Genomic DNA, 72,089 nt, shown 5'->3' with positions numbered 1-72,089 from the left:
CTCAAATCGCTCGTCTTATTATCGTTTCACATGGGCTTCTTTGTTGTTGTTCTCAAACACTACTCAATATGTCAGACAGACGGACGGACGGACATACCAACTCACTGCAAACAGGAAATCTTTGTGGGCCCCGAAACCTGAGCCCCATGGCTTTGTGGATTCAAAATCCTCTTTGAATCCCCCCTGGCCCTTACAAACAAATCCACTCTGTAAACCTTTAGTCTTAAGGCCTGTTTGGCACTTCAAAGACTATGTGCGTGAGGTCCTCGGAGCAAGAGGGGGTTTGTCCCCATCCGTCCATCCAGAGAGAGAGAGGTCCTCTCTGCTCTCTCGCCCTGCCACCTGCCCTCCGGCCCCTCCATGTGCCTCCAGGGCATCATTAAGACGTTGGAGGTTTGGAGATCAGGGGGTAAGAGGAAGGGGTCTTCTCCGCCTCCTTCAAACCGCAGAAGCAACACACGCACACACATGCACGCACGCACACATGCACACACAACAGCTGGGCGGCAGCACATAGTACAAAGAAGTAAGAGGCGAGCAGAGGTTGCCTCCCCTATACCTTCATAGTGAAAGACTGATTTGGGGGGGGGGGGGGGGGGGGTTGGGGTGGATCGAGGAAGGCCGACAATGAGGGCGATCGCGCGATTATGACCCAACCCTTTCACGTCGTCTCATGCCGATCTGCGTCTGCTTATTAGCCTGGGGTTTAGCATCGCGGTTCGACGCACGGTTCAAAGAAATTACATTTCTCCCCCTTTCTGTCATGCGCCACGCCGACCTTTGACCTCCTGATTGTGCCTGAGGTTCGAAGTTTGACGTTGTACTTCATCCCGTTTTAGACCTGAGGCTGATTTTTTTTTTTAAAAGGCTTCTAAATCCTATGTCAGTGGTGCTCAACCTTGTTCATGTCAAGGACCCCCACAATTGTCTTTATTTGGCTGCGGACCGCCATATGAAAATATGTAGTTCCAGGGACCCCCCCCCCCCCCCCCCACATTTTCAAGAATAGCAGAAGATCTACAAGCTCATAGCGCGGCACTCGTTTTTTTTTTCTTCGCCTAAATGGATTAAAACACCAAAAGGGTTTCCCGTCCTGAATGGGCTGTTGTCTTGTGCACAGGTACATTAAATACAGTAAGAAAGGGAAAGAGAGAATGGTTCCTATTTGGCAGGTCCGGTCCGAGGCCTCGCTGCAGGCGCTTCAGCGTCGAGGCCTTTCACGCCATACGAGACGGGCGTGGGAGGATCCCGTATTTGCAGTGGTGGAGAAAAAAATACTTGCCTGTTTTACTTAAGCATCGTGCTGTATTCACGGTGTTTCGCATTGCTTGTAGATCAAACGGCCGAAATGTGTGTGTATATATATATATATATATATATATATATATATATATATATATATACAGGGCCGGATTAACACTCTGAGGGCCCCTGGGCACTGAAGCTTGAAGGACCCCCCTTCACATGCACGCGTAAATCTTTGTGCGTGCGCGTATTTCCCCAGAGTTACAGCCAGGCAGTAACAAACACATTATTTTGTGTTTGTTGACCCACATAGTAAGCAAATGGGTAAGAGAATTTGCCAGTTCCAGTGTGTATTTCAGTGTTTTTACCTTTTTTTTGTCTAACCACCTGACGCGCTATGCATGCAGAATGAAAACAAAGCAATGCTGGATGGCGGACGTACGTCTTTTATTCCACCAGAATCACCTCTCCACCTGACCTCACACAGCCCAGTGGGCCCACCCACCTTGAACAACAGCCAATAACCTGACCTCACACAGCCCAGTGGGCCCACCCACCTTGAACAACAGCCAATAACCTGACCTCACACAGCCCAGTGGGCCCACCCACCTTGAACAACAGCCAATAACCTGACCTCACACAGCCCAGTGGGCCCACCCACCTTGAACAACAGCCAATAACCTGACCTATATGTAGACGAGCAAATCGGCTAACCAACCTATTTGTTGAACATGGGCCCTTCCCTCTGGGCTCAACTTTCTTCCAGAGGGTCTCTGGACTGAATTTCCAGATCAGTGAAGTTCTGGTACCCTTTGCGACCACCAAATATGTACAGCTCTCCATTGTAGGTAAAGGCTGAATGACCCCAGCGTTCTTCAGGAAGAAGCTGTGCAGAAGGTGTTCTCAGCCAGAGGTTGGTCTCTGTGTCAAACACTTTGAGGATGTTGTTGCAGGCGGCGACTCCTACCCCAAATACATACATATTTGTCCTGATGATGGTGGCAGAGTGGTGTGATGAAGCAGGAGGTGGAGTGCCTCTGGTGTTAATTCAAGTCCAGAGGCATGAATTAGCTTGGATATCCATTGTCTGCTGTTCTTATAGCTCCTCGAGCCCACCCTGTTTCTTCAGGAACAGTATTTCCTACTTCCTGTTGCTGCTGTTAGTCATGGCTGCCAGTTCCCACCTGATGTTGTGTGGGAGTCCAGACTGCTTCAGATTGTGCTGAATAACCACTAGTTTGCACAACGTCTTAAGACTAGGATTTAAGTCCAAGACATGCAGTTCATCAGGTCTGTCCAATGATCCAAAGAGGATGATGCAATCTCCCACCATGCAACAGCACATCCTATATGTTGAACATGGGCCATTCCCTCTGGGCTCAACTTTCTTCCAGAGGGTCTCTGGACTGAATTTCCACAGATCAGTGACGTTCTGGTTCCAATTGCCACCACCAAATATGTACAGCTCTCCATTGTAGGTAAAGGCTGAATGACCCCAGCGTTCTTCAGGAAGAAGCTGTGCAGAAGGTGTTCTCAGCCAGAGGTTGGTCTCTGTGTCAAACAGACTGATGATGTTGTTACCGTTGGTGGCTCCTCCCCCAAATACAAACATCCTTGTCCCAATGATGGTGGCAGAGTGGAGTGAATAAGCAGGAGGTGTAGTGCCTCTGCTGTTAATTAACGACCAGACCATTGTGGTAGTGTCCATCTTGTACATGTCATTATAGTCTCCAGTCCCAAGTCTCCATCCTCCATGGATAAACATGATCGTCCCCAAGACACAGGCTGAGTGGTTTCTCCTCGCCTCTGGAACAGTTCCACAAACCTTGGTCTTGAACCATCTGTGGGTGTCCACATCAAATGCATAAAGAACATTACAGTGCCTTTCTGTGTCGCAATTATAACCCCCCCCAGATGTAGATGATACAATCTATCATCACAGCTGTGTGGCCCCAGCGATTGGATGGAACCTCAAGGTGACATTCTCCTCTTCCAGTAGTCTCTGGGGTCAACTCCCTCCAGCATAAAGCCACTGTGTTGAAGACGTGAACAACAATCTGATCCTTGTTGACGTCACAGCACCCTCGAAATGAGTAGACTTTGTCTCTCACAGCAACAGCAGCCTGTCTGTGTTCATTAGGTCCTCTGTTCAGATGCAGCGTCCAGCAGAACATTTCTCACAAACAGCTCCTCCAGGGATCAAAGACAATTCCTCAAATGCTTCTCTGTGAATGAATGGCATCATATTGTGTTCACTGGCACTTATATTGGTTCAGTGGTGGAAACATAACAAACATTGTGGCCAATCAAAGGAGCCAGTGGCTGTTGCAGTCCCTAATATGGCAAACTGATCAGAGTGACGTCATCAGAAGGCCAACAACCTCCTAACTCCACCCTCACACAGCCCAGTGGGCCCACCCACCTTGAACAACAGCCAATAACCTGACCTAACCTGTTGCTGTTTTACACAAAATTGCACTTTTTAGCTATAACTATAACTTTTTCTCAATAACTATATATATATATACCAATAAGTGCTTTTTCCACACTGGTCATCCCCCCAGAGCTGATGAAGCGCTCGGCCCCCGCTCGCATCGTCACCGTCTCCTCTGTCAACCACCAGAAGGGCCAAGTGGACTTTTCTCATTTCCACGGTGAAAACATCACCGGCACAAGAATGGACTCCATCTATAACGACACCAAGCTACACAATGTCATCTGCACCAATGAGTTCGCACGCAGGCTACAGGGGACAGGTACGGTTGAAATTGGAATGATACCTTTGTGGCAAGGACTATTGTATCCCAGAGTTTACTCTACAAATGTTAACTTTTAATTTAAAATCTTTCCCAATCATTAGGTTCCCTAAGAAATTCTAAAGGCCTTTCATGGAATGCTAAGAATGCCCATTAATCCTCCATGTTGGAAGAACCACTATTTGAAAAACAACAATTGCTTTTGTGTTGGTATAAATGTTCATTGTTTTATTGCTGGGTCTTGTAATCAAGTCACAAGTGCAATGGTAATTGCATTCAATTGTTTATTTTGACCTATACAGTTATTTACCTACACTGCACAGAAAATAAGCATTTTCTTTTGAAAGACGGTACCAATGGTTGCAGGCAGCCATGCAGGAACAAATAGAACTATAAAAACATTCCGTGCGAGGCCTCTGTTGAGTCCGTAAAAGAAGCCTTGCAGAAACGCCACAGTTAAGTGCACGCAATGCAATGGCACACAGACAAGCCCATCTGGTGCTCGGTCTGTGCTCCTCAAGCAACATTTAGGGCTTTAGTTTAGAGTACTTTTGTTCCAAAAATGAATGAATGAAAGCCTCCCTGGAGTGTGTTTGTAAGGACTCTCTAAACACACAACCCACTGCACCTCACTGACACAACCCTACTGCATGGGACTGATGATGTTCATGAAGAAAAGAAGTGGAATGTCCGCACACGATATATCTGCTCCCCTCTTTTTTATTACCTATAAATACAACAACGTTTCGCCCCTCCGGGCTTTCTCAAGTTACATGGGTATGGCCTTGAAATCCTTAAATAGGTGGAACATAACTGGGTGTCGTCATTCAATCAATTGATAAGCCAATAGGCTGTATGTGAATATCCACTCCAGAACAATACAAATACATCAATTAAAGGTATATTCAGTGATTTCACTTAATTCAAATATCACTTATTTTTTCTTATTTTTTGGATAATCCTCCCTACTATAAAGTGTACTGGCCATATAAGAAGTTCCTCCCTGTCCCCAGTGAGCCCCTGTGGTCAAAAAACCCTAGTTTCAGTTTGGGCTTTGGGTGGCAAAGCCTTCATCCAATCAGGATGAGAGGGGCCTTCCTCCAATCAGGATCGAGTGGGGCGGGCCTTGGTGCGCGTGCTGTTGGCCTGTCGCGTGTCCCCCCACTGTAGAGCGTGCATGTGCACATCTTGTTACCGGGAAGGACCGGGGTTTTTTCCAAATCACCCAAATCACTGAATGCTCCTTTAAGGGGCCATACACTCACGAACAATATAGGTTTAAAACACAATAAATACACCAAAACATAATAGATATATACAATCCAAAAGGAATACACCGAGATAATAATAATACTATATGATGATGTTCATAAACATTTAACCTAGGGGGAACATTAGCCAAAATTAGCTGACGTGTCGTGAGCTTGTAGATTGGCTATTTTTGGAAAAGTTATTTAGTGTAAACGGTCCACGTACAGAGCCAACTCAGGTCCAGTCTTTAAGTGTTATTAAGAAAACTGTGAGGGAGCTAGAGCTTGCCAAAAGCCTTGTCAAAAATGGTGTCGGCAAGGCAGTATACAATATCGAGCTCATGTCTGCTTTCATTACACAAGTTTGTATGCAAGACACAAAAACGAATACTGTACATTTCAGAATGAAATCACAGTGTTAAAAGAGTCACTGCATAAATTATTAAATGACATATAACGTTCAAACACAGATGCGAGTAATTATAAATAAATGTAGCTACACACCACAGCACGAAGGAACTTTGAGATGTTCTTGTGGCTTATACCCCTAATTAGAGTTCTGATCCTTTAGGATTTTAACGATTCCGGTTCCTTAACGATTCCCTCTTAACTGTCAGATTATGGTTCCCTTTAACCATTCCAACTGTCTGTAACTCTGAGGCCTAGTTCACACGTACCAAACACCAATCAAGCAATGTTTGGTTGTTTTTTTGTTTTTTTGGGCCACCACAATGCTTTTCCTGATTGCTGTTTGATTGCTGCTCCAATTCATTTTCAATGGGAGTCACATGGTTTGACCAAACATTTTTGTTTGATGAGGGGGGAGCAATCAGCAATCAAACACAAATGTTTGATCAAACCATGTGACTCCCATTGGAAAAGCATTGTGGTGGCCCAAAAAAACGACCAAACATGCTTGATTGGTGTTTGGTACGTGTGAACTAGGCCTGACGTGAGTGTGTACAAATGTGTACACTCTCAGAGTTATGATATGGTCCTTGAAATGATATAGTTTGAGAACCATACCAACTCTGACAGTGATATGTTTCTATCACTGTCAGAGTTGGTATGGTTCTCAAACTATATCATCAGCTCCAGAAACGGCTCCAGAAACGTTTCCAAAAGTGATGGAACAGATTCCAGTTCCTCAACGTTGGATCCGGGTTCCTCATGTTCCTCGAGGTTCCAGATGCCAAACCTAAACCCCAATCTCTATCTGTCTGTGTCTTTGTGGGTGAGATAGGTGTGACCGCCAACTCGGTTCATCCCGGTGTTGTTATGACAGAAGTCATGAGACACTTTAGAGTTGCAGTGCGATGCCTCTTCAGTTTGATCGGATTCTTCTTTTTCAAGGTGAGTGTTGAAAAAGAATGCACAGAATATTTTTTTTGTGAGGTTAGGTTTAGGGTTAATACAGATGCTCTTCTGCTTTTCCAGAGGCTGCGACTTGTCCGTAAGCTCCTCCTCCTCATCCTGCCCTTGGTCACAAAGCGAGGGATGGTGCAACTCCACGAAGGCCTTGTAGGCCCCTGCCCCCATGACCCCTCCCACAAGGGGGGCTACTACAGGCACCCACCACCATGCGTTTCCAGCCCTGTGTGTGAGTGTGGAGAGAAAAGAGAAAATAGATTGAGTATCTCACAAAAGCAAACGTTGCTCTTTCGAAACTTTTTATTTTATTTTTGTATTGTATTTAAGTGTGCGTGTGACGTGCGTGCGTGTGCTTGTACAGTATTACTACACTACCCGGGTCACTACACACACAAAGTATAGTAGAATTTCAGAAATAGATTGTGAGGACCATTTTTAGGCCAATAATTATTTTTTTAATGGTTATACAGTAAACATCATGATATACTGTATTTAGGCTTGATTTGTGCAATGCACACCTGAAATGGCAGATCTGCATCACAGTGCTTTCTGAGCTTGTAGATCAGCTATTTTGAGTGCATGAAACAGGCACTCAATTTAAGTCAGACTTGAGGGTTAGGGTTAAAAACGGCAAAAAGTGGTAAAACATTGCTTTTATAAAAAGCAAGCACATTCCTTTTCAGATGGGGGTCCGCAGCCAAACACATCAGTTTGGGGACCCTGGGGTCCATGACACGCAAGTATATAAGTGCACTGTCCCGCTAGAGAGATATATATTACCTGAAGACGTCCGTTCCCCAGCCCGCCATGGCGGTGAAGACTCTGGGCGCCAGGTCTCTGGTGGGGTTGATGGTGTAGCCGCTGTTGCTGCCATGCGAGATGCCAATGAGCAGCACCAGGAGGCCCTTGGCCAGGGGCTCGCTGCCCGCCGCCGCGGGCTGGTTCCTCCGGTCCGTCAGAGCCATCAGACACAGCAGCAGAAAGAACGTGCCAAACACCTGGCAGTGGCACACACACACACACACACACGTCAACACAGAGATAATCACACCGTCATCCATCACACACACACACACGCATCAACACAGACATAATCACACCATCATCTATCACACACACACACACACATACACACACACAGACACACACACAGACACATGCGTCAAACACAGAGATAATCACACCATCATACATCACACACACACGCATTTTGTGCTGTCTGCCACTGTTATTATGATCACCTAATTATATGAGGTAATTGCTTCTTTTTTTCTTTTCTTTTTGCATAATCGTCATAATTGCTTGGATGTTGAAAAGTATTCATACATTTTCAGATTAATAGCAGAAATAGCATGATCTACAAGCTCACAATGCCTTGCGATGCGATGAGTTGTGAGCTTGTAGATCGGCTATTTCCGCAATTTTGAAAGTAAGCCATGCAGGGGTTTTCAACAGGGGGTCCGGGATCCCTAGGGGATCCTCAGAGTCAGAGTTACTACAGGAGGCCAAAGAATAGAACTTTAGCAATGTGTCCCTGCTTCATCTCTCTCTCTCTCTCTCTCAGCTAGGGGGTCCAGCTTGGGCTAGTTGTAAGCATAGGCATGCTCACCTGGTCGATTAAACCACCCTGTACAGTGAGGTATGGTGCAGGGTAGGTGGCAAAGATCCCAGCCGTGGCTTTGGAACCGGTCACTGTCAGGTTCCCTCCGCTGAACTCATGTATGGCATCTGTAATCACATAGTAAGTGAGAGAAGGTCATTCTCAGCGTTTATTATTTTGTTACAGCAGTGGTTCTCAAACATTTTCGTGTCAAGGACGCCCAAATTGATTTGGCCGCAGACCCCCATCTGAGAAGGTTTTTGGCCAGCAACGCCCAGAAGAGAAGATTTGTGGGGTTGTTTGTTTTTTAAGCTAAATTATTCACATTTTTCCAAATATGTTTTGAGATTTTTGAGGGGTGCTAGCCCCTCCTATATCCAGCTTTTAGTCAGTGTAAGTTCACAAACTTTGTCCTACACAAACATTAAATTCCCATTGACAATGAATGGACAATTTTACGTCAGTGTCTATTTTACGTCATGATGATAAGAGTGCCACGTCAGCTTGCGTCACTTCGTGCCACGCTGCCCGTGAAACTAAATAGTGAAGGTCTGCTATTTTTTAATAGCCAGCATATAAATTAATGAAATGGTTAAAATGATTGTGATGCTGGAATTCCCTCAAGGACCCCTGGTCCCCTGGGGGTCCCTGGACCCCACTTTGAGTACCGCTGGTCTTGTACACTGGTTTTGGGGCCTCGATCCTCCATTTTGGGGCCTCGATGCCCTCCCCTCCAAGAATAAATGTTCAACCAGTGAATCTAATAAACATTACACACAACTCTAACAATTACTAGTAGCATTCGTTTGGGATTTTATATGCTATTCAACATTTTAAATAGGCCTATTTATCTATTTGGTTTTGGACAAAGGACAGAGGAGGGATAGAGAGTATAGCCTATATCTGCCAGGCAGGAGGCCTAGACTAGAGAAAGAAGTGTGAAGGAGGACATGAAGTTAGTTGGTGTGAGAGAACAGGGGGAGATGGAGGCAGATGATTCACTAGTGGTGACCCCTGAAGGAGCACAGCTGGAGATCTATTGAAAATATTAATATTTTCTATTGGAAGTATTTAGCTGGCTATGAACATCGGCCATTTGATAATATGTGAATGTTTTCAAAATAGCGAATCTACAAGCTCACAGCGCTTGTAGATTTGCAATACGTTTTTTTAAATGGCATCTTTGAGCTTCGGTCTATGCCTTTTTGATCAACCAAAAAAGAAATGTTGGATGTAATGTTAAATGTAATGATTAGTTATACTTTTAATATAAACTAAATTAAACTAAAAACTAAAAAGATAGAAAAAAAACGTTGTTTTTGAAACATTGTAACAAAACAACACAAATCTTGTATGAGCTCTAGAATTCTGTTCTTAATATCTGGCACAAAATATTTTCAGATGGGGGTTCCGTGCCCAAATTTAAATACATAGGCTATTGGAGGTTCTTGACATTTATGAAGGAACATTGGGAACATTATGAAGCAAGCCCAAACTAGAAAAAGTGCCCAGCTTCTGGGCACAGGTCTCCACCAGGAGGATAGGAGTGTGAGTGTGATGTTTGGCAAAATGTTTAGGAGCAATATAAACGTGTGTGTGTGTGTGTGTGTGTGTGTGTGTGTGTGTGTGTGTGTGTGTGTGTGTGTGTGACGTGGCTTGGCCTGTTGTAGCGCCACCATGAGGCTGATTTGAAAACTGTCAAGTGGCATTTCTTCCAAAGCCTAGTGGGAATACGCATGCACAGTTTCACCACAATCGGACGCTGCGTTGAGTAGTTGTGGCGATTTGTACAAAACGGGTACAAAGCGGGCTACTCCTGAAAAGTTTAGAAGCCAATCGTAGCCAATGAGGGTGGATTATGATAAATCAAACAAACCCGTCTTGATCACATGACTATGGAGAGCATGTGTACCGATTTGCGTGAAATTTGGATACAATCTGAAGGAGTAATATTAGAAAATGTGTTTTACATATGTCGTCCTCCTGGTGGCGCTATAAAGAGCAGATGTGAATAATTCCAGGAAAAGGTTTTTCCTTGGCCTCTAGGGAGTTGGCATACAAAGTTATCCACAGATCCGTGTAGTTAGAGGTAAAAACACTTTTCGGCCGGTTATAGCGCCACCATGAGGCTGAGTTGAAAATGTTCATGTGGCATTTCTTCCTCGGCCTAGTGGGAATGTGCGTGCACAATTTCATGGAAATCACACAATGTGTTCATGATTTGCAGCATTTTGTTTGAAACTGAGCACTCCTGCGAACTTTGGAAGCCAATCTTAGCCAATCAGGATGGAGTCTGAGAAATCTGAAAGACCCGTTTCGTTGAATGGCTCTAGAGAGACTGTATACCAATTTGCGTGATGTTTGGACGAAATCTGTAGGTGTACTGTCCAAAAACTTGTTTTGCACAAAGCGGCCTCCTGGTGGCGCTATAACAGGCCGTTCTGGAAATGTTGGGGCAGAGGTTCATCGTTGGCATCCAGGGAGTGTGTGTGCAAAATTTGGCATCGACCGGGTTAATGGTGCCGGAGATTAGCTGGTCACAGACGGAAGGACGGACGCACGGACGGACGGAGTGCAAAACATACTCTCTCCCCAAGCCTTCGGCCTGGTGGAGACAATAAGCAGCTATACTCTTCAGAAACAAGCTACTTTTACAGAAAAACAAACCACCAGCCTTTTTACTTTTTCCATAGGAAAAGTCTGGTGACAATAATTGTTCATAAATAATGTTTGTTATGAGCTGGTCCAAAAAGGACAAAAACAAGACCTGAGAACTATTAGTGGACAGCTGATTGGCCGTTGCGGTAGAGCGTGACCCTCAATCACCCATTGGAATGTAAATGCTTATTTTTAATTATTTGTTCGGCCCAAAAAAATGTGTTTATTGTGTCATGATTTGTCACCAATCGGAGTTGGCTTTGTCCGAAGCTTACAGGTCTTTAGATAAATACGTTCTGAAACGTCTATGGGAAAAATGAAAGGGGGCCATGAAAGGGGGCGGGACTGCGACGCTCTATTTTCCTCGGAGCCCCACCCTTCTTACGTCATCAGACAAAGGCTGAGACCGCCCACACACGTGCACGCACACACACATGCATGCACAAGCATGTGTCTCCGTTTACATTTTAGCATTGGTTATTTAAAAAAATAGCAGATGTACAAGCTCACAAGTCACGATGGGTTAAGCCCTATATCTTTCTTGTAAGATAAGCACATCGCCTTTAAAGAATAATAATAATAGAAAAAACAAAATGACAAGTTGGGCTGATATGACAGTGAATGGATACGGAGCAAATTTATGAACCATGTTTGAATGAATTTTGCACTATACCTCCTACTATACACAGACAATGTTAGGCTCAGGCTATCATAATAGGCGTGGTTATCACTGTATCTTTTGTTTTGTTTCATGATATGGACTTCAATAATTAAATAATACTGGCATTCTAAGCAGGGGAGTAGTGGTACTTTTAGAAGTGGGAGAGCGCATCTATAGGCTACTGTGTTTGTTCTTGGAATGCACAAAATAGCCTCATGTGGCATTGGCATGGTGGTGGTGGTGGGCTGGCTGGGTTAGCCTACCTATCTCCGATGCAGTCCCCACTTGCGCTGGCACGGCACATTTGGCATTCGAGCGACGTGTCGGGTTTACCCTTACCGTAACTCCAGAAAGACATAGGCCTGCTGTAGATTAGGCTACAGTAGGCTACCCACGTTGGGAGCTCTTGCCTCTCCGCAGCTGCAGTTCATTCTGCACAGGCAGCTCCTCGCATTAGTCCGGCAGCCGACAGGCTTCTTTTGTTTAAAGCGGGAGATTTGGTATAGTCTTTTTTATTGGCCTAAAATATTGTCTATCTACATACATTCATGAATCCACTTGCTGACCGGCTGTTAGTATTGGGCAATCTTTTTAATAGGGCTTTCTTGTGACCCTACCATTAACATCCTATGGCAGGCAACAATGTAAAATGTTCCTTTTGCTTTAAGTAGCATGTGACATGTCAAACTAGGGGTTTTTCATGAAAAACTAAAAGCAGCCATATAGCAACTTGCCCAAATGTGCCCAAAATGTGCTGACCTCATCACATTTGTCATGATGTCTATGGCCGTTTTTCGCCCAAGACTCCGTATTTTGTGCAAAACTAATGCTTGGAATGGATTCAGAATCATGCTACTTAAAGCGAAAGGAAAGTTTGACATTTTATACATTTTTGCCTGCCATAGGATGTTAATGGTAGGGTCACAAGAAACCCCTATTAAAAAAATTGCCCAATACTTTCAGCCGGTCAGCAAGTGGATTCATGAATGTATGTATATAGACAATATTTTAGGCCAATAAAAAGACTATATACCAAATTTCCCACCCGTCCACCTCGGCTGCCGGACTACATCATGCAAAACACTGTTTAAATGGCTAACTTGCAACATTGTTTTTAATTGCGCGATTTGAATTGCTTGCACACTTGGAAATATCCTACCAATTTCATATGACATGCCTTTACAAAATATATTTTTTCACAAGTAGGCTATTATTAGTTTTATACATTTTAGGAGTGAAAACATATGTTTAACCAAAGAACAAGATTCCTTTACAGGATCTCCTCACTGGTCAACAAAAACACCTTGAAGACCTTAACAGGAGCCCTCGTACAAGGTTTCTTTGACTATGCATGCACCTCCTGGTACCACAGCACCCCAAAGGCCCTTAAAACAAGGCTCCAGACTTCCCAAAACAAACTGGTCAGGCTCCTACTTGGCCTCAACATGGAAATATTAAATAAATGCTTAAACATGTAGCTAGGTGCATAATGTTGGAGTCCACAGAAGTGAACCTTTCAAGCCTGTTTTCTCAACTCGCTGTTTTCTGCAATACATCACTCTATAAGGGTATAAGCCATATCTCCAAAACTGGTGGGTCAAACTGAACACCCAATATGTCAATTTGAAGCTATGATTCCCTGCTTTCATATGACATGAGAATGAATAATAATCCAATGACTGTCTCCCATTCATGGTGGGTCACAAATGTTATGTGACCAGGTCTAGCAAAATGGTCCTCATCTCGCCTATAATGAAAAGGCAGAAAATCTAAAATAAACTTGATTTTCTTTTTTTTGTGATTTTCGTTTTTTTTCATATTAACACAGCTTGAATGTTGAAGAAGGTTTTCATTCCAACAGATTTGGGCAAATTAAATGTATACATTTATAAGTCAAAGTAGGCTAGCCAGCTCTAGGTGTTGAAATGTTGTGAACATTCAAAGGGGATTTTCTCAGCTTTGGGTAAAACGGCACAATCATTTTAAAAATGGTCATATCTCCTTCAAATATTTTCCAATTTCATTGAATGATACATCATATGAAAGCTTACATTCTGTACTTTAATAATCTGTAAAACTTGTAAAACTGAAAAATGACTCTGGTCAAGATGAGGGCCTATTTGCCAGACCCGGTCACAAATGCATGGTGGTCTGGGTACATGTGTTTGGTCCGACGATTCATTGATCCGATACCCCTAACCCCTAACCTAACCATAACCGCAAGCACGGGAGCAGGCGCTAGTCCGAGGTGCGGACGCATGTCGAACCAATGCTCCGTCGGACCATAGTATGCCTCCCCTGTCGGTCTGTGTGTGGCTCAAATGCAGAATAAATAATGGACCTTGATATGAAAAAGGTTGAAAACCACTGCCATAGAGTAAAAACTGCAACTTTAACGAGCCAATACCGATATTGACCGATAGATATATCGGTGCATCCGTACTTCCCCCCCCTTACACCAAATATCTTCGCCAAAAATAGCCAATCTAAGCAGACAAGTTTGTCACCTTGCAGATCTGATATTTGTGGATAATGTTCCTCCCCAGAATATGGATGCTGGGGTTCAAGTGGTTAATATATGTAATAAATAATGTATGTATGTATTTTCTTTTAAAGGAGCATTCAGTGATTTGGAAAACCCCCCGGTCCGCCCTGGTAACAAGATGTGCACATGCACACGCTCTACAGTGGGGGAAGTACAACAGACCAACAGCACGTGCACCAAGGTCCGCCCCACTCGATCATGATTGGAGGAAGGCCCCTCTCATCCTGATTGGATGAAGGCTTTGCCACCCAAAGTCCAAACCGAAAACTAGGGTTTTTTGACCCCAGGGGCTCACTGGACTCCTTATATGGTCAGCACACTTTATAGTAGGGAGGATTATCCAAAACATAAGAAAAAATAAGTGATATTTGAATTAAGTGAAATCACTGAATATACCTTTAAGTGGGTGGAGCGTTGCTCCCTGCACGCAGTGTTGTTTTTGCAGCAAATTTCTATTGTAGTTTACTAGTCATATAGTCTTTGGAATAAAACTTCATTTAGTTTTAGTCATATTTTAGTCACCTGGAATGTTTTAGTGTTAGACTAGTTTTAGTCGACTAAATATCATAAGATTTTAGTTTGACTAAATCTACAGTTAATTATTGTCGACTAAAATGTATTTTGTCGGGCCTTGATGCAGTCGTAATGACTGATTTTATACACTTGCTGAAAATAGCCGATGTACAAGCTCACAACACGTCACAAATGTGGAAAAGCCATTTCATGACGTCGGTTAATTGAGAGGGGTTGAAGGGGTGGGGGGGGGTTAATGGGTTAACAGAAGAAAAAAAAACAATAACAACGCATGTTGTCGGTACATTCCTCATCTCCATGAGTTCACAATCTCGTCGACCGCCTCCCTCTCATTTCAGTCTGCTGGTTTGGCGTGCATCCCAAGTCCACCTTTAGAGCAGGTTGGCGTTATGGGTTCGTTTTGGTAAAACGACCATCGCGGCGATGAAGAAGAGATGTCAGTGGAACATGGTGGTCATGGAGTGAGAACGGCAGAAAAAGCTGCATCATGCAACGTGCCGCGTGGCCGCGCACACCGGAAAACAGCCTGTCTACAAGCTCTAAAGCAGGGCTTCTCAAAGTGGATAACAGCCCGTCTACAAGCTCTAAAGCAGGGCTTCTCAAAGTGGGTACCTTGGCACCCTAGAGTGCACTCTAGGGTGCCACGGCACCCCCCATGCCAAAGCGCCGGCGCTCGCCCAGCAGTCTGCCGTCAACGAGGCGGATGCGTACAAGGGTGAGGTCGCTTCTCGCCCTCAGGCGTCTTACTGTAGCTGTTTAATCAGTGCTGTGAGTCTTTATAGATTATTGTTGCATGGGATTTGGTGCAGTTCATAGTGAAATATTTACATATATGGTACTTACCATAACCTTGAATTTAACCTCCATTTATATTTACATTTACTTACCTCTTACTTCATGCAAGCAACAATACCGTAATTGTTATTTTTATTGTGTTGTCTTCGCACACTCTGTTTTCACTACATTATCTTCTTAGGTTGTTTTTTCCTGACCACAAATGATACGAATATAATACATTATAGTATAGCACCTTTTTGCAACTCAAAGTGCTTTACAAAGCAATAGAGAAATAAAGAAAAGTAAAGACATAAACAAATATTAAAATAATAGCAGTTATGCAATACAGTGAGGACATGAATAACAACTTTTAATGTTAAAAGCTCAACTGAAAGCAAGTGTAGAAGTAGGTCTTGAGCAAAAATGTCTACAGAGCCTGCCTGTCGAAGGCATAGTGGGAGTTTGTTCCACGCCGTCAGCCTGTAGAAGCAGAAAGCTGCTTCACCTTGTTTTTTAGTTGCCACTCTTTTAGGCACATCAGGTCAGCAGTGGAGGACCACTATTACCCGGTGTCCGACTTTCTTGAGGCCCAACAACAGTGTTATTTAGACAGATGCCAGGTTCATGGTTCACCTGGTGTCCTAGTTCATTGAGGCCCTACCTACACCATCATTCTGCATTCTATGTGATTATTAACCTTGCTTATTTAAATTAGCTCTGGATAAGATTGTCTGCTAAATGTCTAATTGGTAAATTGACATGTGGTAATTGTCATATTGTGTGACTCCTATATCCTTATTGTTAAGATTTGGTGGGATATATGTCCTCATTTGTATGCAATACTGTTATACATATGTGTAATGTTATGATTGTGCCACTGTGAGGCGTCAAGACACAAGGTATAGGATGCATACCTGCCTCCTATGTCAGTATGTCCTAATCACATCCATATTACAAGTAAGACGCGCAAACGCGGGAAGCGAACGCAGCTCGTAAATTGCAATAACAACAATTAGAATACATTTTTTTTTGTGTGTGTTTGTGTGCGTGCGTGCGTGTTTCTTTTTTAGGTTTTTTTTAAAAAAGTTTTTTGTTTAAGTTATTTTTTAAGTTAAGTTTTTTTTTAAGTTAAGTTTTTTGTGTGTGTGCGTTTTTCCTTTTTAAGTTTTTTTTTTAAGTTACGTTTTTTTTTAAGTTAAGTTTTTTGTGTCTGTGCGTTTTTCCTTTTTACGTTTTTTTTAAGTTAAGTTTTTTTTTAAGTTAAGTTTTTTGTGTGTGCGTTTTTCCTTTTTAAGTTTTTTTTTTAAGTTAAGTTTTTTTTTAAGTTAAGTTTTTTGTGTGTGTGCGTTTTTCCTTTTTAAGTTTTTTTTTTAAGTTAAGTTTTTTGTGTGTGCGTTTTTCCTTTTTACGTTTTTTTTTAAGTTAAGTTTTTTTTTAAGTTAAGTTTTTTGTGTGTGTGCGTGCGTGCGTGCGGGCGTGCGTGTGTGTGTGTGTGTGTGCGTGCATGTGTGTGTGTGTGTGTTTTTGTGTGTGATACAGCTGCGCCCTCTGGTGGTGGGCGGGTGGTGTTACAGCGTGACACACACACACACACACAGACACACACACACACACACACACACACACACACAGACGTGATCTGCTGGGTCTCATAGTAAATGCTCACTGCGTTCGCAATCACTGCGTTCGCAAATACCACCTGTGTGTGACTTAACTTCACTTCAGTGGAGGCTGTCACCGTGAGACTGATGAGTGCAGCCCTTCTAATAAAATACGCTTGGCTAAATGGATTCTTATCTGTTTTCTCCGAATGCAACGTTAGCTGCAGAACTACAGCATTACTTAACACTTATATCTATGATTTGTCATAAATGTGTAGAAGGAGAAGTACTCCTCCGCACACTGTTTCGTAGCTCCCACAGGAAATGTATTTATTTAAGGATGACGTTTCGACCCCTTATGGGTCTTCGCCAGGCATGAGTACAACAACAAAGTAGGCGTGTTATATACAGATAGGAGCAAGTTTAACAATGAACAAGCCACTGTTTGCAATGATGATAATTACACTGACACACCCACCACTTCTATGAAGTCAGGCTGAGTAGTGTAAAGCCAAGAACACAGAGTAAAACTACTAGAGGCACTAAGGCCAACTGTTAGTTATAATATATAAAAGTCAAGGGTAAGGTGGTACAGACTGAGGTACAGAAAAACTGAAAAAAAGAAAAGAAGCGCTACGTGGGTCCTTTATATGTAGAGAAAACTGTAGACAGGTGCTCTTTGGAGAGGGTTTCATATAGCAAAGCACAAGAGTTCTTAAAAAGTTCTATACCTTGAGTCAATGTCACTGTGTTAAGGTGGCCAACTTAAAAGAGGGTCCAAGGCAGCTCTGTCCAGTTGAAGTAGAAATAAATCCTTTATTTCATTAATTCATTAGATATTAAAAACAAGGGTTAAAAACACGACGCGTTTCGGCCTGCATGGGCCTTCATCAGGGTCAACAGAAAAACTGATTTACTGCAACCAAACACAATATAACAAGAAAATAATAAGAAAATCAAAACACAGACTACATGAAGTGACCTCGTATCAGAGGTGAAATTGACCAATTAATTTGCCAAAAGCTCTAAAGTGGTTCGTCCCCTGTGTAACTCCTCATGTGTGTTTTAAGTGTTTTTATTTTTCTAAAGCATTTGCCACAAACTGTACAAGTAAATGGCTTTTCCCCATCCCCTGTATGAGTCCTCATGTGGTAAGGCTCTTTACCTGGACGACTCTTTACCTCAAAGCCTTTGCTACAAACTTTACAAGTAAAGGGTTTTTCCCCTGTAAGTCATCATGTGCTCTTTTAGATGACAGTTTCTTAAAGCCTTAAGATTACACACTGCAGTAAAGCTTTTGTTACAAACTTGACAAGTAAATGGTTTTTCCCCAGTATGTGTGGTCATGTGGTAAGTTAGACCCTTCTTACTAACAAAGCCTTTGCTACAAACGTTACAAGTAAAGGGACTTTCCCCTTGTCCCAAAGTCTTCATGTGTGTATTAAGATTACACGCAGCGCGAAGCTTTTGTTACAAACTTTACAGGTAAAGGGCTTTTCCCCTGTATGAGTCCTCATGTGGTGTTTTAGATAATATTTGTCACCAAATCATTTGCCACAAACTGTACAAAGGGCCTGTCCCCTGTATGCATCCTCATGTGTGTCTTAAGATTACCCACTGCAGCAAAGCTTTTTGTTATAAACTTTACAAGTAAATGGCTTTGCCCCTGCATGAGTCCTTATGTGGCAAGTTAGATTAGTCTTTGCACTAAAGCCTTTGTTACAAACTTTCCAAGTAAATGGTTTTCCCCCCGTATAAGTGGTCATGTGGTAAGTTAGACCCTTCTTAAAAACAAAGCCTTTGCTACAAACGTTACAAGTAAAGGGCTTTTCCCCTGTATGACTCATCATGTGAACTTTTAGACTACTCATTTGAGACAGGCCTTTCCCACAAACTTCACATGTAAGGGGCTTTTCTCCTCTATGAGTCCTTTTTTCCATTGCCCCATATGAGTGGTCATGTGGTAAGTTAGACCTTGCTTACTACCAAAGCCTTTGCTACAAACTTTACAAGTAAATGGTTTTTCCATTTCCACCATATGAGTGGTCATGTGGTAAGTTAGACCATGCTTAGCACCAAAGCCTTTGCTACAAACTTTACAAGTAAATGTTTTTTTCCCCTGTACGAGTCCTCATGTGCTCAATTAGAGAAGTTTTTGACCAAAGCCTTTGCTACAAACTTTACAAGTAAATGGTTTTTCCATTTCCACCATGAGTGGTCATGTGGTAAGTTAGACCATGCTTAGCACCAAAGCCTTTGCTACAAACTTTACAAGTAAATGTTTTTTTCCCCTGTACGAGTCCTCATGTGCACTTTTAGATAACCTTTAGAACCAAAGCCTTTGCTACAAACTTTACAAGTACATGGTTTTCCCATCTCCCCCATAAGAGTGGTCATGTGGTAAGTTGGACCATAATTACTACCACAGCCTTTGCTACAAACTTTGCAAGTAAATGGCTTTTCTCCTGTATGAGTCCTCATGTGCACTTTTAGATAACCTTTAAAACCAAAGCCTTTGCTACAAACTTTGCAAGTAAATGGCTTTTCTCCTGTATGAGTCCTCATGTGCACTTTTAGATAACCTTTAAAACCAAAGCCTTTGCTACAAACTTTACATGTAAATGTTTTTTCCCCCGTACGAGTCCTCATGTGCTGGACTGCTGGTTAAGATGTTCCCCTGTATGAGTCCTCATGTGAACTTTTAGACTACTTTCATGACTAAAGCCTTTGCTACAAACTTTACAAGTAAATGTTTTGTCCCTTGTATGACTCCACATGTGAACGTTTAGATGCATTTTATCAACAAAGCCTTTGCTACAAACTTTACAAGTAAATGTTTTTTCCCCTGTATGAGTCCTCATGTGAACTTTTAGACTACTTTCATAACCAAAGCCTTTGCTACAAACTTTACAAGTAAATGTTTTTTCCCCTGTATGAGTCTTCATGTGAACTTTTAGACTACTTTCATGACAAAAGCCTTTGCTACAAACTTTACAAGTAAATGTTTTTTCCCCTGTATGACTCCACATGTGAACGTTTAGATGACTTTTATCAACAAAGCCTTTGCTACAAAATTTACAAGTAAATGTGTTTCCCCCCGTATGAGTCCTCATGTGCTGGTTAAGATGTGCCTTCGTATTACACATTTTGCCACACTCTGTACAACTAAACCTTTTCTTCCCTGTGTGACTCCTAATGGAATCAGTTTGTTTCGTTGTTTTCAGGTCCTCGGACAGCTTGTTGCTCAACGACCAGGATTGACCTTTCACATTTTGTGTCTTGTGTGATGTCGGTGTGTTTACATCTGATGGACCTTCCCTGGTCTCCTCTAACTCATCACTGTCTTCAGTGGCAGATTTATTGTGCTGGTTAAGATGTTCCCCTGTATGAGTCCTCATGTGAACTTTTAGACTATTTTCATGACCAAAGCCTTTGCTACAAACTTTACAAGTAAATGTTTTTTCCCCTTTATGACTCCACATGTGAACGTTTAGATGAATTTTATCAACAAAGACTTTGCTACAAACTTTACATGTAAATGTTTTTTCCCCTGTATGAGTCCTCATGTGAACTTTTAGACTACCTTTTAGACCAAAACCTTTGCTACAAACTTTACAAGTAAATGGTTTTTCCCCTGTATGAGTCCTCATGTGCTGGGTAAGATGTGCCTTCGAATTACACATTTTGCCACACTCCGTACAACTAAACCTTTTCTTCCCTGTGTGACTCCTAATGGAATCAGCTTGACCTTTCACATTTTGTGACAGGAGCTGGTTATCACTAGTTGGCTCCCACTCATCACTGTCAGATGCATTGTCCGATTCAGAAGAGTGTAAAGAGAGGAGCTGGTTATCACCAGTTGGTTGTGATGTTCCACAGTCCTCTACATCAGCTTGTGTATTCATGTGTTTAGTTGAAGTGCTGGCTAGAGGCTCTGTCTCTCTGCCTTCATCAATATCATCATCATCACTTTGAACTGCAAGTAATGTCAATGTTGACCCGTCATCCTCCACTGATCTTTGAAGTAGCTTCTGTTTAATCTGTAAAGACTCTGGTTCCTCCTGGACCAGACTGGACCTCCTCTCCTGATGTTCAGGGGAAAGCTCTTCTTTAGGCAAAAGATAAAATGAAAGAAATCCATTCAATGTTGAACTTAAAGGGTAAGACCACTTTTTTTTAGGTTTGGGTTGTGTTGTGTTGCCATGATGTAACTCCAAATGTGGACAAGAAATACAAAATAATTGCTCCAGTGATTAGAAATTGATATTTCAAAATATGCTCTTCATTGACTTACATTGTACGCTAAAACAGCTCTCAAAGTCACTATTTTAGTATGTAAACAAACACAAACAAAGTTGATTCAAACAATATAGAGCATCACCAAAACTCATGTGGTTTTACTTTTTCATAAAAATGTTAACTTCCTGTTGATTTGTCCATTATATTAGGAAGAAAACATACACATTTACCAAGCTAACGTGTACATGAGCGTTCAGATTTAAAATCTAAAGTGCTCACCTCCGGGGCCACGGATGTTAGAATTTTGCACAGATGGGTATTAGCACCCGCGCATCCCGTGTTCTTCAATAAAAAGCATTTTTATCCGATCTGTGGCCATTTTCTCAAGTTATGTATCAGAGTGCAATACACCTCCCAACCGATAGGGGTGCGTAGTTGAAAGCATGGTGGCCGGCGGTGGGAAAAAAATAATTATTATTGAAAAACGCATAATGCAAGGTTGCTAAAACCCACCCGAGCAAAACTCGAACATCCGTGGCCCCGGGGTGAGCACTTTATATTTGAGATCTGAATGTTCATGTAGACTTAAATGTTGTAAATGTAGCAAGGTGCCCAAAACAGGCTGCAGTAGCGTCATGACAGTCACGTTTCAGGGCTAGGAGAAACAAAATCAACTCGATCAACTTTAACGTAATTCTCATTTATCCACAATCTGTATTCTACTGTACTCTGTGCTGTACTACTCTGTATTGGACTGTACTCTGTACTGTACACTACACTGTACTATACAGGGCTCTCGGAGAGAACACCTGGACCACTTTGGTGCAGACCTAACAACTGCAACGAAAGGTAAGAAAGCCTTCTAGCATGGAATTATCCTTTAAGTAATGAAGGAGGTTCTTCAATGCGGTGCAACACATTTACGTTTATTTTACTGCACTGATCTGAATACTACTTCCAGCTGTCTGTCATACAATACAGTCAATAGAAATCAGTACAGTAACTGTACAGAGTAAAATACTCTTTATCTGTCTAAAAGCACCATTCCAATAGATATAAACACAAACACCTTAGTTATAAACATAATATTTCAAGTGCCAAACCAGGCAAGGATCTAGTCCTACACCTACAACATAGCAGAACAAAATAAAACGTACTGGTTTCCAGGTGGTCGTCAGGTTCCTGTTTCTGTACAGTGCAGGCTGGTTGTGGAGAACTCATGTTCACCTGCAGGCTGGACTCCACACACTGGTCTGGAATGAAGGAATTGAAGGACTTAAACATAACGAAAGTATAAATATTTAACGTGGAATGCCTGAGAAATAGCCTGTATAATAGTGTCATCTTGTGATAAGAATAGCTGCAGATCATTTATAATCATTCTGGCACCTGAGCACGTGTATGTGTACGCATCACCAGACAGCACCAACACTCATCCTCTTAATTTGAACACAAACCGTTACGTCCATTTATTAAGAATCAAAAGTGTGAAAACAGAAAAAGAATCATGTCATAATCTTAACTGACAAATATGATATACAATTAATGAACTATGACGTCAATGCATTCGTCGTCATAGCTTCTCTGTGAGACTAGTTATTTATGGAACATCAATTCACTGCAAAAAAATAAATAAACAATGAAATAATGTAACATGAAGCGCACACAAGCCAGTGTTGATTTCGTCGACTAAAACTGACGAAGAATGTTCGTCGACTACCCCTTTTCACTGTCGAAAACTAAATGGAAACTACATGAAATCTAAGCTAAGATGACTAAAAGTAAGACTAAATATATTGACAATTTCGTCAACTAATAAAAAATAGACTAAAATGTTTGCAAGGGACTAGTGGACAAGAGATCCAGTATAAGTAAGACAAGTCATTTTACACTTGGTTGCATGCTTAAAATAGCCGATCTACAAACTTGCCAAAATGTGATGACGGCTATGGCCGCTTTTAGCCGAAGGAGTGTTTTTATTTTTGCAAAACTAATGCTTGGAATGGATTCAGAATGATGAAACCCCCCTAGTTTGACATGTCACATGCTACTTAAAGGGATATTTCACTTTCAAAAAAACGTTGTCATTTCATCATCTACTCAGTCTTATGTGAACACCCCGGGCAGTTCCTAAGTTGCTTGATTCAGTATTTAGATATTTGATATTCATTTTAACTGCCCCGCCCCCTTCCTATACAAACCCATAACCATGACAGATTCATCAAAAACACCTAAACTTGTATCTGTTGACTGATATTGTCCTTCTAATAAGAGGGGCCGTGTTGTTAATTTATTTTTAATAATTATTGCAGCTCCAGCTCCTCCTCACAAAATCAAAATAAATATAGCTGCAAGCAGCGATAAGGCGGGACCAAGAAAGAAGACAATACGCAATAAGAACAATATGCACAAATAAGAATCATGGGCTGAGTTTTCGGTACCCATATTTGAACACACAACCTCGTGGTCCAAGGGCAAGAGCTCTACTGACTGAGCTATCCGGAAACAGTCCGTTTTCTCATTGTAAACAGTAACATCATTCAGTGTTTTTGGTAACAAGTATGTGTCCTCGTTTTGGGCATGTCATTATACATTTCTACAGTGTGTGCTGTTCATGTGTTCACGTACAAACTTCTCTTCAACTGGAATTTCAGTTAATGGTTCATAGATTGTGTGTAGAACGTTTCACGCACGTTGCTCAAAAATCAGGGCAGAAAATCAGGTATAAGCATTTTTCAAACTGCTCAAAATGGAGGAAAATATGAGGGCGGAGCTTACTTGTCAAAGTGACAGATGTGTTCCTCCCCGAGTCAAGGAACATGTGGAAACAAGTGCCATGAAATTTGGCCAAACGAAGCATGAGTTATGACAAAAGGTTTCATTTTTTTTTAAATTGCTATAGCGCCCCCCTTTGGCCAATTGGAGTAAGACTGCTTCCAGTGCTATTTGGCATGACCCTCTACTATACTGTACAGTGACATAAACATATGACGCTGCATGTATGTATTAAAGGCAGAAGAAGAATTTTCACAAACCAGCAATTTTCATTGGCTCATAAAAACATTTTTTCACTTAAAAATAAATTACTACGATTTATTGTCCGTATAGGTCCAAAGTTCACGTGTAGAAGTTTCCGTGCATTTTGATCAAATATCCTGGGAGGAGATACATTTTAACTGTTTTTCATATAATTCAAAATGGCGGGTGATCTAAAGGTCAGAGGTCAAGTCAGAACACAAAAGTTGTTCGGCATGAGGAGACACATATGTGTATCAAAGTGTCATTGCCAACGGTCAAACGGTTCATGAGATATAGACGTTCAAAGTTTGCATTTTCAATTGAGTGCTATAGCGCCACCATTTGGCCAATCGTCATGGGCTTCGCATAGTCACCGTTTGGCATGGCCCTCTACCATGTTGACAAGTTTCGCGAAAACCAACTGCACGGTTCAGCCAGAACTGCTATTTTTGGCGGAAGAAGAAGAAGAAGAAGGAGAAGAAAAATAAAAACAAAAACAATAAGTGACCAAAGTCACTTTGTGACTTCTTGGTCCCTTAATTATAAAAAATAAATGAAAACAGTAAATGACAAACCACGGCCCCCTCACGTATTACGACATTATCAGTCAACAGAAAATAGGTTGGGTGTTTTTGATTAATCTATCATGGTTAAAATGGAGTTAACGCATTTAGGCCTGACGTCGAAATTAAAAAAAAACTCTTCTGAATCATGACAGTTTTCTGAAATACCTCATGTTTCTATATCAGTGGTGCTCAATATTTCATGTCAAGGAACCCAAAAATGATATGTAATTGGCCGCCGACCCCCATCTGAAAATATGTTGCTCCAGGGACCTCCCAGATGTCCTCCCTGATTTGAGTTAAAAACATTCGCTCTGAAAGAATATATATTCAAAGATTTGAGCCATATTTTCAAGATTTAAAAAACATAGCAGACCTACAAGCTCGTAGTGCGGCACTCGGTGCCGCGCTATGAGCTTGTAGATCTGCCATTTTTAAATAGCTAAAGCATAACATAATGCTTAAAACACCAAAAAGGGTTCCCGCCCAAAATGAGTTAAGTTATAATGGGTTTGTATAGGGAGGGGGCAAAGCAGCTAAAAGTCTAATATTTAAATACTGACTGAAGCAACTTAAAAACTGTCTTGGGTGTTCACATAAGACTGAGTAGATGATGAAATGACCAAAAGTTTTTTCAAAAGTGAAATATCCCTTTAAAGAATGATGATATTTAGATTTTTTTTGCCTTATACAGGTTGTTAATGGTATGGTCACATATTATGCTAATTACTCAAATTGCTCAACATGCAACTTTTAGCAACCAAGCTGAATTTAATTTCATCCATTAGGCGATAACATTTCTATAATAAAAGTTTACACTAATCACCATTTCTGGGTTCATGAAAATTCCAGTGGACGGACGGACGGGCTGGCGCGCACGCACGCGCACACGCACACACACACACACACACACGATCACTGATCAGAGCACGCCTACTGAAGTGGCAAAAAAAAAAAAAAAAAAAACGTTCTGGCCTTGACAGCCCATACATCCGAAAAGAAAAGTCCCATCAGATTGCATTAAAGTCACATTGCCACTCACTCACTCCAAAACATTTTGTTTTGTTTCTGAACCCACCCCCATCTGACCTAGAATAATGTATGGGCTGCTATAGTATGACTTTTAGACTTGAATTAATTAGTGATGTTATTTTTGAGGGGCGCTATATACAGGTTTAATGTTTGTTTTTAGTTAAATGTTTGTTTTAAAAACGGGAAAATGTACATCATATTGTCGCTTGTAATGCTTGTGTTGGCACCGTTACATACATCACCTAATCAACATGAGTTAGACTAATTATATTAGCGCCCCTCACTTCACACGGGGGTGATTTTTATTTTTTACCTGAGAGAGTGTGGCACCTTGTCTTCCCATGTAGTAATGTCAATGTTGACACATCAACCTCCTCTTCCATGTTTTCCTCTTTAATGTGTGTAGGTTGTGGTTCCTCCTTGACCAGACTGGACCTCCTCTCCTCATGTTGTGGTTCCTCCTTGACCAGACTGGACCTCCTCTCCTCATGTTGTGGTTCCTCCTTGACCAGACTGGACCTCCTCTCCTCATGTTGTGGTTCCTCCTTGACCAGACTGGACCTCCTCTCCTCATGTTCAGGGGAAACCTCTTTACACACAGACACAAGGAGAGAAGAGCTATATATCATCAGCACAACTACTCAAAGTGCTTCTCCAAACGTACGACATTTATTCTTCTATTTGTTGATTTGTCAGCTTAACAAACCTGGTTTGTATAATATGACTTGTGGCTGTAAAAGGACGTCCAGAAGTTTGTCTTGTCTCTTCAGCAGAGTTTCTAGTGTCTCCATCTCTCTCTGGAAGAGGCTGAACATGAATCCTGCAGCAGTGCTGAGGCGCTCCAACACAAACACTCTGACAAGCTTCAGCTGACCAGCATCACTCTGCTGTTTTTCCAAAACACACAATATTTCCTCTCCCACCGACGTCAGGTGTTCATTTATCGACAGCCTCAGCCTTAGAGAGTCCGTTTGACGCATTCTACCTCGTTTGTAAGACATTTTTCACCACGCTCATTTGTTCCTCGCCGCCATGAAAAACAACGCGCATGCACAACAACGTGGTTCGCGCATGCGCAATAGCAGCAGCTTCTCTTTGCTTTACGGCAGATGGCAAACCAGATTTGGTCCATTACCGCCACCTTGTGATCAACCTAAAATCTATCTTTACTACTAGGCTATATCAAATCCCTCTTTCAACCAATATGTGGTGATGGCACTGCTCAAAAAATATGATAACTAGTCCTTACCAGTTCAAATATATGAACACCAAATTATCTACAGTGTGGGTACAGCGTAGTGATGTAATAGATCCTATTATTGATGTATTTTGAGGTGTAGGCCTAATCAGTCTGGTGTCAGAGGCGCTTGCCCGGTGTTGGGTGAAATCACCCCTCAGCTAAAGACCAGTGTGCCACTTTCCCGTGGGGTGCATACGTTGATTAGACATACCAACAGTCCTACAGTCATTAGTCCGACAACACTGTCGCTCCCCGACATGCGCTGCAGTTTAAAAGTAACCCATGCTACGGGTTTAAAACATGTGTTGCGGGTTAAAACTAGCCTATGCTGCGGGTTTAAAATCACCCGTGGCTCCTGACATGTGGTGCGGGTTAAAAGTAACCCGTGGCGGGTTAAATATCACTGTGCCAGCGTGCGGTTAGGACTTAGGGTTAGGTTAGGGTTTTGGATAGGGTCTCGGACTCATGACTGCATAGGACTGTTGGTAGGCCTATAACCAAACATATGGACCCGCAAGTATAGCACAGGAAAGGTGCAGTTCTGGGGCACTGGGCAAGTGTGGTTGGCTCGATGGCACAGATTGGGCAATGCCCTTGGGAAATGTAGGCCCCTCCCGCTGATTTAGCTAGCCAATTACAATGTCAAGTCACCCCAGCTGTGATCACATGTAAGTAATTAAGAGGGGAATGGGGATTTATCCCCCAAAAAGCATGTGTTTGCAACAAACGTCTAAAACTTCCGCATTTGCGGCGCCCCTATGGATGAAAATGAAAATGGAAAAAATCATGGACGTAAAATGTTGAGGTAGTCATACTGTACATAGGCCTACTCTGTGTGTGTGTGTATGTTTGTGTGCATGTGTGCGTGCGTGCGTGCGTTCACATATCATCAAATATAACAATGAACATGGACGACAATGTGAGCCATATTTATACCCGGAAATGATACAACTAAATTTACAACGTAATTGTTCTGAGAGAGGTTGAAGGGGTGGGGTGGGGTGTTTAAGGCGTAACAGAAAAAAAAGAAAACAACAACGCATGTTGTCGGTACATTCCTCATCTCCTTGAGTTCACAATCTCGTCGACCGCCTCCCTCTCCTTTCACTGAACATTTTGGCCATGCAGGTCCCACTCCCTCGACCTCAAAATGAACAAGCCACTGTTTGCAATGACGATAATTACACTGACACACCCACCACGTCTATGAAGTCAGGCTGAGTAGTGTCAAGCCAAGAACACAGAGTAAAACTACTAGAGGCACTAAGACCAACTGTTAGTTATAATATATAAAAGTCAAGGGTAAGGTGGTACTGACTGAGGTACAGACAAACTGAAAAAAGAAAAGAAGCGCTACGTGGGTCCTTTATATGTAGAGAAAACTGTAGACAGGTGCTCTTTGGAGAGGGTTTCATATAGCAAAGCACAAGAGTTCTTAAAAAGTTCTATACCTTGAGTCAATGTCACTGTGGAAGGAGATATAAGGTGGCAAACTTAAAAGAGGGTCCAAGGCAGCTCTGTCCAGTTGAAGTAGAAGAAAATCCTTTATTTCATTAATTCATTAGATATTAAAAACAAGGGTTAAAACACGACCAACGCATTTCGGCCTGCATGGGCCTTCATCAGGGTCAACAGAAAAACTGATTTACTGCAACCAAACACAATATAACACTGCAAAAAAGAAAATCAAAACACAGCCTACATGAAGTGACCAGAATAATAATGGCTTTTCCCCATCCCCTGTGTGAGTCCTCATGTGGTAAGTTAGACGACTCTTTACCCTAAAGCCTTTGCTACAAACTTTACAAGTAAAGGGTTTTTCCCCTGTAAGACGTCATGTGCTTTTTTAGATGACAGTTTATCTTAAAGCCTTTGCTACAAACGTTACAAGGGCCTTTCCCCTGTATGAGTCCTCATGTGTGTCTTAAGAGTACACGCTGCAGCAAAGCTTTTGTTACAAACTGTACAAGTAAATGGTTTTTCCCCAGTATGAGTGATCATGTGGTAAGTTAGACTCTTCTTAATAACAAAGCCTTTGCTACAAACGTTACAAGTAAAGGGCCTTTCCCCTGTATGAGTCCTCATGTGGCAAGTTAGATTAGTCTTTGCACCAAAGCCTTTGTTACAAACTTTACAAGTAAATGTTTTTTCCCCCGTATGATTGAACATGTGGTTAGTTAGATCCCTCTTAGAAACACAGCCTTTGCTACAAACGTTACAAGTAAAGGGCTTTTCCCCTGTATGACTCATCATGTGAACTTTTAGATTACTCATTTTAGAAAAGCCTTTCCCACAAACTTCACATGTAAAGGGCTTTGCTACTGTATGAGTCCTTTTTTTCATTTCCCCCATATGAGTGGTCATGTGGTTAGTTAGACCACGCTTATAACCAAAGCCTTTGCTACAAACTTTACAAGTAAAGGGCTTTTCCCCTGTATGACTCCTCATGTGAACTTTTAGAATACTCATTATAGAAAAGCCTTTCCCACAAACTTCACATGTAAAGGGCTTTTCTCCTGTATGAGTCCTTTTTTCCATTGCCCCCATATGAGTGGTCATGTGGTAAGTTAGACCACGCTTAGTACCAACTCCTTTGCTACAAACTTTACAAGTAAATGGTTTTTCCATTTCCCCCATATGAGTGGTCATGTGGTAAGTTAGACCACTCTTAGTACCAAAGCCTTTGCTACAAACTTTACAAGTAAAGGGCTTTTCTCCTGTATGAGTCCTCATGTGCACTTTTAGATAACATTTAGAACCAAAGCCTTTGCTACAAACTTTACAAGTAAATGGTTTTTCCATTTCCCCCATATGAGTGGTCATGTGGTAAGTTAGACCATGCTTAGCAGCAAAGCCTTTGCTACAAACTTTACAAGTAAATGTTTTTTCCCCTGTATGAGTCCTCATGTGCACTTTTAGATAATCTTTAGACCAAAGCCTTTGCTACAAACTTTACAAGTAAATGGCTTTTCCCCTGTATGACTCATCATGTGAACTTTCAGAATACTCATTTTATAGAAGCCTTTCCCACAAACGTCACATGTAAAGGGCCTTTCCCCTGCATGAGTCCTCATGTGGCTAGTTAGATTAGTCTTTGCACCATAGCCTTTGCTACAAACTTTACAAGTAAAGGGCTTTTCTCCTGTATGAGTCCTCATGTGCACTTTTAGATAATCTTTAGAACCAAAACCTTTGTTACAAACTTTACAAGTAAATGGCTTTTCCCCTGTATGACTCATCATGTGAACTTTCAGAATACTCATTTTATAAAAGCCTTTCCCACAAACGTCACATGTAAAGGGCCTTTCCCCTGCATGAGTCCTCATGTGGCTAGTTAGATTAGTCTTTGCACCATAGCCTTTGCTACAAACTTTACAAGTAAATGGCTTTTCTCCTGTATGAGTCCTCATGTGCACTTTTAGATAATCTTTAGAACCAAAACCTTTGCTACAAACTTTACAAGTAAATGGCTTTTCCCCCATATGAGTGGTCATGTGGTAAGCTAGATTACACTTAACATTAAAGCCTTTGCTACAAACTTTACATGTAAATGTATTTTCCCCTGTATGAGTCCTAATGTGAACTTTTAGACTAGCTTTTTGACCAAAACCTTTGCTACAAACTTTGCAAGTAAATGGCTTTTCCCCTGTATGAGTCCTCATGTGCTGGTTAAGATGTGCCTTCGAAATAAACATCTTGCCACACTCTGTACAACTAAACATTTTCTTCCCTGTGTGACTCCTCATGGAATCAGTTTGTTTTGTTGTCTTCGGGTCCTGGGACAGCTTGTTGCTCAACGACCAGGATTGACCTTTCACATTTTGTGTCTTGTGTGATGTCGGTGTGTTTAAATCTGATGGACCTTCCCTGGTCTCCTCTAACTCATCACTGTCTTCAGTGTCAGATTTATTGTCTGATTCAGAAGAGTTTAAAGACAGGAGCTGGTTATCACTAGTTGGCTCCCACTCATCACTGTCAGATGCATTGTCCGATTCAGAAGAGTGTAAAGAGAGGAGCTGGTTATCACCAGTTGGTTGTGATGTTTCACAGTCCTCTACATCAGCTTGTGTATCCATGTGTTGAGTTGAAGTGCTGGCTAGAGGCTTTGTCTCTCTGCCTTCATCATCATCATTATCATCATCACTTTGCACTGCAAGTAATGTCAATGTTGACCCGTCATCCTCCACTGATCTTTGAAGTAGCTTCCGTTTAATCTGTAAAGACTCTGGTTCCTCCTGGACCAGACTGGACCTCCTCTCCTGATGTTCAGCGGAAAGCTCTTCTTTAGGCAAAAGATAAAATTAAAGAAATCCATTAAATGTTGAACTTAAAGGGTAAGACCACTTTTTTGAGGTTTGGGTTGTGTAGTTACCTTGCCATGATGTAACTCCATGTGGACAATAAATAAAAGAAGAATTGCTCCAGTGATTAGAAATTGATAATTCAAAATATGCTCCTCATTGACTTACATTGTACGCTAAAACAGCTCTCAAAGTCACTAATTTAGTATGTAAACAAACACAAAGTTGATTCAGACAATATAGAGCAGGGGTGCCCAAAAGGTAGATCGCGATCTACCAGTAGATCACTAAGGTTGTGCAGGTAGATCACATGACCTGGCCTAAGAAATATGTAATTTAAATATCAAAAAACACAAAACTATTGTTGGCATCCGCCACTTGAAATAAGGTGACTTCAAAAGTGTCAGCTCTTAAACCCACAATGCAATAGGCCTATACTTTCTTTTCAAGAGTGCACAACCGTGAGTAGCATTACAGTTATTATAAAACCATTCCAAGTGCACTGCTGCTATTCCAAAGCCCCCACGGGTACATTCAATTATTTCCAGCAATTGTACTTTTTTTGTGGGTAGATCTTGTTGAGCTGGTCATTTTGAAAGTAGCTCTGAAGTCAAAAAAGTGTGAGCACCCCTGATATAGAGCATCACCAAAACTCACGTGGTTTTATTTTTTCATAAAAATGTTAACTTCCTGTTGATTTGTCCATTTTATTAGGAAGCAACCCCGGACTGGATCCGTATCCAGATCTTCAAATAGTAAAATCAACAGGAAGTTAACATTTTTATGGAAAAAATAAAACAAAAAAAAGAGTTTTGGTGATGCTCTATATTGTCTGAATCAACTTTGTTTGTGTTTGTTTATGTACTAAAAGAGTGACTTTGAGAGCTGTTTTAGCGTCAAAGTCAATGAGGGGCATATTTTGAATTCAATTCCATTTCTAATCACTGGAACATTTCTTTTTAATTTCTTGTCCACATTTGGAGTTACATCATGGCAGGGTAACTACACAACCCAAACCTCAAAAAGGTGGTCTTACACTTTAACATTTTCCATGCAGTGTTTCCTCTGTTGTACTACAAGGAAGTAAACACTTCAGACAAACATTTCCTCCAACTACCAGAGGAAATATTAGCCATGGTGATGCTCGTTTTTAACGAGCATGATGGCATACCTTCCCACTGTTTTGAGCGCCTTGCTACATTTACAAAGCTAACGTTTATATGAGCGTTCAGATTTAAAATCTTAAGTGCTCACCCCCGGGGCCACGGATGTTAGAATTTTGCACAGGTGGCTATTAGCACCCGTGCATCCCGTGTTCTTCAATAAAAAGCATTTTATTCTGATCTGTGGCCATTTTCTCAAGTTATGTATCAGAGTGCAATACACCTCCCAACCGTTAGTGGTGCGTAGTTGAAAGCATGGTGGCCGGCGGTGGGAAAATAAATATGAATTATTGAACAACACATAATGCAAGGTTGCTAAAACCCACCCGAGCAAAACTCTAACATCCGTGGCCCCGGGGTGAGCACTTTATATTTGAGATCTGAATGTTTATGTAGACTTAAATGTTGTAAATGTAGCAAGGTGCCCAAAACAGGCTGAAACAAAATCAACTCGATCAACTTTAACGTCATTCTCATTTATCCACAATTCTACTGTACTGTACTGTGCTTTACTACTCTGTATTGGACTGTACTCTGTACTGTACACTACACTGTACTATACAGGGCTCTCAGAGAGAACACCTGGACGACTTTGGTGCAGACCTAACAACTGCAACGAAAGGTAAGAAAGCCTTCTAGCATGGAATTATCCTTTAAGTAATGAAGGAAGGAGGTTCTTCAATCCGGTGCAACACATACTGATCTGAATACTACTTCCAGCTGTCTGTCATACAATATAGTAATATAAATCAGTACAGTAACTGTAAAGAGTAAAATACTCTTTATCTGTCTAAAAGCACCATTCCAATAGTTATAAACACAAATAATGATCGACCAATATGGTTTTCTGCCGATATATCCGAACACCGATTAGTGGACAATCAAAAAGCCGATAGCCGATATTATGAGCCGATATGAATTTAAGTACAGTACTCTGCTGTACTGTACTGTACTGTACTGTCCTCCACTGTACTGTACTCCGTTGTAGTGTACTGTACTGTTCTCCACTGTACTGTACTGTGCTGTACTTACTGTACCATACTGTATGGTACGGTACCATAATTACCGTATTGTAGCATACTGTACCATCCATTAATGTTTTTACAGTAACATAAATTCCAACACAATAATTCCTTTAAATGCAATGGAGAATATTTATCGCTTATAAAAAAGGAAGTGCAAGAAGCACCAACATCGTTTCAGTAACACTTCCCCCCCTCCATCAAATGCAGCTTTTTTTATTTGTATTATTTTTCTATGAATGCACCAAGTGTGTGTGTGTGTGTGTAAAAAGGCCTCTGCCCGGGCTCTGGACCGGGCCCATGCCCAGCGTCCATATATGGAGCTGGCCTGTTCTGACCTCACAGCACTCCATATTTGGGCATGCCTGACACAGAACTCCACAAGCTGGCTGCATATACTACCTATTTGGGCATGCCTTACAAAGAACTCCATATATGGGCATAAAAGGGAGACAGACATAATATCTGGGTGGGGCATTCATTTCCAACTTGCATCGTTCCAAGTAGGTCAGTGCCCAATGGGCTGTAGAGGCCCTACGGGCACCGTTCTAGTTTATCAAAATTGGTGATCTACAAGCCCACAGCATATTGCAGCATGACATGTTGAGAGTTTGTAGATCTACTGCCCAAACTCTCCAAAGCCATGTTTTTACTCCACCACTGAAATTTGCCACTTTTTTAATGCATGTAGAATTTGTTTTTACCATTCATTTTATAGCAATAAAAGACAATATGTCTCAAAACACTGGCCAACAGTAAAATTATTGGCAACTAAATGAATATGAATTAGAAATTAAGACAATGCTACTGATTGGTTCATTCTTCATTGGCTTGCAGTTAGTTATTGCATATAGCCAAAATGCAATAATTGCGAACGCAGTGATTGCGAACACAGTGATTGCGAACGCAGTGAGCATTTACTATGAGACCCAGCAGATCATGTCTGTCTGTCTGTCTGTCTGTCTGTCTGTCTGTGTGTCTGTGTGTCACGCTGTAACACCACCCGCCCACCACCAGAGGGCGCAGCTGTATCACACACAAAAACACACACGCACACACACACACACAAAAACTTAACTTAAAAAAAAAAGACTGACATTATGTATCTTTCAGGACCTTTCACTGCTTCGTCTCAACCATTACTCAATGGCTCTGGTCTCAGCCACCGCGGTGGATATATATATATATATATATATATATTTTTTTTTTTAATGTTGCCACTACTGTTGGAGCAGCCATAAACTACACAGGTTCATCTCGATGTTCTGGGCAACTTTGTAATGTTAGTGTTAGTAAAAAGCAGGTAAAAGAGTAACGTTTGAGGCAGACTAACATCAGTCACTCTGCCGTTCACTATAGTAGAAGAGGTGCGCCTGGTGAGGGTTTAAACCCCGCAGCTATGTCGAGTCCGCCTACAGGAAATACGTAAGCTGCGACCATGAGACCCGTTTCTGGATTCGTCTATACAGGTTGTTAATGGTGTGGTCACATATTAGGCTAATTACTCAAATTGCTCAACATACAACTTTTAGCAACCAAGCTGAATTTCATTTCATCCATAAGGCGATAACATTTCTATAATAAAGGTTTACACTAATCACCATTTCTGGGTTCATGAAAATTCCAGTAGACAGACACACACGCACGCACGCACAAACACACAATGCTACAGTACAGTACGGTACAGTACAGCCCTGTACACAAGGGTACAGTACTGTACAGTATGGTAAGGCACAATACAGTACTGTACAGTTTGCTACAGTACAGTACAGTACAGTGGACTGAAGTACAGTACATTACAGTAGCGTAGAGTACAGCACAGAGTATTACAGCACAGCACAAATGAGTACAGTGCAGGTAAGTACAGTACAGTACAGTACAGTTCGCTATAGTGCAGTATGGCACAGTACGGTACAGTATTGTACAGTACAGCACAGTACAGTATGGTACAGTACATTAGGCTACAGTAGAGTACAGTGCAGTACAGTACAGTACAGTATGGTTAGGTACAGTACCGTACAGTATGCTGCAATACAGTACAGTATTGTACTGGGTCCAGTCCCAGACGGCACGACACATGCACGTTATGAGTATAATTTTATCACCATAGATTTCACTGTGTAGGCTAGTTTATGAATGGAACACATTGATAAAGGTCCCCCTGCTGTGTTTCCAATTGCTGCGGATGAGTGTGAAGGCAAACCGCAGCAAATTAAATATGCAAGAATCCCAATCTCTCCGCCCATTCGCATTGAGTCTACCGAAGTATTAGGTGGGAATGTGACCTTACTGTAGCTGTTTAATCAGTGCTGTGAGTCTTTATAGATTATTGTTGCATGGGATTTGGTACAGTTCATAGTGAAATATTGCACCCCATTCGACTGTTATCTCTCTATTGAATAGGCAAAATCATCCGTTATCAGCACCTTTGAATAGGCCCAATATGGCCATACTGGCATACTCACTGTTTCAGTATGTCATTCTCACCTATTGTCATTATCACTGATTACCTCTTACTTCATTCTGTTTTCAATGCATTCAATATTTTGGAGTTTGAAGCATACATCCCGATTCATGTCCTCAGTGAATGGAGTTTGACTTGCTTTCTGTGGTTGCTACACCCCAGGGAGGACAGTATAGACAGCATTACTAGTATATATATTTATGAAGGAAATAAGCTAATCGTGATTGACCAAGATAAGGGTACTTAGACATTATCTTCTTAGGTTGTTTTTTCCTGACCACAAATGATACGAATATAATACATAATAATGATAATCAACTTTATTTGTATAGCACCTTTTTGCAACTCAAAGTGCTTTACAAAGCAATAGAGAAATAAAGAAAAGTAAAGACATAACAAAATATTAAAATAATAGCAGTTATGCAATACAGTGAGGACATGAATAACAACTTTTAATGTTAAAAGCTCAACTGAAAGCAAGAGTGTAGAAGTAGGTCTCGAGCAAAAATGTCCACAGAGCCTGCCTGTCGAAGGTATAGTGGGAGTTTGTTCCACGCCATCAGCCTGTAGACGCAGAAAGCTGCTTCACCTTGTTTTTTAGTTCTCTTTTAGTATAGGCACATCAATCAGGTCAGCAGTGGAGGACCACTATTACCCGATGTCCGACTTTCTTGAGGCCCAACAACAGTGTTATTTAGACAGATGCCAGGTTCATGGTTCACCTGGTGTCCTAGTTCATTGAGGGCCTACCTACACCATCTCTCTGCATTCCATGTGATTATTAACCTTGCTTATTTAAATTAGCTCTGGATAAGATTGTCTGCTAAATGTCTAATTGGTAAATTGACAAAGTTTAACATGTGGTAATTGTCATATTGTGTGACTTATATATGCTTATATCTATGATTTGTCACAAATGTGTAGAAGGAGAAGTAGTCCGCACACTGCTTCGTAGCTCCCACAGGAAATTTATTTATTTAAGGATGAAGTTTCGACCCCTAATGGGTCTTCCCCAGGTATGAGTACAACAAAGTAGGTGTGTTATATACAGATAGGGGCAAGTTTAACAATGAACAAGCCACTGTTTGCAATGACGATAATTACACTGACACACCCACCACGTCTATGAAGTCAGGCCGAGTAGTGTCAAGCCAAGAACACAGTAAAACTACTAGAGGCACTAAGGCCAACTGTTATAATATAATATAAAAGTCAAGGGTAAGGTGGTACAGACTGAGGTACAGAAAAACTGAAAAAAGTGCTACGTGGGTCCTTTATAATAGAAAAGGGTTTCATATAGCAAAGCATTCTGGGGGTTAAAAACACGACCAACGCGTTTTGGCCTGCATGGGCCTTCATCAGGGTCAACAGAAAAACTGATTTACTGCAACCAAACACAATATAACACTGCAAAAAAGAAAATCAAAAACAGCCTACATGAAGTGACTAGAATAATAATAATAATCCCCTGTATGAGTCCTCATGTGGTAAGTTAGACGACTCTTTACCTTAAAGCCTTTGCTACAAACTTTACAAGTAAAGGGTTTATCCCCTGTAAGTCGTCATGTGCCTTTTTAGATGACAGTTTATCTTAAAGCCTTTGCTACAAACGTTACACGGGCCTTTCCCCTGTATGAGTCCTCATGTGTTTCTTAAGAATACACGCTACGGCAAAGCTTTTGTTACAAACTTTACAAGTAAATGGTTTTTCCCCAGTATGAGTAGTCATGTGGTAAGTTAGACCCTTCTTACAAACAAAGCCTTTGCTACAAACGTTACAAGTAAAGGGCCTTTCCCCTGCATGAGTCCTCATGTGGCAAGTTAGATTAGTCTTTGCGCCAAATCCTTTGTTACAAACTTTACAAGTAAATGGTTTTTCCCCCGTATGAGTCCTCATGTGCACTTTTAGATAACCTTTAATACCAAAGCCTTTGCTACAAACTTTACAAGTAAATGGCTTTTCCCCTGTATGAATCATCATGTGAACATTCAGAATACTCATTTTATAAAAGCCTTTCCCACAAACTTCACATGTAAAGGGCCTTTCCCCTGCATGAGTCCTCATGTGGCTAGTTAGATTAGTCTTGTCACCATAGCCTTTGTTACAAACTTTACAAGTAAAGGGCTTTTCTCCTGTATGAGTCCTCATGTGCACTTTTAGATAATCTTTAGAACCAAAGCCTTTGCTACAAACTTTACAAGTAAATGGTTTTTCCCCCGTATGAGTGGTCATGTGGTAAGTTAGACCATGCTTAGTACCAAAGCCTTTGCTACAAACTTTACAAGTAAAGGGCTTTTCTCCTGTATGAGTCCTCATGTGAGATTTTAGATGATCTTTAGAACCAAAGCCTTTGCTACAAACTTTACAAGTAAATGGTTTTTCCCCCGTATGAGTGGTCATGTGGTAAGTTAGATCTCTCTTAGAAACAAAGCCTTTGCTACAAACTTTACAAGTAAAGGGCTTTTCTCCTGTATGAATCCTCATGTGCACTTTTAGATTACTTTTTTGACCAAAACCTTTGCTACAAACTTTGCAAGTAAATGGGTTTCCCCCCATATGAGTGGTCATGTGGTAAGTTAGATCTCTCTTAGAAACAAAGCCTTTGCTACAAACTTTACAAGTAAATGGCTTTTCCCCTGTATGAGTCCTCATGTGCTGGTTAAGATGTGCCTTCGAAATAAACATCTTGCCACACTCTGTACAACTAAACCTTTTCTTCCCTGTGTGACTCCTCATGGAATCAGTTTGTTTTGTTGTTTTCGGGTCCTGGGACAGCTTGTTGCTCAACGACCAGGATTGACCTTTCACATTTTGTGTCTTGTGTGATGTCGGTGTGTTTAAATCTGATGGACCTTCCCTGGTCTCCTCTAACTCATCACTGTCTTCATTGTCAGATTTATTGTCTGATTCAGAAGAGTTTAAAGACAGGAGCTGGTTAACACTAGTTGGCTCCCACTCACCACTGTCAGATGCATTGTCCGATTCAGAAGAGTGTAAAGAGAGGAGCTGGTTATCACCAGTTGGTTGTGATGTTTCACAGTCCTCTACACCAGCTTGTGTATCCATGTGTTGAGTTGAAGTGCTGGCTAGAGGCTCTGTCTCTCTGCCTTCATCATCATCATCATCATTATCATCATCACTTTGCACTGCAAGTAATGTCAATGTTGACCCGTCATCCTCCACTGATCTTTGAAGTAGCTTCTGTTTAATCTGTAAAGACTCTGGTTCCTCCTGGACCAGACTGGACCTCCTCTCCTGATGTTCAGGGGAAAGCTCTTCTTTAGGCAAAAGATAAAATGAAAGAAATCCATTAAATGTTGAACTTGAAGGGTAAGACCACTTTTTTGAGGTTTGGGTTGTGTAGTTACCTTGCCATGATAATAATAATAATAATAATAATAATAGCTCAAATTTATATAGCGCTTTTCTAAATACCCAAAGCGCTGATGTAACTCCATGTGGACAAGAAATATAAAATAATTGCTCCAGTGATTAGAAATTGATAATTCAAAATATGCTCCTCATTGACTTACATTGTAGATACGGATCCAGATCTTCAAATAGTAAAATCAACAGGAAGTTGACATTTTTATGGAAAAAATGAAACGAAAAAAATGCGTTTTGGTGATGCTCTATATGTGACCGAGCCTGGCAAAATGGTCCTCATCCCGCCAATAATGAAAAGGCAGAAAATCGCTAAATAAACTTGATTTATTTTTTTGTGTGGTTTTCGTTTTTTTCATATTAACACAGTTTGAATGTTGAAGAATGTTTTAATTCCAACAGATTGTTGATTTGGTCAAATTAAACGTATGCATTTATTAGTCAAAGTATGCTTGTTTTTTCAGTAACTTTACCTCTGTTTTGGGGGCGGAGAAGAGCAGTTCCGAGATTTGCATGTAGCTTTCGATTGGCCTTTGGAATGTCTTTGTCCTCCTCAGGTTTCAGGCTCTCAGCTCATTAGCGTGCTTGTGTGTTTGTAAACACATAATTCTTTAACATGGCTATAGTGCGAGAAAATACTTACTTAATACTACTAGTATGCATGCATGGTACATGATGCGCTGTGTGTGTGCGTGTGTGTTGCTGGCTGCCCACTGCACAGTGAACACAGGCTCGTCGCGCGGCTCAGCTCCAACACGAGCCATATCGGTCCCAGGCAATGGTTTCCCCGCCGTCAGACTCCCCAGTCCCGACATATTATATTATAATTCATTATATAGTGATGTGATCTGTAACCAGCGGACAATGATCTGTAGGCTACTGTACCCGGGGAGGAGGCGCCGCGTCGGGGTGGACTGACTGGAGCGCTCTGGGTTAGATTTTGACGGAGTGGAAAATTATATAAAAGACACCGTTCAAATGACACTTTAACACTGTAGTAGTAGGCTCGCTAAAAACATAACTCTATCGACATAATAACATGCAGCAGGGTGTAATCAGCCCTCAACAGCTTCACAGTGTGGTGGTGGTATGTTCAAACGGGATACAAATCCAAATTAATCTGCGATTAATTTCAGCTTTGACCAATAGAGATGCAATGCGCTGGGTCGCGCATTGCAAAGTGAAACAGTATGAAACTCATCAGCTCCTTAACGTTGTGCTAGAAAGTTGTGTATGTGTGTGTGTGTGCGCACGTGCGTCTGCCTGCCTGTCTGTGACAACTTAGTGTTAAAGTGCTAGTGTTTTCCTTCTTTTTTTTAATCAATATCATTTTGTAGTCTACAGTGCCCTACAGCATGACTTTGGCGAGGGCCTATATTCTTTATATTTGTATATATTATTATGATTTGGAATGAATTAGCCTTTTGTGTGAACACGTGCCTTGCCTAGCCGAATAGGACTGTATTTTAACATGAATCATAATAAGGTACTCGGATTACGTTACTGACTACAATTTTTAGCAAGTAACTTGTAACTGTAGGAGATTACTTTTTAAAAGTAACCTTCCCAACCCTGCCTAAGGTGTAAGATCTTTAATTATTTTTTAAATGTTGTTCCTATCTTCTTCCCTTGACATGCAGCTACATGTGGGGGTGGTTTGGGTGATTAGTGAGTAATTATGGGTGGAGTTAAGTACCTATTGTTCCTCCCATTGACACACCCACTTCTAGACAGCTCTAGGTGTCAGAATGTAGTGAACATTCAAAGGAGCTTTTCGAAAAATGACTCTTGTCGAGATGAGGGCCTATTTGCCAGACTGGGTCACATATTGTCTGAATCAACTTTGTTTGTGTTTGTTTATGTACTAAAAGAGTGACTTTGAGAGCTGTTTTAGCGTACAATGTAAGTCAATGAGGGGCATATTTTGAATTCAATTCAATTTCTAATCACTGGAACATTTCTTTTTAACTTCTTGTCCACATTTGGAGTTACATCATGGCAAGGTAACTACACAACCCAAACCTCAAAAAGGTGGTCTTACACTTTAACATTTTCCATGCAGTCTTTCCTCTGTTGTACTCCCAGGTGGAAAAAAAGTAAACTTATTATACTTTTTGAAAGTATACTAAATTTACTTATTTGTACTTGAAACAATTTTAATTTAAATTGTGTTATTTTGAAACCATTTAAGTTGTACTTATTATACTTAAGTTGCACTTAAGATCTACAAAAACATATCTTAAATATATTTTTCCTATACTTTTTAACCTTTTCACGACAAAAATAATAATACTTATATTATATTTATAGTGTATTTTCGAATATATCGAGTGTATATAAAGTATTAAATAAATACAATGAAAATATACTACCAATGTGTTAATATAATAACATTATGAACTAATGTGCTTAAAATATACTATCAATGTACTACAAATATACTTTTATTAGTTTTAAGTATAATATCAATGTATTAGAAATATACATTGAGTATGTAATAAATTAATTTTAAGTATTTGATAGTATACTTGAAATGAATACAAGTATACTTCAAATTAATTTATTTTATACTCAAAATATATTGTAAGCATTATATATATATATATATATATATATATATATATATATATATATATATATATATATATATGAAATCTGCATATATTTGCACACATGCCTCTTTGTTGGCGCAACCATGCCTTTCCAACATATACTATACATATGAATGGGAAAAGGGGAGAGAGACTGACCAAACAGACATTTACATTCATGGTTTTACTAACAAATTACATAAATCACCAAATAATTCCACAATAAAACACAATGACCCATAACATAACTCCAGTACACATTCTAATATTCAACTAATAACACAAATAAGAACAATAACACACAATCCTTGGCACCCCATTGTATGCTGGGAAATGGACTTCCTCTAGCCACTCCCATTTCACCTGGCAGTATTTATAGCACATTAGTACTTAATATACTTAAACTTAATATACTGAAAGCAGTTTATACTTATATTGTATTTATAATGTATTAAAAATATAATCGACAAATATATTTAATTAAAATATGCTAAGAATGCATTTTTAAAAATACAATGTAGAATATATTTACTTAAAATATGCTAAAAATGCATTTTTAAAAATACAATCTACAAATATATTTTGAATTATTATAATTAAGTACATCTTACAATAAATGCATGTTCAGGAGAACTAGCTATGAATATATTGATAAAATATTTAAAATATAATTACAAATATATTTTAAATGTATTTAAGTTAGACAACTAAAAACATAAAATGAATGCACTTATGAAAAGCATATTTTCATACTATTAGAAATATATATTTATCATGTAGTACACTTATCACAAATGTGCTAAATTACAAATTAATTTATGTTCACTTATATTATATTTAGCAAAAATATGATTACACTGCATTCTCAATATAATAATTACTATTGTACTAAATATGAATAGGAAAAAAATGTACTATTAATATGATTCGAGGCAGTACAAGTATACTTTTAGCATACTTTCTGTGCAAAAAGTGTACTTAAGTATGGAAAAAATATATTTATTTTTCGCCTGGGCTACAAGTAAGTAAACACTTCAGACAAACATTTCCTCCAACTACCAAAGGAAATATTAGCCATGGTGATGCTCGTTTTTAACGAGCATGATGGCATACCTTCCCACTGTTTTGAGCGCCTTGCTACATTTACAAAGCTAACGTGTATATGAGCGTTCAGATTTAAAATCTTAAGTGCTCACCTCCGGGGCCACGGATGTTAGAATTTTGCACAGGTGGCTATTAGCACCCGTGCATCCCGTGTTCTTCAATAAAAAGCATTTTATTCCGATCTGTGGCCATTTTCTCAAGTTATGTATCAGAGTGCAATACACCTCCCAACCGTTAGTGGTGCGTAGTTGAAAGCATGGTGGCCGGTGGTGGGAAAATAAATATGAATTATTGAACAACACATAATGCAAGGTTGCTAAAACCCACCCGAGCAAAACCCGAACATCCGTGGCCCCGGGTGTTGTGTTCTTATATCATACGAATCATATACACAAGCTTGTCTTTCATGGTTTCTTTATTACGGCAACGTCTTGTCCGCTTGCCGGTCTCATTCATAATAACTGTTACATCACCTTTGGTGTCCTTATATAAATCGGTTACCTGCTTCCTGGTCATGTGACCTCAGTAACCAATACACGACATCCCCCTTTTCCTTGGAAATAAACTTGAACCTTTAACAACCTTAGTACTGACCCTTAAAACAATGAAAACACGTTTTTCCTTTTCCAATCACAATTCACAATGCAAAACATTTTTCCCTTTTGTTCAATCACAATTCAATACACAATATCTTTTTTTTTTTTTTTTTAAGTGTAATTCAGCTCAAGACAACACAAAATCTTGGAGCCTTTCAGGTGCCTTTGTGACCCTTTGAGGTCTGGCCTTCGGCACCTCTGACCGTTCAATGTGTTGTGGTGTGTGCGTGACCTTATCCTGTACCTGTGTGTCCACATCAAGTGCACTCTCCTCTTGTGTGTTGTGTTCCTCCGTAGGCCTGTTTGTCACATATCTTTTCACATGTGTGGTGTTTCTCTGGTATCGTGCTCCTGTGGGTGATTCAACCACCACCTGACTTCCTGTTTTGCTCACCACTTTGTGTGGTGTCGCGTTGAATGGTGTGGTGAATTTGTCCACCTTGTCCTGCTGTATGAGCACCGTGTCTCCAACGTCCACCTTTGAGTACTGAGCTCCCCGTCGTTCATCAGCATACAGTTTTGCTTTACCCTTTTGCTCTGCATCTCTGTCACGTACTTCCAGCGATGCTGTGTGTGATCCACAGAGATCTGGCAACTTTCCTCTCATTTTCCGATTAAAGAGCAGTTCAGCAGGGCTTTTCCCAGTAGTAGCATGTTCTATGCTCCGGTACACCATAGACATATATACATAGACGCCCCTTCCGGCTCTGAGGCGTGTGTCAAAATTGAAGGCACTATTTTCCCGACATTCCTTGCGAAGAATAGCGGAAGCAAAGCGGAAGCTTGTCAAGCTTCCGCGTGCGTAACATAAGTCCCGGAAAAGACGCGCTGTGATTGGCCAGTAGTCACTTGAGTGACAGCGAGAGACATGGAGGATTCACATGAGTGACGTCATTCGGGCAGCGACGCAGTCGCCTTCAGCAAATGCCTTCAGCACTTCTAAATAAGAAAGCTGCGGAGAACTGTTGCTTTGTGTTCACTCTTTTAATTTTTTCTGTTAGTAATCTAATCCCCCCTGGCTCTGATGTTGTATTGTTAATAACTTTGTTGTTTGTGTTTGTTTGTTTGTCTTGTTTTGTAATGTATATTGTCATGACTGTTATAAAGATTTGTTAAAAAAAAAAAAGCCTTCAGCACTGCACTTCCGCCTTCATTGGGATACACGTCGCTCCAATGAACTGCAGCGGCAAATGAGGCGTCTATGTATATATGTCTATGCGGTACACAGTCACATACTTTCTCAGCTCACGTTTCCAGTCCAGTCCTTCTGCTTGAGCAATCCTTATTCTCTTCATCAGCGATGAATTCTGACGCTCAACTTCTCCATTCGCTTGAGCCCATTTTGGAGTCGTCTTCACGTGCGTGATTCCATTTGTCTCGCAGTACTCCTTGCCATGCCTGCTAAACATGGACTCCAGGCTGTCAATGACCTTCTCCGCAGTTGTGGAAGTCATAATGTCATATTCATAGTAGCGACTGTAGTAATCTACCACCACGAGTATGGAGTGATTGGTTGGCAGTGGCCCTAGCAGATCTATGGCAATATCTTGCCAGGGACCATCCGGTAGACTTGTAGATCTCAGTGGTTCTGGTGGGTCAGGTCTGGCTACAATTTGACATCCATGACATGCCTTACAGTACTTCTCAGCTGCTCTCTCCATGCCAGGCCACCAAACCTTGGTTCTGAGATGTTGTTTGGTTCCCACTATTCCCAGATGCCCTTCATGGGCTAGTGTGAGTGCTCGTGCTTGCAGGCTCTGTGGCAGCACTATGCGTGTCCCTCGTAGCACGATGTATCCTATTGTACACAACTCATTAACAATCGGTGCATATTGTTTACAATTATCAAAACATCCATTTGTTAGTGCATTGCGAACCTCAATCAATTCTGTGTCGGTAGCAGATGCTTCCTCTATCTCTCGTGTAGTAAGTGCTTTGGGTGTAGCGCTCATTGCCACAAATCTAACATACTCATCTGAGTCATGTTTGTGCACCTCTCTTCTTGCTGAATGTCCTAGCAGCCGTGACAACGGGTCTGCTATGTTTTGTTTCCCCGGTACATATACAACTCTGAAATCATAAGGTTGTAATCTGAGAACCCATCTCTCTATGCGTGCACATGGTTTAGATCGAGGACCGTATATGACCTCTAGTGGTTTATGGTCAGTGATTAAATCAAACCTCCTACCATACACATAAGGATGTAATCTCTCACAAGCCCACACTAGACCTAAAGCTTCACGCTCTGTCTGAGAGTATCTACGCTCACAGTCTGTTAAGCTGCGGCTCACATAGCATACAGGTACCATCTTTCCCTGCTGGTCCTGCACTAGCACTGCTCCTAAACCTACAGGACTTGCATCTGCAATTACCTTAGTTGGTGCTTCCTTGTCAAAATAGGCTAGTGTGACAGTTTTGGCTAGTTCATCCTTTAGAACCTGGAATGCTTTTTTCTGCTCTGGACCAAACTCAAATGGCACCTCTTTTCTAGTCAGGCATCGTAATGGCTCTGACAGTGTTGCAAAACCTGGTATGAACCTGGAACTGAATCCTACGAGACCCAGGAAACTCCTGACCTCTGAGGCATTCTCTGGTTCTCTGGCCTCCACAATAGCTCTCACCCTCTCCTCTGTTGGTCCTATGCCCTTCTCTGACAGGAGTATCCCCATGAAAATCAACCTGTCCATGTTGAATTGACACTTCCCTGGGTTTAGTGTTAAACCGCACTCTGAGAGCCTCTTCAGAACAGCATGTAAACTCTTGTCATGTGTTTCCTGATCTCGTGCGTGCACTATCACATCATCTGAGATGTTCTCAACACCCTCAATGCCAGCTAATGTATTGGCTATCTCATGCTGGTATTGCTCACTGGCTGATGAGACACCAAAAATAAACCTTTTGTACCTGTACAGTCCATTATGTATTGCAAAAGTGGTTATTTCCCTTGACTCTGGGGTCAGCTCTAACTGATGGTAGCCCCATTTAAGGTCTAGCTTGCTAAACACAGTTGAGCCATTCATGCCTTGCAAAATGTCATCCACAGTAGGAATGGGGTACCGTTCCCTCACAATTGCTTCATTGGCCCTCCTCATATCTAGACACATTCTGATATCTTTGTCAGGTTTTGGAATTATCACCACTGGGTTCACCCAAGGGGTGGGGCCTTTGACACTTTCCACAATGTCTAAATCAATTAATTCCTTAATTTTATTTTCCACCGCCTCCCTGAGGTGGTATGGTATGCGTCTAAGTGGCTGGGCCACTGGCTTAACCTGTGGGTCTATGTATAAACTAATCTGCTTGGTGTTCAATTTCCCTACACCCTTGAACACACCTGGATATTGCTGCTTGAGTGTGTCTTTGATGTCTGTCACCACAGAGACATTTTCACCTATTTTCAACACTCCCAATTTCATGGCTGTCTTTCTACCCAATAGTGGTTCACCATTACCCTTAATTACAATGAATTCTGCCTGTTCAGACCTGTTACCAATGGTAATTTCACATTCAAAAATCCCCTTAATTGGGAGAGGTTCACTGGATGAGTAAGGGTACAAATTCCTCTTTTCTTTTGGCACATAGGAATTACATTTTATCTTTTCTGCCTTGAGTTTTTCCCATGCATTTGTTCCCATCACATTGCTTTTAGCACCTGAGTCAACTAACATTTCCACATTTACTCCCCCCACACAAAATGTAAGTTTCTCTGACATGTCATCTTCTTTCACATTAAATGCAAACTCATCATCATGCTCTACCTCCACTGTGTTCACATTTTGGTTCCTTGATCCTCTTGTGCGACACATCTTGGAGTAGTGGTCCCTCCCGTTGCATTTGTGACATGTCTGTCCTCGCGCAGGGCATTTTGGATCCCTTGCCATGTGATCAGCACGTCCACACCTGAAGCATTTCCTCTCCGATGTGGCGCCTTCTTGGTCTCTTTCCGGTGGTTTCCCTCTCGATGCTGGATATTTCCCTCCTTTTTGTGTGACGCGATGCACGGTCTCGGTGTCCCTCCTGTCTTCAGCCAGAGACATGGCCGCCATCTGTTCTTCAATCCTCTCACATTGTGAGGATAACTCCAATGTGCGGGCAAGCGTCAGTGCATGCCCTTCCTCCAGTAATTTTCTGCGCACATATGTTGACGTACATTTATTCAGGATAGCGTCTCTAATCTGGTTGTCAGTGTCGGCTTGAAAACCACAATCCCTCGCCGTTCGTCTCAGACGTGTTGCAAACTGTTGTATGGTCTCGCCTGGTTCCTGGCACAACTTGTGAAACGTCTGGCGGGCAAACGGGGACTGCCCATTAGTCCGACCACCCATTTGTCCGACCTACCATTTGTCCGACCTACCATTTGTCCGACCTCCCATTTGTCCGACCCGGAATTAAATTTAGAGGCCTACAATATAAGAGGCTAATATGACTTACCTACCGAACCCCAGATGCGCAGCGTGTCAACCCCAGATGCGCAGCGTGTCTGTGCATTATTAGTTGTTGTTTTTTTTTCCATAGAGAGATTACCGAAGCTGTTTTTTTTCCATGAGCGGTAGACATACAGAGCGTATTTTGTCACAAGCAGAAATAAAGCAGCCCAGAAATAAAGCAGCCCAATTGACAGTGAAACCAAACGTAACAATAAAACAATATCAATATTCACACAGCCTTTAGCCTATGATAGGCTATTATGTAGGCTATTATTTATTATGAGAATATTGCTATCGCAGTATAGGCTATACGCATGGCCATGGCTCCGTTCAGTTTATTTAATCCATTGCTTATGAAATAAAGAATGGATTAGGCCTACAACAATATTAACATTCTCTTTAATCAGTAACATGTGGGCTATAACTATATCAAATATTGTTGTATTCAGAGGCAATAAATGGCTAGACTGTATGAAGTCTCTCAGCCAGCTATGGATATGGCTAAAGGCCCATCACGCACCGCCGATCTACAAGCTGACTACAAGCAATAAAACGTATTATTTTTTTATATAATCTGTCGTCTGTCTGTCTGTCTGTCTGTCTGTCTGAGCTATGGATATGGCTAAAGGCCCATCACGTACTGTGTGCGCACCGCCCATCTACAAGCTGACTACAAGCAGTAGTTTTTTATATAAAAACTGTCTGTCTGTCTGTCTGTCTGTCTGTCTGTCCATAGCCTATCTAATAATAGCCTATTATGATTATAAAATGGGTCACCACGTCATACATGTGTGTATAAAACCAACGCGAATGATTAAACTGCGTCGCAGCATACAGCAGCAGCGCGTAACGGTAACTTATTATGGATGGTGTGTGTGTGTGTGTGTGTGGGGGGGGGGGGGGGGGGGGGGGGGAGTGTGTGTGTGTGTGTGTGTGTGTGTGTGTGTGTGTGTGTGTGTGTGTGTGTGTGTGTGTGTGTGTGTGAGAGAGAGATTTATTCGGCATTTGAGCCACGGGGCGTAAAATGAAACCAAACGGGTCTATTTGGTTTCATTTTACGCTCTCAAGAGTTAAAGATCTAATAGGGGTCCATTTATTTACCAATTTTGCATTATTTAGCTGGGGACCACCTGAAACCCCCTCAAGGACCACTGGTGGTCCCCGGACCACTGGTTGAAATTGAAAACCATGCACTGCCGCATATAGCTATAGGATTATTCCTATATGACTCCCATATTTATTTAAATTAATCTACAGAACGGTCGCGCTACACCAAGCGCGTTTGTGTGTGTGCGTATTATATATGCGTAGATCACGTTTGGTGCGCCATGCAGACGGATTTATACTCGCGCACCGAAAATAGGCGCTCTACAAGCTCACAAAGCAATAACTTAATAGTTGTGTAAACATACAGAAAGTCTGTGTTCAATATGGGTCTAACAAGTGGGGTTCAATAGGTTCATTAAGGCCCAATACGCAGCGCACCTCCCTGAAGAAGGTATACGAGTGTGAGCTATACATTTTTTTTTATCAATATAGCACTCAACCAGGGATTGATTTGTTTCAATCCTTAAGGATTGGGAGTCCTTATAGGCCTACAGCTACCCAGAATAAACCATCTTTTGCGCATGCTGGTGGATTTACTTTAAGAAAGAGAAGAGAAAGAGACTATTTTCGGTGAAGACGTTTGTTGAAGAGGGAAACAAAATAGCAGACCAAGTACAGAGCCAAAGTCGGCAACCATCAACTTTACTAAGTGGCTTAAGGGGTTAAATGTGCAGTCGAAATACAAAGTATATGAAAAAATACAACAAATGTGTCTCATTGACTTTGAAAAAAGAGCCCTGGTTTATGGCATTTAGAATTCCAAAAATAAATACAAAAATTATAAATAATAGGCCTACAAATAGGTGTTAACGCCTTACCCCCCCCCCCCCCCCCCCCAACAAAAACACAGTGCATCTTGCACCTTTCACAACAATATATAGCCTATGCAGTTTATAAACTATAATATTTAAAGAAATAAATAAACAAGCAAATATTGTATGCAGTATGGGGGTCACTGCTTCATAATTGGCCTGATAAAAACGTTGAAAAAAGGTGTTCAGGCCTTAATGTCCACAAAATTCACACAAAATTGTGCAGTACATTTTGCACTGCATCCCAGTAGCTATCGAGCAGACGATCACCCCGATTGTATTCTCGCTTCAGGCGTGAGATCCTTTCTTCCAGGCGCCGCCACTTCAACCTTTGGGCTGGAGGAGCGTCCCCTCGTTCAGCCGCTGCCACTTTGACCTCCACCTGGCGCTGTTGGTCCTTCATCTGCCTCAGGAATATCCAAATTGAGGGATGTTGCCTCTGGAGTGCAGCGTTCCAGTTTTGATGAAATCCTAAAACAATGTGAATGAATATAGGCTACAATGAATGCTTTGTTCCTGCATGGTCAAAAACGTATACATTCTAGTTTTCTATATAAAATGTAATGGGTTCAGAAATCAGGGACATTTAAAAAAAATATCTCATAATAACAAGATAATTCTCCTAATTTGAGAATAATAATGAGAGAATAATGTATTTGTTAAGAGTAGGCTACAAATGTATATGAGATACAGGTTGTTATGAGATAAATACCTATATGTGTATTTTGTTGCATTCATTAGAGAAAAAAGATTGAATTAATTAATGAATTCAATAGGCTATACGTTTTTATTCCAAATTAATGAATGAATTAAAAAAAACTACAGCATGGGTAGGCTAATAATTAAGTAATAATTAGCTATCAATTGACGCAGCATACTCTCAAACTGACCATTAGGCCTATAAGTATAAACAAACTATTATCATAACGGACGGGACAAATATGAACAACCCCAAAGGGACCTTTGATTCACTAAGACTTAACAATATAGCTACTCAGATCTTTATATAGTAACTATTATTTGTGCATATTATTGTAAAGTGTTATGCATTCTTACCCTCAACGTAGTTGTTCGTGCGGTTGTCAGATGTCCTCCTGAAAACATTCCACAACTGTGGAGGAAACTGGCAGTCAGGACGGAGGTAGTTGCGCTCCAGGTACTGAATAAATTCAGTCAACCTGGGGTAGCGTCGTCTCACCCGTCCAACATGCGCTGATGCTGCATACAGGTCGAAATTCGGACGCACCACGGCCAGGGGCAGGTACCCCAACGACATGAACCTGAATGATTGATTGATTGATTGAAAATTTTATTAACAGTAGGCCTATATATAATATATGCAGAATGAGCAGGCCTATTTAAAACGAAAGCATAAGTCAATATGAAAACTGTTACTGTGGACGACACCATGATAAAGCCTATAGGCCTAGTACACTTGTTTACAAGTTTACCTTTTGATGCATCGCTGCACACTGTCATGCCTCTGGTATGGCCCCGCAAGGCCTAGCGCTTGAACTTTCCGCCAAAGACTTTGGCAGAAGTGGAAGTAGCACCCCGATCGCTGACTGTGGGGCAGCTCTGTCTCGATGGCCAGCAGCAGGGAACTCTCGAAGTCGGTGATTATGCGTGCAGGACTCCACGGTTGCCCTGTTACGCGCCTCACCCTCCGCTTTACATGAGCCAGTATCTGCCTGTACTGGCCCACAGTTTTGCCGGTCACGAGGCACATGATAAAGGGTGCCACTCTGCCCAGGTATCTGCCATGGATGGTGACGAACTGGGTATAGGGCCTGGGGCAACTCTTGAAGGTGCCATCCATGTATACGTCATTGCACCTGCTGAGGTTTGTTAAACCCTGTCGTGTTGCGAACACCAGAACCCCCCAACCATTGTCCTGGTGAGACAAGAAGCGCCTCCCCTGCCATGTCTGGGCCCATTCCCGTTCTATCACGACATCTTCCACCTCATGAGGAATCGGAGGGAGGAGGCGCGCGCGGGCCCGGTTTAACTTTGAGCGCACGTGGTGGAATTCGGGTACGACGACATCATCACCCGCATCCCTAACCACCTCGTCGTAAACCCTCTTCACCGGCCTAGAAGGGTCAGCCTTTACCGCCTCGACCATGTCGTTTTTGAGCGCACTTGTTTTTATGAGGCTCGTGTCATTTGCGTGGTCGTGCTGTCCCACATTCAGGATGGGAATATTTATATTCTCCTCCTCCATGTCAAACAAACCTGTTTGCAGGTACGTATTGCACCCCTTCCTCCAGCAACGCCAGTATATTTTTTCACCCTTCTCTTTGTTTTTCACATAGCGGTGACCATCATTAATGAGGACCTTTCCTCCTCTGTTACCTGGTACAATGTATGCCATGACTTCAAACAGAAAGACTGCCACGAGGTGCTGCCCTTTATATACGCATTATTACAGGTGCTGTGTATAAAAGTGATTGCACTCTATTAATTAATAAGTGCAGCGCAAAAGTGATTGGCCTTATAGTAATTAATACATGTGCTGTGCGTAAAAGTGATTACCCTCTCCTAACTAATACAGGTGCGTAAATCTGATGCGGCCTGTGCGTAAAAGTGGTTGCCCTAAGGTGCTGCGCGTAAACGTGGTTGGCATAAAAGTGGTGGCCGATATGTGCGTAAAAGCGATATTTTTACAGTAATGCGGATGCATGGTTTAACATCAGACATTGTGGACATATGGACTGTTGAGCACCCCTGCTCCCCATGATATATATATATTTTTTTAGTTTATCTCTCTCTCTCTCTCTCTCGCACACACACACACACACACACACACGCACACACACACACACACACACACACACACACACACCATCCATAATAAGTTACCGTTACGCGCTGCTGCTGTATGCTGCGACGCAGTTTAATCATTCGCGTTGGTTTTATACACACATGTATGACGTGGTGACCCATTTTATAATCATAATAGGCTATTATTAGATAGGCTATGGATAGACAGACAGACAGACAGACAGACAGACAGACAGACAGACAGACAGACAGACAGACAGTTTATATAAAAAAAGTGTAGTCAGCTTGTAGATCGGCGGTGCGCACACAGTACGTGATGGGCCTTTAGCCATAGCCATAGCTCAGACAGACAGACAGACAGACAGACAGACAGACAGTTTATATAAAAAATAATACGTTTTATTACTTGTAGTCAACTTGTAGATCGGCGGTGCGCACACAGTGCGTGATGGGCCTTTAGCCATATCCATAGCTGGCTGAGAGACTTCATACAGTCTACCCATTTATTGCCTCTGAATAAAACAATATTTGATATAGTTATAGCCCACATGTTACTGATTAAAGATAATGTTAATATTGTTGTAGGCCTAATCCATTCTTTATTTCATAAGCAATGGATTAAATAAACTGAACGGAGCCATGGCCATGCGTATAGCCTATACTGCGATAGCGAATGCGACGGATAGCAATATTCTCATAATAAATAATAGCCTACATAATAGCCTATCATAGGCTAAAGGCTGTGTGAATATTGATATTGTTTTATTGTAACGTTTGGTTTCACTGTCAATTGGGCTGCTTTATTTCTGCTTGTGACAAAATACGCTCTGTATGCCTATACCGCTCATGGAAAAAAAACAGCTTCGGTAATCTCTCTCTATGGAAAAAACAACAACAACTAATAATGCACAGACACGCTGCGCATCTGGGGTTCGGTAGGTAAGTCATATTAGCCTCTTATATTGTAGGCCTCTCAATTAAAGAGCATGCTGTTCCCAGAGTTTGTATAGCCAATGCACCCCCTTCTAGCTACCACGGATGAGAAGACGCAGCCGCTGTTGAAGAAATTTGACGAGTCGTTTTAATAAAATCGCATGTCGCAACTCCCCTTCATGACATATAACATATATCATGACATATACAGATATTGTTATATATATATATATATATATATATATATATATAATTCCGGGTCGGACAAATGGGAGGTCGGACAAATGGGAGGTCGGACAAATGGGAGGTCGGACAAACGGGAGGTCGGACCAATGGCATGCTACCGGGCAAACGCTGAGTTGACTTGGGGCACAAAGTACGTGTTCAGTGCCGTGACTGCCTTCGCGTATTCCGTCGCCTCCCCGGTGTCCGGTAGAGTGGAAAACACATCCTGGACGTCTGGTCCCGCCAGGTGTAAAAGAAGAGCCCTTCTCCTCTGCTTCACCACGGCCGCGGCAGCCGCGTTATCCCCTCCGTCAACGATTATCAGTCCCTTCCCATCTGCGTACAATTCGAATGAAATTAGCCATCGCGTCCACCTCGGTCCGAGAGTAGCTGGATCCGTGTAACATGCAAACTGTTGGATCCCCGACTTCTCCATGCCGTCCGCGTAACTCCGTTTTCCACACCTCGTCGCCAATGTTGTGTTCTTATATCATACGAATCATATACACAAGCTTGTCTTTCATGGTTTCTTTATTACGGCAACGTCTTGTCCGCTTGCCGGTCTCATTCATAATAACTGTTACATCACCTTTGGTGTCCTTATATAAATCGGTTACCTGCTTCCTGGTCATGTGACCTCAGTAACCAATACACGACACCGGGGTGAGCACTTTATATTTGAGATCTGAATGTTTATGTAGACTTAAATGTTGTAAATGTAGCAAGGTGCCCAAAACAGGCTGAAACAAAATCAACTCGATCAACTTTAACGTCATTCTCATTTATCCACAATTCTACTGTACTCTGTGCTTTACTACTCTGTATTGGACTGTACTCTGTACTGTACACTACACTGTACTATACAGGGCTCTCGGAGAGAACACCTGGACCACTTTGGTGCAGACCTAACAACTGCAACGAAAGGTAAGAAAGCCTTCTAGCATGGAATTATCCTTTAAGTAATGAAGGAAGGAGGTTCTTCAATCCGGTGCAACACATACTGATCTGAATACTACTTCCAGCTGTCTGTCATACAATACAGTAATATAAATCAGTACAGTAACTGTAAAGAGTAAAATACTCTTTATCTGTCTAAAAGCACCATTCCCAATAGTTATAAACACAAATAATGATCGACCAATATGGTTTTTGGCCGATATATCCGATCACCGATTAGTGGACAATCAAAAAGCCGATAGCCGATATTATGAGCCGATATGAATTTAAGTAAAAAAAAAATGTTTTTACAGTAACATAAATTCCAACACAAGAATTCCTTTAAATGCATTGGAGAATATTTATCGCTTATAAAAAAGGAAGTGCAAGAAGCACCAACATTGTTTCAGTAACACTTCCCCCCTACATCAAATGCAGCTTTTTTTAAATTAAAGTTCAAACATGTACTGTAGCAGCATATATATATATTTTTCAATATCTATCTATCTATCTATCTATCTATCTATCTATGAATGCACCAAGTGTGTGTGTGTGTGTGTGTGTGTGTGTGTGTGTAAAAAGGCCTCTGCCCGGGCTCTGGACCGTCCCATGCCCAGCGTCCATATATAGCTGGCCTGTTCTGACCTCACAGCACTCCATATTTGGGCATGCCTGACACAGAACACAGAACTCCACAAGCTGGCTGCATATACTCCCTATTTGGGCATGCTTTACAAAGAACTCCATATATGGGCATAAAAGGGAGACAGACATAATATCTGGGTGGGGCATTCATTTCCAACTTGCATCGTTTCAAGTAGGTCAGTGCCCAATGGGCTGTAGAGGCCCTACGGGCACCGTTCTAGTTTATCAAAATTGGTGATCTACAAGCCCACAGCATATTGCAGCATGACATGTTGAGAGCTTGTAGATCTACTGCCCAAACTCTCCAAAGCCGTGTGACCTTGTTGTTTTTACTCCACCACTGAAATTTGCCACTTTCAAGATCACTGGCCACTTTTTTAATGCCTGTATAATTTGTTTTTACCATTCATTTTATAGCAATAAAAGACAATATGTCTCAAAACACTGGCCAACAGTAAAATTATTGGCAACTAAATTAATATGAATTAGAAATTAAGAGAATGCTACTGATTGGTTCATTCTTCATTGGCTTGCAGTTAGTTATTGCATATAGCCAAAATGCAATAATCATATTAGGCTGGTCAGGATGGGGGGGAAAAAGTTCAGTTGGCTGGCGCTCGCACGCACGCGCACACGACAGGCAATCAATAGACAACTTGTTACAGCTGTTGATTGCAGCGTTAGCAGGCGGCAGCTAGCTTGGCTAACGTAGTTCTACCACTGCTCTCTCACGTGTGGATTTTATTTTGGTTAATTGAAGATGAAAACAGCAAAGCTTTTTATGGTTACAAGGTTAGTAGCCTATAATCCTTTCTCCTCCCTGCAGTCAGTGCAGTGGCCCTCTCTCCAGTGGCGTGCACAGATAGACACTAGGGGGTGCTAGAGCACCTTTTGGCAATGTGCCCTTTCGAAAAAACAAACAAAAAACAAAACACTTTTTTCCCCTCTTTTTTTCTTATTTTGTACAGTTACACTGTACAGTATGTGGACCATGGTAACATTGATCAATTATTGATAAAAAGCTTCTAATATATTATTTAGGCCCCACAATCTATACATCTCACACTATTAAGGCAACCGGCCGGTTCCACGCGCTGCACAAAGTGCCCTTTTTTTCCACTTGAGCACCTGCCCCCTTAAATGTCTGTGCACGCCACTGCCTCTCTCTGACTCCGTGTGTGTGTGTGTGTGTGAGAGAGAGGAGACATCAGTGCAGAGTGTGTGTCTGTAGAGCGGAGCCGTGTCTACCATAGATATATATAAACACTAGATGGCTCATGGCGGAGTTTCTGACGTCGTTCACCCGGCAGCCATCTTACATCGGGGCTACAGTACAGTATGTTCAATGGCAGCTCAAACAGAAACAGTCATAACTCGCTCAAATCTTGACGGATTTACAAACGGGTTGGTTTATTACAAACGTTGTCAACGTGGCTATGATTCAGGACGCTTATCTGCTTAAATTATTTTTTTATATGAACGTCGTATAAAAGCATATAAGTATGCGGACGTCTCTGACGTTTATAACAAACCAAACCGTTTGAAAATCGGTTGAAAATTGAGCAAGTTATGGACATTTAAGAGTACATGCCCCATAGACACAATGTTATGTGGCCCGAGGTAAGATGGCCGCCACGTAACGACGTCGCTCTCCATTGGCCAACAGCGCGGGTGAGCTATCTAGAGTTTATATATATCTATGGTGTCTACTCCTCCGGGGGTGGAGCACTGGGAGAGTCAGACACGCAGCTATACATCTCCTTACAACCGTACTCTACCGGATTTTCAATGAAAGTGGTTGTTTCACCATGTTTGCGCATTTATGAGAAATATAATAATCGGCCGTTTTTTTTCCGATTATTTGTTTTTAGCAACGATTCTGTTATTAATTAAAATCATGAATATCGAAGCCTCGGTCGATCACTAAACACAAACACCTTTGTTATAAACATATTTCAAGTGCCAGTGTAACATGATTAATAGTGCTTCCACTTGCCCAGGCATTATATTGTATTGTGATACAGTGTTCTGTGACTTTAAGAGTTCCGGAGGTTGCCTTTAAGGGAATGACGTAACCTACCGCACTTCCTATTTCACATGGGCTTTGAAAGCGCAAATACTATTGTGGAAACGTATACAAGTCAGAGCAGAGCAGTGATTGCCTCGTTGTCTTTTGTACAGAATAAATCTACTCACTGCTGAGATCCTGGTCTATGGTGCTTCATAACACAACGCAAGATCACGTCTGTTACACTGGTGCCGTGACGGTCTTCTTGTTCTACTGGGCGTTGGAAGAAGACATCTACCGACGCTACGGACGAGAAACACCGGGGCTGTCATTCCACGCGGTACACTGGTAGTCATGTTATGCAACTGCACGTCGCCAATTGCAGTTTCCATTTTGGCCACACGGTGGTAGTAGGACACTGCATTTAATGCTACACTGTGCCGTTTTCTGACAGGGTTTATTTAGCGTGGAACAGTATTACTATTCTGCCATATTTTCGGTCCAAATGAGATGGGTTCTTTATGTGTGATCATTTAAACTTCTTTACAAGGGAATAACATCACGTTGTGGTGGATTGTACATGTTTTATTTTGTGTATTCTTTTTGTTTTCACTATTTTGTTGGGATATCTTTTGCTGTATAGCATATAGAAAATTGCACATTGATATTTTTGTTTTATTTCGACCCAGTATTATTTTGTACATTGGTTAATAATGGATAATTCCTTTGGGTTGGGAGGTATTGGCAGAGGGATGGGTTTTTCTATGCTTGGTTTACCTGGCAGGGGGAGGGGTGTTCATTCAACTGCTTCTCCTGGCGGAGGCAGGGGTGTTCGTTTCCGGTCCCTTGGGCCAGCAAATAGGGTCCCACTACTCGAGCCCATCACTTCTACACCAATGCCAAGGTTCAACATTACACATTCTGACACCACTGGTGGGTTTGAATCCCAACATGTTCCTGAGTCAGCTTTACTTTCGGGGAACGGGGAGGTGTCAGCTAATATATTGGCAGAAATTGTTGAGCGGGTGGGTAAATCCATTGGTGAAAGCATAGCATCATGCTTGGAAGCGACAAAGTCAGTGAGTACTGGGGGTCTTCAGAACAATAGTGGGATGGGGGGACTTACCATTGGTGACATTTCTCATATGGGGCTGGTGTTAAAATCTGATGCAAAAGAACCAAGCTGTTTCAGGGGGGATGGTTCTGAGAAGTGCACAGTACAGGAGTGGGAGGAGGTTATGTTGGGTTACATGCGAAAGAAGGGTTTCAATGCACAAGAACAGTCTGATGAAGTAATGAGTAAGCTTATGGGACGGGCACGAGATGTTGTCCGAGTTGGATTGCGCAGCGATCCCAAAACCGACTTGAGCAAAGGTCCAGACCCCATGTTTCACATCTTGAGAAAGCATTTTAGTGATGCAGTATACTCTGATATGCCGTTAGCAGATTTTTATGCAACTTTACCCATGACTGGTGAGGGCTCATTCGACTATTGGATCAGACTGAACAGGGCCATTGATGTGGCTGAGGAGGGCATGAAAAGACAAGGCAAAAGGTTGGAAGATCCTACTCGTGAGGTGACTGTCATGTTTATCAGGCACTGCCCTGATCCTGAATTATGTCTGATTTTCAAGTGCAAACCTCTTCATCAGTGGACTGCTGGGGATGTCCACGAGAGGCTGGAGGAACAACAGAGGGAGAGAAAAGCCAGACAGCTCTCACGATCGAATGTGATGGTCTCCACTTTGAGGCAGGAGGTGTCCTCTCCAGTGCCTTTGCCCATGGCTCAGCCCTCACCAGCAGCTAAGCCGGAGGCCGCTCTTGAACACACATCTGCTTTGTCACCAGCACATGCACTCACCTCGTCAGAACCGCTGGCCCGAGTTATCGCTTTGTTGGAGCGTGTGTTGGAGCAGGGCTCCCTGACAGTGAACAATTCTGGGTTTCGTCCGCAGCAACGGCCCAGGAGAACGGTGGCCCCATGCTCAGTGTGTGGTGATGCTAACCACAATACTGTGGAACACTGTAGAACTGATCGTTTATGCTTCCTCTGCTATGCTCCTGGACATACACGCATGTCGTGTCCTCAAGCCTTGTCACAGGGTCAGGTTCCCCAGCCAGCGGCGCTCCCACAGCAGGGCTCAAGCAACCAGCAGGGAAACTAGATGGCCCACGCGGGGAGGGGGCAAGTGTTGGGCCTGTAAAAGCCCCCCTAATTGACTGTGATGAGGATGTGGAGTCTGTATATTCAAATGCCCGTGATTCTGTGGAACCTGGTGTGGAAGTAATCTATCAGAATATACAGAGGCTGGCTTCAACTGACAAATTGTTCTATACAAGTGTTGCTGTAAATGATGTGATGGAATTGAAAGCGTTAGTTGATAGTGGTTCTATGGCATGTTCGCTGAGCTCAGAAATGTTGCCACGCCTGCAGCAAGCAGGAGTGTTATCGGACAGCTCACTCAACCCAGTTAATGTGGTGCTGGTTGGGTGTGGAGGTTTGAAGACCAGACCTGTGGGAATGTGTGAGTTGATGCTCACAGCGTATGGACATAAAGCCTCTGTCCCTGTCTTGGTTGTGGATGGTCAGGTCGACGAACTGATTATTGGCAGCAACTTCATCAAACACCTCCTGCGTTTGATGAGGAAAAGCAATTTCTCTGAGACACAGTCGACGGAGTGTAATGATGATGACGAGCAGCTCTTCTCCCTTCTGGCTAATGTGGAGAGGTGGCGGGGAAGTGATGTGCCGGACAAAGTGGGGACGCTAAGGCTGAAGCAGGCAGTCACTTTGGAGCCAATGCAGGAGCATTTGGTGTGGACGCGACTGAAAAATGCTCAAAACATTTCAGCTGGCAGTGCTGTTGTCATTGAACCCACTAGTGCACGTTCAAGGCCTAGAAACATTCTCATTGGAAGGACCGTGGCACTTCTGAGGAATGATGGATGGCTTCCAGTGAAGATTATAAACCCGCTTCTTCAGTCGGTGACACTGCGACGAAATGCTAAGGTGGCTGATGCATTCCCTTGTATTGGTGTTGCAGGATTTTGACATTGATGAGCCGGTGGTGTCAGGCACCCCTCTGACTCTGCTGCAGCAGGTGCTGAAGGTGGATGGTGGACCTGGGGCTGACAATAAGAGTGCTGATAGCTTGACCATTGACAGTGCATCTGAGTGCAAAGGCGAGGGTAATGAGGTGCTGCAAAGGCTGGGGCTTGGGGACGTGGATGTTGACTCCCCCCAATTGTCGCCTGAGGGCAGAGCCACGTTGGTGCAACTGATAGCCCGCTATGAGTCCATCTTTTCAAGGCACAAGTTGGACTGTGGAAAGGTAACAGGATTTGTGCATAGAATCAGGCTGAGTGATGACAAACCTTTCAGATTGCCTTATCGGAGGCTGTCTCCAAATCAGTACGACAAACTCAGACAGGCATTGGATGAGATGGAGGAGTGCGAGATAATTAGGAAGAGCAACAGCGAGTTTGCCTCTCCGCTTGTTCTCATCTGGAAGAAGTCGGGTGACTTGCGCCTGTGCACGGATTTCAGGTGGCTCAACGCGCGCACGATAAAAGACGCTCATCCTCTGCCGCACCAAGCAGATGCTCTGGCGGCTTTGGGCGGGAATGCCTATTTCTCAACAATGGATTTGACATCTGGCTATTACAATGTGGAGGTGCAAGAGGAGGACCGGAAGTTCACGGCTTTCACCTCGCCGTTTGGACTCTATGAGTACAATAGACTTCCTCAAGGCCTATGCAATAGCCCGGCCACGTTTATGAGAATGATGCTGAGCATATTTGGTGACCAGAATTTCCTAAGTCTTCTCTGTTACCTCGATGATATTTTGATTTTCGCTCCCAGTGAGGAGGTGGGGCTGCAACGTCTGGAGATGGTTTTCGGTCGTCTGAAGCAGCACAATCTCAAATTGGCACAGAAGAAATGCCACTTCCTGGAAAAGTCTGTGAGATTCTTAGGCCATGTAGTCAGCGAAGCTGGTATTTCCACAGATCCTGAAAAGGTCCGGGCCATCGCCGAAATGACAGAAGAGGATCTCATGGAAGACAATTCAAATGTGCCCTCTCAGTCCAAAATCAGGTCCTTTCTGGGAATGGTGGTCTACTATCAAGGATTTATAGAAGGCTGCTCAGCCATTGCCAAGCCTTTGTTCATGTTGACCACTGGACCCAAGGCTCCGCGCCATGGAAAAGGGAGAGCGAAGCGAAAAGTTACAAGAAAGCTCTCTGCTTCGGATTGGACGGATGACTGCAAATTGGCCTTCAATCTCCTGAAGCAAGCCCTTCTGGACCAGGTCCTCCTGGCCCACCCGGACTTTGAGAGGTCGTTCTTGTTGTCTGTGGATGCGTCAAGCAATGGTTTGGGTGCCGTTCTCTCTCAGGTGTCTGAAGATGGAGGCAAGGCCAGGCCAGTGGCTTTCGCAAGTAAATCGCTAAACTATGCACAGTCTAAGTATCCTGCTCATAGGCTGGAATTCTTTGCCCTGCGCTGGGCAGTCTGTGATAAGTTTAGCCACTGGCTAAGAGGGCGGCCATTCACAGTCTGGACAGATAATAACCCGCTGACTTACATCCTGTCTAAGCCCAAACTCGATGCATGCGAGCAGAGGTGGGTTGCAAAGTTGGCCCCATTTGAGTTCGACATCAAGTACATCCCAGGGCCCAGGAACGTGGTGGCGGATGCATTGAGCAGGCAGCCGTTTGTGAAACCTAGTGCCCTCCACAAGCTCACAAGGGTCCCTTACAAGGAGCTGTTGGAGGAGGCTGCTGGAGTCCAGGCTGAGAAGGTGCAGGACGTGTTCCGCTGGTCCAACCATCCATGTGGGGCAGAGCTGGAGAGATGTTCGACTGCGGTGAGCGAGGAGGTTGTCTTGGGTGTCAATAGCCAATCCGTCTGTGTGTCCTTGTCGGGTGATGAGGTGTCTGCTATTCTGGCTTCCCATTCTTCTGGAGAGTCTGGGATTACGAGTCATGCAATCCTGCTGCCACAATTGACTCAGTCATTGGTGCCAGCTGAAGTGGCTACAGTTGGTGCGCTGTCACAGGAGGACTTGATGTCAGCGCAAAGGCAGGATGATGCGTTATCCAGAGTGATCTTCTATGTGGAGAGGGGTCGGAGGCCCTCCAGGAGGGAACGTCTTCATGAGCCATTGGAGACTGTGAGGCTGCTTAAGGCATGGGAGAAGTTGTCTCTGCGAATGGGGGTACTGTATCGTGTATCCAGGAACCCTGTGTCCAAGAAAAAGTCTTATCGATATGTTGTGCCCGCCTCACTCAAGTCGGTGGTCCTGAACGGTGTCCATGATGAGGCTGGACATCAAGGTCAACAAAGGACACTGTGGTTGACAAGGCAGAGGTTCTTCTGGCAAGGACAGGAAACTGATGTTAAGGAGTATGTTAGGTGCTGTAGGAGGTGCGTGTTCAGCAAAGCCCCTGAACCTGAGGCTAGAGCACCGTTGGAGAGCATCATCACCAGCGAACCCCTCGAACTGGTCTGCATTGATTTTTGGTGTGCTGAAGATACTTCTAACAAGTCACTTGATGTCCTCGTTGTCACGGACCATTTTACCAAGCTGGCACATGCCTTCTTGTGTCCCAATCAGTCAGCAAAAGCTGTTGCTCGCCAACTGTGGAACAACATATTCTGTGTGTATGGCTTTCCCCGTCGCATTCATTCTGACCAGGGGGCCAATTTTGAGAGTAACTTGATTGCGGAACTTCTCAGTGTGGCAGGGGTGCAGAAGTCTCACACAACACCCTACCACCCCATGGGTAATGGTGGTGTTGAGAGATTCAATAGGACTTTGGGCAATATGATACGTGCCTTGCCAGCTAGGGCTAAACACAGGTGGCCCCAGTCGCTGAAATCTCTGACCTTTGCCTATAATTGTACGATCCATGAGACCACTGGACACGCCCCATTCCACCTGATGTTTGGGAGGACACCTCGCTTGCCTGTTGACATGATGTTCGGGGAAGTGCTGCATGATCCAGAGGTTGTGGATTATGATGTCTTTGTCCAGTCTCTCAGGAGGGATCTGAAGGAGGCCATGGTGGCTGCCCAGACGTCGGCTTCTAAGCAGCTGAAGAGACATGCGGACCTGTACAACAGGAAAGTCAGAGGGTCCCCTGTGGAGGTCGGGGATCGTGTGCTGCTTGCAAATAAAGGGGAACGTGGCAAGAGGAAACTCGCGGACAGATGGGAGAATACACTTTATGTTGTTGTGGAGGAGAACACTGACATCCATACATTTAAGATCTGCAATACTACCACTGGCCGTGAGAAGACTGTGCACCGAAATCTCATCATGCCAGTTAACTTCCTGCCATTGCTTGATACAGCTGAGCAGGCGTTGGATGATGTTGCCAGTTCTGATGAAAGCGATGCACCTACTGAGGAGATGGGTGTTGAGGAGAGAACAAGTGTGTGGGTGTCGGAGCTGATGAGCAATCTCTCATATGATGGGGGGACGGCTTCCGTGGAAGAGGAGGACGGACCGAGTGAGGGGCAGGAGTTTGAGCCTAATTCCGGACAGCTGGCTGATGTTACTGTGGGGTACGGTGTGGACGATGCCTCTGAGACCGTGGATACGACTGCCGCGCACGGTGCCATGACAAGAGCTAGGTCTAGAGCCGGGCGTTTCATAAAACCTGTTCAGAGACTCATTGAAACTATGCAGACACAGAGAGTTTTGGGTGATGAGTTTCGGAGGATAGCTGTATGGGTGTAGAGAAAAAAAAAAGGGAAAAAAAAGCAAGGTTCAGTGTTTTATTTTTTATTTTTTTTATTTTTCTCCATTGGGGGCCCATTTTCGAAGTGTTGCCAAGTGTACTTAACATGTAATAGGCATGTTTACCTGGGGACTTAGTCCTTCATTCTGGTATGGAATGGTTCTGTAAAACAGGGATGTTTGGTAACACGTAATTGCAAGGCTTTGCACGCCTCAAATGGTATTTTGTTTGATTGTAAGGGCAAGTGGAATTCATTGGGGGAGAGTGTAACATGATTAATAGTGCTTCCACTTGCCCAGGCATTATATTGTATTGTGATACAGTGTTCTGTGACTTTAAGAGTTCCGGAGGTTGCCTTTAAGGGAATGACGTAACCTACCGCACTTCCTATTTCACATGGGCTTTGAAAGCGCAAATACTATTGTGGAAACGTATACAAGTCAGAGCAGAGCAGTGATTGCCTCGTTGTCTTTTGTACAGAATAAATCTACTCACTGCTGAGATCCTGGTCTATGGTGCTTCATAACACAACGCAAGATCACGTCTGTTACACCAAACCAGGCAAGGATCTAGTCCTACACCTACAACATAGCAGAATAAAATAAAACGTACTGGTTTCCAGGTGGTCGTCAGGTTCCTGTTTCTGTACAGTGCAGGCTGGTTGTGGAGAACTCATGTTCACCTGCAGGCTGGACTCCACACACTGGTCTGGAATGAAGGAATTGAAGGACTTAAACATAAAGAAAGTAAAAATATGAAACGTGGAATGCCTGAGAAATACCCTATATGTATAATAGTGTCATCTTGTGATATGGTGTGATAATTTGATAATTTGTAATCATTCTGGCACCTGAGCATGTGTATTTGTACACATCACCAGACAGCACAAACACTCATCCTCTTAATTTGAACACAAACGTCCATTTATTAAGAATCAAAAGTGTGAAAATAGAAAAAGAATCATGTCAATCTTAATGACAAATATGATATACAATGAATGAACTATGACGTCAATGCAAAATACAAAACCTGAACTAGATTCTGTGAGACTACAGTTATTTATGTAACATCAATTCACTCATACTTTAAATGCTTAGTATGAGGTATAAAATACAGCAGCCTTGTGTTCATAAAACAGAAAGATTGGGTATTGGGTAAGACTGACATTATGTATCTTTCATGACCTTTCACTGCTTCGTCTCAACCATTACTCAATGGCTCTGGTCTCAGCCACCGCGGTGGATATTTTGACATTCCGTTTTTTTATTTTTTTATGTTGCCACTACTGTTGGAGCAGCCATAAACTACACAGGTTCATCTCGATGTTCTGGGCATCTTTGTAATGTTAGTGTTAGTAAAAAGCAGGTAAAAGAGTAACGTTTGAGGCAGACTAACATCAGTCACTCTGCCGTTCACTGTAGTAGAAGAGGTGCGCCTGGTAGGGTTTACAGGTTGTTAATGGTGTGGTCACATATTAGGCTAATTACTCAAATTGCTCAACATGCAAGTTTTAGCAACCAAGCTGAATTTCATTTCATCCATTAGGCGATAACATTTCTATAATAAAAGTTTACACTAATCACCATTTCTGGGTTCATGAAAATTCCAGTAGACAGACACGCACGCATGCACGCACAAACACACAATATTACAGTACAGTACGGTACAGTACAGCCCTGTACACAAGGGTACAGTACTGTACAGTATGGTAAGGCACAGTACAGTACTGTACAGTTTGCTACAGTACAGTACAGTACAGTACAGTACAGTACAGTACAGTACAGTACAGTACAGTGGATTGCAGTGCAGTACATTACAGTAGCGTAGAGTACAGCACAGAGTAGTACAGCACAGCACGAGTACAGTACAGGTAAGTACAGTACAGTACAGTTCGCTACAGTACAGTATTGTACAGTACAGCACAGTACAGTATGGTACAGTACAGTAGGCTACAGTAGAGTACAGTACAGCACAGTATGGTTAGGTACAGTACCGTACAGTATGCTGCAATACAGTACAATATTGTACAGTACAGCACAGCATGTTACAGTACCGTACAGTATGGCACAGTGCAGTACAGTACAGTAGCATAGCGTCGTGTAGCGTACAGAGGAGTACAGTACAGTACAGCACAAAGGAGTACAGTACAGCACAGGTAAGTACAGTACAGTACAGTACAGTACAGTACAGTACAGTACAGTACAGTACAGTACAGTACAGTACAGTACAGTACAGTACAGTACAAAACATAGGAGTACAGTACAGTACAAAACAGAGGAGTACAGTACAGTAAAGTACAGTACAGTTCTGATGAGTACAGAACAGTACAGTACAGTGGATTGCAGTACAGTACAGTAGCGTAGAGTACAGCAAAGCAGAAATGAGTACAGCACAGGTAAGTACAGCACAGCACAGAGGAGTACAGTACAGTACAGTACAGTACAGTATTCCCGCTAGGTTGCCACATTTGCGACATCCAAGCAACTTGGTATATAGAAACATTGCCACTTGCCATGCTTGCTTTCATACAGAAATAAAAACAAGCAAAACTAAAAATACTCAGCCTGGTTGCTAAGTTTGCACTTTCCAAGCAACTTGGTACTGTATATGAAAACATCATGGGTTGCCATTTGCCTTTCCAAGTAAAAAAACAAAACATATCGCCCTCCCGTTATTGCCTTCTTCCCATTTGCAACGCGTGGCGCTAGGATGAGGCCCGCAGAATTCTAGTAATGGTCATGCCTGGGGTGACAAGCTACTAACTAACTGACGGGAAATGTACGTTTTCATTAGTAAATGCAACCTGCAGTCACAATAATATCGATTTGCATCTTTGCGACAGGCCTAAACATTCTCCCCTTCCTCCCCACACACACAGGAACCGTTTGGACGTGGGTTTTGACATAAAATAATTTGAGAAATATTCAAATGTTCCCCTTACACATAAGATCGGTATTGGTCGATCGTGAGAAGAAACAATCTGTGATTGGGATCGGTCCCAAATAAACCTGATCAGAGCACGCCTACTGAAGTGGCAAAAATGCCCATACATCCAAAAAGAAAAGTCCCATTGGATTGCATTAAACTCACATTGCCACTCACTCACTCCAAAACATTTTGTTTTGTTTCTGAACCCACCCCCATCTGACCTAGAATAATGTATGGGCTGCTATAGTATGACTTTTAGACTTGAATTAATTAGTGATGCTTATTTTTGAGGGGCGCTATATACAGGTTTAATGTTTGTTTTTAGTTACATGTTTGTTTTAAAAACAGGTACATTTACATCATATTGTCCCTCTTTACGTCATATTGTCTCTTGTAATGCTTGTGTTGGCACCGTTTGTTTTACATCACTATTCCGTACATCACCTAATCAACATGAGTTAGACTTTAATTATATTAGCGCCCCTCACTTCACGGGTGTGATTTTTATTTTTTTACCTGAGAGAGTGTGGCACCTTGTCTTCCCATGTAGTAATGTCAATGTTGACACATCAACCTCCTCTTCCATGTTTTCCTCTTTAATGTGTGTAGGTTGTGGTTCCTCCTTGACCAGACTGGACCTCCTCTCCTCATGTTGTGAGGGTTGTGGTTCCTCCTTGACCAGACTGGACCTCCTCTCCTCATGTTGTGAGGGCTGTGGTTCCTCCTGGACCAGACTGGACCTCCTCTCCTCATGTTGTGAGGGTTGTGGTTCCTCCTGGACCAGACTGGATGTGCTCTCCTCATGTTCAGGGGAAACCTCTTTACACACAGACACAAGGAGGAGAGAAGAAACCTCTTTACACACAGACACAAGGAGGAGAGAAGAGCTATGGCATCAGCACAACTACTCAAAGTGCTTTTCTAAACGTATGACATTTATTCTCCTATTTCTTGATTTGTCAGCTCAACAAACCTGGTTTGTATAATATGACTTGTGGCTGTAAAAGGACGTCCAGAAGTTTGTCTTGTCTCTTCAGCAGAGTTTCTAGTGTCTCCATCTCTCTCTGGAAGAAGCTGAACATGAATCCTGCAGCAGTGCTGAGGCGCTCCAACACAAACACTCTGACAAGCTTCAGCGCAGCATCACTCTGCTGTTTTTCCAAAACACACAATATCTCCTCTCCCACCGACGTCAGGTGTTCATTTATCGACAGCCTCAGCCTTAGAGAGTCCGTTTGACACATTCTACCTCGTTTGTAAGACATTTTTCACCACGCTCATTTGTTCCTCGCCGCCATGAAAAACAACACGCATGCACAACAACGTGGTTCGCGCATGCGCAATAGCAGAAGCTTCTACTTTGCTTTACGGCAGATGACAACCATGGCAACCAGTTTTTGAGCATTACCGCCACCTTGTGGCCCAAATCTTGGATCAACCTAAAATCTCTCTTTACTAACTGACTGGAATAATCTCCCGCTTCCACTCAGATCAATCACCTCTCTAGGCCGCTTCAGGACTTCCCTGTATTCACATCTTCAAACAACCTGTTCATGCTTCTAATGCTTGCTCACATGTTTACCTCTACTTTGAGACAGTTTATAATACCGTTTTCCCCACTATTCCCATATATAAACGAGTCGGGGGTCAGGGATGGGGTGGGGGTGGGAGAAAGGTAGCAAGCAAACTGTATGTTATGTTATGTTATGTTATGTTATGTTATGTTATGTTATGCTATGTTATGTGTACATGCACTGCTGTAATGTTGTATGTATAGGACCCCCTCTAAAACGAGATGCGACATCTCAAGGGGCCATCCTCTCAACAAACTTCAAACTACTAGGCTATATCAAATCCCTCTTTCAACCAATATGTGGTTATGGCACTGCTCAAAAAATGTGATAACTAGTCCTTACCCGTTCAAATATATGAACACCAAATTATCTACACTAGTGTGGGTACAGCGTAGTGATGTAATATATCCTATTATTGATGTATTTTGAGGTGTAGGCCTAATCAGTCTGGTGTCAGAGGCACTTGCCCAGTGTTGGGTGAAATCAGAGTAATCTAGTAAGAGAGTGGTGACATGCTTTGATCTCGCCGCAAAGCGGGTACCTATGGGCGATAGTTCCAAACATTGCTCCTATGGCTGGAACTATTCCATTGAGATATAATGAGCACTTCCGCATTCCATTGTTACAATGAGAGTCAACGGGAGTGTCATTACTCTCTTACTAGATTACTCTGGGTGAAATCACCCCTCAGCTAAAGACCCGCGTGCCACTTTCCCGTGGGGTGCATACGTTGATTAGACATACCAACAATCCTACAGTCATTAGTCCGACAACACCGTCGCTCCCCGACATGCGCTGCAGTTTAAAAGTAACCCATGCTGTGGGTTAAAATCACCCGTGGCGGCTTAAATATCACCGTGCCAGTGTGCGGTTAGGACTTAGGGTTAGGGTTTTGGATAGGGTCTCGGACTCATGACTGCATAGGACTGTTGGTAGGCATATAACATATGGACCCGCAAGTATAGCACAGGAAAGGTGCAATTCTGGGGCACTGGGCAAGTGTGGTTGGCTCGATGGCTGCACAGATTGGGCAATGCCCTTGGGAAATGTAGGCCCCTCCCACTGATTTAGCTAGCCAATTACAATGTCAAGTCACCCCAGCTGTGATCACGTGTAAGTAATTAAGAGGGGAATGGGGATTTATCCCCCAAAAAGCATGTGTTTGCAACAAATGTCTAAATATTCCGCATTTGCGGCGCCCCCTATGGATGAAAATGAAAATGGAAAAAATCATGGATGTAAAATGTTGAGGTACTCATACTGTACATAGGCCTACTCTGTGTGTGTGTGTGTGTGTGTGTGTGTGTGTGTGTGTGTGTGTGTGTGTGTGTGTGTGTGTGTGTGTGTGTGTGTGTGCGCGCGCGCGCGCGTGCGTGTGTGTGTACATGTGCGGGTGCGTTCACATATCATCCAATTTATGGTAAAACAACACAACAAATATAATAACAAAGAACATGGACGACAATGTGAGCCATATTTATACCCGGAAATGATACAACTAAATTTACAACGTAATTGTTCTTAGAGAGGTTGAAGTGCTGGGGTGGGGGGGTGTTAATGGGTAACAGAAAAAAAAGAAAACAACAACAACGCATGTTGTCGGTACATTCCTCATCTCCTTGAGTTCACAATCTCGTCGACCGCCTCCCTCTCCTTTACTGAAAAGTTTGGCCAGATTTTGGCCATGCAGGTCCCACTCCCTCGACCTCATTTCAGTCAGAGTTTAAGTCTGCTGGTTTGGCTTGCATCCCAAGTCCACATTCTCAGAGCAGGTTGGCGTTATATGGGTTTGGGGTAAAACGAGTCCACCTTCAGAGCAGGTTGGCGTTTTGGGTTTGGGGTAAAACGAGTCCACCTTCAGAGCAGGTTGGTGTTATGGGTTCGTTTGGGTAAAACGACCATCGCGGCGGCGATGAAGAAGAGACGTCAGTGGAACATGGTGGTCATGGAGTGAGAACGGCAGAAAAAGCTGCATCATGCAACGTGCCGCGTGGCCGCGCACACCGGAAAATAGCCCGTCTACAAGCTCTAAAGCAGGGCTTCTCAAAGTGGATAACAGCCCGTCTACAAGCTCTAAAGCAGGGCTTCTCAAAGTGGGTGCCTTGGCACCCTAGAGTGCACTCTAGGGTGCCACAGAACCCCCCATGCCAAAGCGCCAGCACTCGCCCAGCAGTCTGCCGTCAATGAGGCGGATGCGTACAAGGGTGAGGTCGCTTCTCGCCCTCAGGCGTCTTACTGTAGCGGTTTAATCAGTGCTGTGAGTCTTTATAGATTATTGTTGCATGGGATTTGGTACAGTTCATAGTGAAATATTTACATATATGGTACTTACCATAACCTTGAATGTAACCTCCATTTATATTTACATTTACTTACCTCTTACTTCATGCAAGCAACAATACCGTAATTGTTATTTTTATTGTGTTGTCTTCGCAGTTGCACTCTGTTTTCAATACATTATCTTCTTAGGTTGTTTTTTCCTGACCACAAATGATACGAATATAATACATTATAGTATAGCACCTTTTTGCAACTCAAAGTGCTTTACAAAGCAATAGAGAAATAAAGAAACGTAAAGACATAAAAAAAAGATTAAAATAATAGCAGTTATGCAATACAGTGAGTACATGAAAAACAACTTTTAATGTTAAAAGCTCAACTGAAAGCATGAGTGTAGAAGTAGGTCTTGAGCAAAAATGTCTACAGAGCCTGCCTGTCGAAGTTATAGTGGGAGTTTGTTCCACGCCGTCAGCCTGTAAAAGCAGAAAGCTGCTTCACTTGTTTTTTAGTTGCCACTCTTTTAGGCACATCAGGCCAGCAGTGGAGGACCACTATTACCCGATGTCCGACTTTCTTGAGGCCCAACAACAGTGTTATTTAGACAGATGCCAGGTTCATGGTTCACCTGGTGTCCTAGTTCATTGAGGCCCTACCTACACCATCTCTCTGCATTCTATGTGATTATTAACCTTGCTTATTTTAATTAGCTCTGGATAAGATTGTCTGCTAAATGTCTAATTGGTAAATTACAATTGTAAATTGACAAAGTTTAACATGTGGTAATTGTCATATTGTGTGACTCCTATATCCTTATTGTTAAGATTTGGTGGGATATATGTCCTCATTTGTATGCAATACTGTTATACATATGTGTAATGTTATGATTGTACCACCTGTGTGTAACTTAACTTCACTTCAGTGGAGGCTGTCACCGTGAGACTGATGAGTGCAGCCCTTCTAATAAAAT

This window comes from Electrona antarctica (genome assembly GCF_951216825.1).
Source record: "Electrona antarctica genome assembly, contig: scaffold_26, whole genome shotgun sequence".
Taxonomy (NCBI): domain Eukaryota; kingdom Metazoa; phylum Chordata; class Actinopteri; order Myctophiformes; family Myctophidae; genus Electrona; species Electrona antarctica.
Note: the sequence above shows the minus strand (reverse complement) of the source record.